The sequence below is a fragment of the Rhododendron vialii genome, chromosome 11a (assembly GCF_030253575.1).
Source record: "Rhododendron vialii isolate Sample 1 chromosome 11a, ASM3025357v1".
Lineage (NCBI taxonomy): Eukaryota > Viridiplantae > Streptophyta > Magnoliopsida > Ericales > Ericaceae > Rhododendron > Rhododendron vialii.
In genome coordinates, this window is record NC_080567.1 from 5,293,177 (window position 1) to 5,364,732 (window position 71,556).

General features: G+C 43.1%; 4 protein-coding genes across 5 annotated transcripts; 2 read left to right on the plus strand and 2 right to left on the minus strand.

Annotated features, from left to right (window-relative positions):
- The first annotated feature begins 13,719 nt into the window (after positions 1-13,719).
- Positions 13,720-19,200, plus strand: LOC131306805 (uncharacterized). The gene is made up of 5 exons (XM_058333230.1): positions 13,720-13,741; positions 13,845-14,344; positions 15,122-15,184; positions 15,508-15,534; positions 19,018-19,200. Exons 1-5 carry the CDS (start codon positions 13,720-13,722, stop codon positions 19,198-19,200), a joined length of 795 nt encoding a protein of 264 aa, XP_058189213.1.
- Positions 19,201-23,962: 4,762 nt separating this feature from the next.
- Positions 23,963-24,634, plus strand: LOC131306806 (uncharacterized). Its single transcript, XM_058333231.1, has one exon. It carries the CDS (start codon positions 23,963-23,965, stop codon positions 24,632-24,634), a length of 672 nt encoding a protein of 223 aa, XP_058189214.1.
- Positions 24,635-34,538: 9,904 nt separating this feature from the next.
- On the minus strand, positions 34,539-35,447 carry LOC131306807 (uncharacterized). Its single transcript, XM_058333233.1, has one exon. It carries the CDS (start codon positions 35,445-35,447, stop codon positions 34,539-34,541), a length of 909 nt encoding a protein of 302 aa, XP_058189216.1.
- Positions 35,448-40,402: 4,955 nt separating this feature from the next.
- On the minus strand, positions 40,403-44,779 carry LOC131308213 (uncharacterized). Of its 2 annotated transcripts, none has more exons than XM_058335064.1 (6): positions 44,721-44,779; positions 44,527-44,610; positions 41,697-41,988; positions 41,383-41,563; positions 40,667-40,895; positions 40,403-40,591 (listed from the first exon to the last, which is right to left on the minus strand). In XM_058335064.1, exons 3-5 carry the CDS (start codon positions 41,970-41,972, stop codon positions 40,795-40,797), a joined length of 558 nt encoding a protein of 185 aa, XP_058191047.1. In that variant the 5' UTR covers positions 41,973-41,988; positions 44,527-44,610; positions 44,721-44,779; the 3' UTR covers positions 40,403-40,591; positions 40,667-40,794. The 2 variants fall into 2 exon arrangements, with proteins under 2 accessions (XP_058191047.1, XP_058191048.1); XM_058335065.1 differs by having other exon boundaries at positions 40,667-40,908; positions 44,721-44,777.
- Positions 44,780-71,556: the final 26,777 nt, after the last annotated feature.

Genomic DNA, 71,556 nt, shown 5'->3' on the forward strand with positions numbered 1-71,556 from the left:
CAATGGTTTGGATTTTACAAAAACTATTTGCGCTTGGCGGAGCCGTCAATAGTTTTTTTTTTTTAAATTATGACTGTCCAAAACACTTTTGAACGCGCACAATTAAGCACCGTAAACTTTATTTACGGATTAATATGTAAAAAAGTTTTTCTTATTCAACATATGCAAATGAAGAGAGGAAGTAAAAACTTCCTTGATAGACGAGACAAAAATAAAGAGGAATGAGTGTATATGTTGCAAGAAAAGGTTGAGTAGGTATCGGTGTAATCTTCCCCAAATCCAAGAAGGATATTTTGCTTTAAACTATTACTAACATTGAAGGTGACCAAGAAAGAAAGAAGCCACCAAAAAAGGGTGAAAAAGAGAGAGCAAATGCGCGAAGGAAAGTGCTTGGAATGGTATCATCACGCAATTTGTCTTTGGTTAACCTCATCACATCATATCATATTATAATAGGTCCCCCCACGAGGGTCGACTTCTCTTTCGCCCATCCCCTAGTATTCATCCCTTTACGAGTACTTCAAACCGGCCAACCGAGCTATTTGCAAGCTCAACGAACAGTTCGAGGCTCGATTTGTTATAGATTTGGCTCAACTCAAATAGTAAATGAGCGGATCGAGCTCAAATTTTAAGCTCATTTAGTAAACAATTTGAGCTCGAGTTAGTCATAATTCTGCATATTTGTAAAGATTTGGCATGTTTAGTAGATGAACCGAATTCAAAGGCATTGACGCAAATTGGATCTATAGTAGCCATTCCTCTTCCCACAACTCCATTGTAACTTTTTGTAACGTCCCTAATTTTGGGTACGTTAAATAGATAATTTTATTGAAATTTCAAAATAGAGTCTGGCTCATTATTACATCACAACCTCCATAAGAGTACTTTCATTACAAAAGGGAGGGAAACTAGGGTTCATAACTACAGCTCCGCCTGCTCCTCCATCCTAGCCAGCTTCTCGGCTCCGAAGTAGAGGTATTCTACGTATACTTAAAGTAAGCGGTTCGAAGTATTCTACCGTTATTCTTGGTGGTAGGTACGGCTACGGAAAAAGTAAGTACGTCGAACGGAGTAACTTCCTACGGTGAGCTTCCGGTAGCTTCGAAAGAGAAAGTTTCTCTCGAAACTAGTTCTTGACTAAACTACTTAAACTTTTTGGATCGAAAGGGTGGTCGAGTGGTAGTTTAGTGGCGGCCTAAGATGAGTTTCTTGAAGAACACAAGAAGAACTCAAGAACAACTCAAAAAACAAGAAGAACAAAGAACAATTGCTAGGATTCTAGAGAGAGAAATTGAATGGGTGGAGGTGTGTGTTGAATGGCAAAGATGGGGTGCTATTTATAGCCAAACTAACTTCTATTACCCAATGAATAAAATTTTTCCTAGCAAATATTGTCCAATGGTTAAAAGGGCAAATCATGATTGAAAGCCTTCCATGACTTGTCAAATCCAATCTTTAGTCATAAGGCTATAAAATCAAGTAGGATCTTAGGCTTTCTAGGTAAATCTAGGTGATCATAGTCTAGGTTGGCAAGTCTTACAAGTCTAGGGTAGGGTTTGATTAGGCTAAGGCATAGCCTTCCATGTTTAGTCATTCCTAGGTCTAGGTTGTAGTCAATTTCTAGGATGATTAAAGGCTACTTTGGAATCAAATCTAGGATGATTAGGGCCAGGATTCTATGCTAGAAATTGACTAGAAATGGGTTGGCAAATAGGAAATAGGCTTATGGCTACATAAGACTAAAAAGGTAGCTTGTATAAGTGTACAAGTCAAGGACACACATGCACACACATCTCTCTCTCTCTCTCTTGTACTATGTATGTAGGTATGTATATATATACATATATATATAAGTATATATATGTATCTAGGAAAGTAACCCTAGAATAATTAGGCTTATGGCTATAACCCTAGGTTTGCATGCATGGCATGGCTTGCTTCTTTTGGAAGCAAAATGATGGCTATTACTTGTCTTGTCCAAGTCATACACACATTGGCAAGTCAAATGTCTATTATCCAAGGGATAAGAATTTCCCTAGCATTTATTAACCAATGGTTAAAGAGATAATGATGATAGGTATGGCTTTGAATGACTAGTCATGGGGTATAATGATTACCTCTAATGGCCTAATGGTTCAATTAGGGTTAGGAGGGGTTCACAAGGTTCAAAGATGGTCAAAAGGGTCCAATTAGGGTTAGGGAAAAGCAACTAGGTGAATTGGTAGTCCGGTTCCTCCAACTAGTCGGTTAAAAACTAATTTTACTTGCCACGTAGGATTTCTAGTCAAGAAATAAAATTTTAAAGGACTAAAATCTAATTATGACGGATTATAGAAATTAAGAAGGAATTTTAAAAGTAATATCTGAGTAATTAAAATAAAATTTAAATATTTAACGAAATTTTTATTCACCAAAAATCAGGGTCGTTACAAACTATCCCACTTAAAATAATTTCGTCCTCGAAATTAGGTGTACGCTTGGATTCGAATAGGTGAGGATAATCTGCTCTCATGATTTCCTCTCTCCCACGTGGTCTCTTTAGATCCACGGTGCTTCCACAGAACTCGTACTAGTTTGGTCGTCTTATATCGGATTATCTTCTCACTTTGGTCCTGAATCTCTATTGGTTCTTCTTCGTATGTCGTGTCTTTGTTAATGGTGATGTCTTCCCAGTATCTGTATTGTCCTCTCCATTTGTCCATTTGACTGTGAGTGGAAGGCCTTACTAAGCCTTACGCCTGTTCCCGATGCCTTCTGTAATCCTTTTCAGAAGTGTGACATAAAACGTGGGTTTTTGTCAGACACGATAGGTACTCCATGTATTCCATTCCTCGACGCTGCCTCATCACTTGCTTAGCAAGACGGGGTTGAAGTTGTTTCAGTCGTCGAATAATCTGCCTCCTTGTAGGCCTTTGATAGGGTTTCCACCGTAAACACCAACGTCAAATGCAAAATCATCATTCAGACTCGTATCCCACAAACGTTGCTTTAGCACGTCCCTTCTTTCTTCTTCATGAACAGTGCAGGCACTCCTTCTGGTGACGTATTTAGCCTGATAAACATTTTGTCCAACAGCTCTTTGCAATTGGGTCCTTTAGTTCCGCAGGGGCCATTTGGTGCCATAGAGTTTGGTGTTGTTCTTGTTGGAGTTCTATAGAGAAGTCTATCTATCTTTGAGGTGGTACACCAAGGAAGTTCTTCAGGGAAAATATCGGCAACGATGTGTGGTAATCCCACTTCCATTCTTTCGGCTTCTTCCAATTGGAGACTAGCGAGCCATCCAAATAGTTGGTTCTGCCACTTCGATCTTTTCATCGCCGAACTCGCCGTCCGTCTATCTCCCTTAAAAGGAAACGAGTCCCTTCTAGGGTATAAGTTGTCACCATATTCAGATGGCAGTCTATGACCGCTCGGTGAGCTGATAGCCAGTCCATTCCAAGGATTACGTCGAAATCTGCCATGTCGATCACTCTAAGGTCGCAGGTTAGGCACAGGTCGACTACTTTTAGTTCGCACCCTCTACACACTAGACTAATAGTTATACTCTTCCCCAAAGGTGGTGTTACTTTCCTACTTGTACTTAGGGGTTTTGTTTCTAGTGCTAGTGCAGTTACACAGGCAGTAGGTATAAATGAATGTGATACTCCAAAGTCAAACAAGGTTTGTACGCAGGTACTATACAATAGTAGCGTACCTTGGATCACAAAGGGATCTTGCTCCTGTTCTTCGGTCTGCAGCGCAAAGATACGCCCTTTAGTGCCTTGCTGGGCTCCCATGGGCTACTTTCCCTTGTTTTGCCCATTCTGCCGCTGCGATGGTCCTCTAAGATTTTGTCTCACAAAATCGGTCGATCCAGGTTGTTGGGCTTTCTGATTTCCAAAGTTCTCATTCCTTTCTCTTTGAAGTTGGGGGCAGTCGCACTTATAGTGACCCATAGCCTGGCAGTTGAAACACTGAACTATCGCTATGTCTCAACCACCTCTCTTTGGTTCGCCATTTCTGGGGATACCAGTCCTCTAGGGTTGGTTGTTCTGTGATGGGGTGAAGGGTCTGGTAGGGTAGGGTCCACGGTTGTTGTTGGGTGGTTGGGTTCGGATTGGTCTGCCGGTGCTGCCTATCGCCTTCCTCCATCGGGTTTTGAAGTCAGTCTCCTCACTCTCTAGCCGGAGTGCACATTTCACGACTTCGGCATAGGTGGTAAAAGCTTGAGCCACCACAGCCTTTCGAGCAGTCGTTAGTCCCCACTCGAATCTCCTAGCCTTCTTATCCTCATTCGGGATGGAGTTTAGGGCATAATGGGATAGTTCCTCAAATTTGGCCGCGTACTGGGTAACGGTCATTGTTCCTTGTTTTAGGTTCAGGAACTCTTGTTCCTTGGCTAAGCGGAAAGGTGTGGGAAAATATTTGTCGAGAAACAGAGTTTTGAATTCGGCAAATGTCATGGTGGCTATGGCATGGGTTGCCTCCATCAGATCCCACCAGTAGGGGCTTCTCCCTTCAACTGGTATGTGGCCAAGGCCACACGATCTCCGTCCTGGGTGATCCCTAAGGTTCTGAGGATCATTTTGACTTCATTAAGCCATGTCTCAGCTACAACGGGGTTGGCGTCTCCGTGAAAAGTTGGGGGTCGGCGCTTGCAGAACTCATTCATTGCTTGAGTTCGGGTCATGGGTCCGTCTTTGTGGTTTTGGTTTTGGCGATTGGCGTTCAAGGCGGTTATGAACGCTTGCATGATTTGGGCTAGGTCAGGGTTTGCGTTAGAGGATTCTCCATTATCGTGTCCTAAACCGTGGTGCGTATTCACCATCTACGAGGGAAAATTGAAAGGGGGTTTTAGTCTACTAAAACAAATTTTCTTTTTGCAAATGGTGTTTCTTTCAAAAGTCAAAAGTAGTTTATCAAGTAGTATGCAACAGTACCTTTAATAAGGCAAGCTTTTCGTAGATAGGTAGAAAGATACAACACAAGCATAGAATTCTACTACAAGGCAAGATAAGATTTCCTAATACAAGTTGGGAAGATCCTGCATACAACTACCAAAAGGTTCCCCTTTTGCCTTAGTGCCACAAATACAACTACAGCTATCAGGACCTTATCCTAATACTAAAGATATCATATAAGGACAAGTAGTAATTGAAATAAGGCTTTTATTATCGACATAGGAAGAGTACAACTTAGGGAATTTTTAAACAAACAACGGTGAATCCTAATTTTTCCAACATCCTACATCCCGAAGGATTACAATTGCTCCTAGGTCGGCCTAAGGTATGCCTAATTGGCATCCTCGGCTTTTGGGGTCTCATCCTTTTCGAGAGTCCCTTCGCCTAACAGGTTTTCCTCCTTGGTCACCTCATTGGCGTCCTTATCACCTTTGACTTCTTCCTCCTTAACTCCAACCTCAAAGTTCTCCATCGCGGGTAAAGCACCAAAGAACCCATGGAAGGCATACAGGATTGGGAACATTTCAGGAAACCAAGGGTCCTCCTCCACGGGAATAGGGGTATTCTGCTGCACCCTCATGAAATCTCATTTTTCTGCGAATACAGCGGCAATAAAGTCGGGATTCTCCATTAGTTGAGTTGTCATAACTTCTATGGCGATTTTGAGTTGACGAGCTTCCGCCAACAGGTCGACTAAGTGATCCAAGTGGTTCATCTACAAGGAAAGTTTTAAACCTTAATTAGAAACGTCTTAGGACAAGGGTTTACTAACTATTTAGAGAAAACTTTCGAGTTTCTAGTTCCACATTCGATCATTGATTTAAGTCATAATCCAATTGTTCGGGAATTCCCAGCTTGGTAGTACTTCCAATTTCCACACCTTGCTTCAATCCGAAGATTGTTGTGTCAGAATTCCACCCAATTTGGGAAGGTAAACTTAAACTAAATTCTCGTTTGTGCAACGGTCAAACTATCTTATGGTTCTACCCATTCTACCCATAGCCGAGGTTTTGAACCTAAAGCTCTGATACCAAGTTGTAACACCCTGAATTTTGGGAACGTTAAAGAGATAATTTCATTGAAAATCTAAATAGAGTCTAGCTCATTATTACATCATAATCCCCATAATTACACAGAAGGGAGGGAACTAAGGTTCTTAACTACAGCTCCGCCTGCTCTTCCATCCTAGCTAGCTCTTCGGCTCCAAAGGCCTCCAAGGTGTACAACTCACCCTGTTCATCTACAGAGTCTGACACATTATACCAGCGTCACCACCAATATAATATGTCAGGGTCACCAAAGGTAACACCATGAGCTACAAGAGCTCAATAGAATAATCCAAACCCACTAACCCTTAACTCACAAACAATAGATCATAAATTAACGATTTCCAAATAGAACATGCATAATTGACCAAAACAGCTAACAATGACACATCCACATTCACTATTCACTATCGTTGGTGTTTATGATTTTTTTGAGTTTCTCCTACGCGACATTTTGTAGACCGTGTCACTGGTTTCACCTTTCATTACCAAATCAATATTTTTAAAATCGTCATTTTACACACCCAACCTCGGTTCCGCTGCGCCGGTCTCCCGAGTATCCTGACAATGGTTCCGTCGTGCCGGGTTCCCATTGGCACACAAAAACATTGAATTTGGCATTAGCTCCTCTCCATGGACAACCAATCCACAATTTCAAACCCTCGGTTTCGCCGCTCCGGGTTCCCGAGTATCCTCACGATGGTTCCGGCGCTCCGGGTTCCCATGTGGGTTTTCGAAAATCATTAAACCAATTGCGTTGGCTCCTCTCCGCGGATAACCAAACCACAACTCATCCCTCGGTTCCGCCGCTTCGGGTTCCCGAGTATATCACAATAGTTCTGCCGCTCCGGGTTCCCATTGGTTTTTCGAAAATAGTTTACGAAAATAGTTTACACACGCACTCCTCACAATGGGCTACCAAGTCCGGCCACATTGCAGTTTTCAAAACATTTCTCTTTTGCAAATCACATCATTCCATTAACCACACCCTAGGTGTCATGTTTCTACTTTCTCGATTTTCGTGTCTCGTTTTCATGCAATGACTCCGCGGTAGGAGTTTTCACATACGTAATCATAAATCATTCATTGTAATCTTGAAACTAAACTAGCAAGATCATCCAACTCTATATTATTAATCATGCTCAAATCATCACTTAACGCATAACGCCACATGTACGGACGCCTTTGAGTGAAAATCACTTATGCTTTGTCACTCAACAAGTAATACAAACAATTCATGTATACATGCTCATAACCATCCTAAGATCAAAATACGAATACTTCCATGCATTTCGATATACAAACAACATACAATATATGTAGAGTAAGTAAGTAGAGGTATTCTATGTATACTTAGAGTAAGCAGTTCGAAGTATTCTACCGTTCTTCTTGACGGTAGGTACGGCTACAGAAAAAGTAAGTACGTCGGACGGAGTAACTTCCTACGGTGAGCTTCCGGTAGCTTCGAAAGAGAATGTTTCTCTCGAAACTAGTTCTTGACTAAACTACTTAAACTTTTTGGATCGAAAGGGTGGTCGAGTGGTGGTTTAGTGGCAGCCTAAGATGAGTTTCTTGAAGAACACAAGAACAACTCAAGAACAACTCAAAAAACAAGAAGAACAAAGAACAATTGCTAGGATTCTAGAGAGAGAAGTTGAATGGGTGGAGGTGTGTGTTGAATGGCAAAGATGGGGTGCTATTTATAGCCAAACTAACTTCTATTACAGTAATACCCCTAGTCTTTAATTATGTTTTAAGTTAATTATGTCATATGTTTAAGGCTTAATATGTGAGTTATTGGGCTTAATTTGCTAGGTAAATGAAATTAGAACATAAGTTGGCATATGGCACACATACACTCAATAATTTTTCCTATGCCTAGCAAAACAAAAGAGGTCCTCTACGTTATTTTTTTCTTTTGTTCTTATCAATACGTAGAGAGAGAGAGAGAGAGGGAGGGAGGGAGAGAGGGAGGGAGGGAGAGACAGAGAGAGAGAGAGATTAAGAGAAGAAGAAGAGAGAGAAGACAAATTAGGGGAAACCTTGCTTGGCTTGAAATTGAAGATTTAACTTGGTAATTCTTACATCTGCTACTTGATTCCATGATTTGTATGTTAAATTTTATATCATAGGGGTTGAATTCATACTCTAGATGATTGGAACAAGATGAATTTGGCTTTGGGTTAGAACTCTACTTGTTTCTTTGAATTGGGTGTTTAAAACTTGTTTTGATGCATGAAATTGATGTTCTTGGAGTAGCTCTTTTATATCTATGAGGTTGAGCATGATTAGTGAGGTTTTGATGTGAGTTAGAAGTAGTTTGGATGGGTTTAAGAGTTGAAAATCACAGGAAGAACAAGAGGTAATTTTCTGAAAATCTGCAGAGTAGAAATTTCGTATCTGTCATGATTTTGTGGATTTTTTTTGAGGCAGTTCCTAAGCTCAAACAATTATGAGCTTTTTAGTGAGAGTTCCTCTATGAGTTTTCTATCTATGATAAAAATTTCGGGATCAGAATCAAAGTATTGAATTCTGTAAAAATTCGTGACCTTGCAGCGCGCAGTTTCGGACTGTGCTGACTGCACAGACACATGTTAGGAAAACGGTCATATTTTTTAGCTCGAGCGATGAAATCGCGATCCGATTTCTGATTTTGAAACTAGATTCATAAACCTTAAAAAGTGTGTGGAGTTTGTACCTTAGTTATTTCCGTGCAAAGTCAGATTTTAAGTTGAAGTTGATGAAATTGCAGATTCTGAAATTATTTCTTAAGATTGGTTGTTTAACTTCATATGTCTACCTTAGGACCTTATGTTCATAAAAATAGGCTTGTTTAGCATCTTATAATCATGTTTTTATTGCTTAATTGTTTTAGGAAGCTCGGGTGGTTCGTAGAGCCGAGGTGAGTGATTCAATACCTAAACACATGGTTTTGAACTTGTTTTCCTTATCAAGTTTATTTGAACATGTTTTATAAATTATGTACTGCATGGATAACAATGAAAGGTGGACCTATTTGTGAAATATCTGCGAATCTATTTAATGGCATTCCCAACGTCCGGTCTTGCTAGGGGACGGCTTAATGGCTAGCAAGGGTGTTTGAGGTTGGTGTGTGTTTTGGGATAATGCGTAGACGTCTGGCTTATCTATTACCGGGGACGCCCGGTAACTTTTGAATTTTGAGTTTTGAATAGCGGAATGTGCATTATATTTGGATTATGGATTTAAATTCTTTGTTTTGAAATATTATCAAATTATTTTTCATTGTCCATGGAAGGCATGTGAGTAAAGTATTAATCATTCACAAGAACTTTGGCTTATGGATTTTCTTTTCCACCTTTTAGGAAGCGATGCGTAGTTTGGTGGCATGTTTACTTTTGGGACGTGTTGTATTTTTTTTTGTTGGAAACTTGTAGAAAGAAAGTTTTGCTTGTAGACACTTAGCTTTGTATATGGTTTGCTAGCTTTTGGGTTTGTAAGTAAGTACAGCTCTAAGAGGTTTACCTTTTGGTTTGTAAAACTTATGTAAGACTTTCGTTTGATATCAATAAAAGTTGACTTTTGCTTCCGCTGATATGTTTAGTCCCTTTTGGTTATCACTTGTTTAGGTGGTATTTGATTTGTGATTTGGACTTAGTGAGAAATCACTGGCATTTGTCATGATTAAGACCTCAAGGGGAGGGTCAGGGTCGTGACAAAGTTTTTGGTATCTGAGCATGAGCAATACGTTAGGGCAATGAGATGCACGGTTAGCAATGACTCACACATAAACCCTCGGAGCTTCAGGACAAGTAAAGTCTATGTGCTAAGTGAGCAATATTGGATGCTATGCTATGAAATTATTAAAGTGATTGTTACATGACTATATGCGCAAAATTTATGTGATCATTATATAAATTGTACAATGTGAAATTTTGTCTCTTTTGACTTAGCAAATGGGGCATCGGGATATTCCAGAGGGGGCACAACCTCAGATCCACCTCCAGATAGGTTAGAGAGAATGGAGCGGATACTTGAGGGATTACTTGGGGTAATGGCCCAGCAAAATCAGCCACGGCCTCTTGTGATGGGAGAACCTGCTAGAGTTGAGCCGATTAGTATCAAAGATTTTCAGAAAATGAAACCTTCGACCTTTGAAGGGGGAATTGATGGGTTAAAGGCTTACAATTGGGTTCAGGGTATGGAGAAGATATTTACAGTTATTCAGGGCCAGTGTCCAGAAACACACAAGGTGGTTCTTGCTACCTCCAACTTTGAAGGAGAAGCTCATAGATGGTGGTTACAACAAAGAGAAAGGGAACAAAACGTGAACTGGGCTCGATTTAAGGAGATGTTTTATGAGAAGTACTTTCCACAAACTTTGAAGGACAACAAATGTACTGAGTTCATTAATTTGAAGCACAGAAACAATATGACAGTGTCCGAATACGATAAAGCTTTTACCGGCTTGAGTCAATTCGCACCGCACATGATTTCAACGGAGAATCTTAAAGCAAGGAGATTTGAGGAAGGTCTGAAGGATAGTCTTCGCAAGCCAATCAAGATGCTTAGGCTGCCAACATATACAGATGTACTGAATGTGGCTTTAATGTCAGAAACCGATAACGAGAAACCGAACACTTCTGGTAATGAACAAAGGAGACAAGTCGGTTATGCGCCACCAAGGAATCAGGGAGGCAACAATCCATATAAAAAGCAGAATACCGAAACATCTGGGTGGAGTCAAGGTAGTAGTTGGAGGAAATCAGAACCGGCCATGTGGGAAGTGTGGTAAGGTACATACTGGGCAATGCTATCGAGATGCAGGAGCGTGTTATAAACGTGGACAGGTGGGACTTTTGATGAGAAATTGTACGAATGCACCAAGGTCGGGATTTGTGGATAGACGTGCGGCTTCAATGGGTTCGGGATCTGCGCCAAGACCAACAGCCACTACTAGTTCAGCGAAAAGTTCAAGAGCGAGGTTAGATTCGGGAAAGAGGCAAAGCTGGATGTTTGCAATGATGCCAGGGGACTCTCAAAACACAAATTCGGTGGTGTCAGGTACTCTCCATATTTGTGGTCATTTAGCTCATGTACTTATCAATTCGGGATCTACGCATTCATTTGTTTCTTCACAGTTTGCTATTAAATTGACTAGACCACTTGAATCACTTGGCTACGAATTGCATGTGTCACAACCTATGGGTAGTGGTGTTATATGTTCTACAGTCTATAAGGCGTGTGATATATTAGTTGGAAGTGCGCATCTGTTAGTAGATTTAATTCCTTTAAATATGAGTCATTTCGACGTCATACTGGGGATGGATTGGTTGACTTCCAACTTTGCCACGATAGATTGTATTGCCAAAAGGGTTATGATTCAGATACCAGATAGGGGAGATATTATTTTTGAGGGAAAAGTAGTGGTTCCACCGCCTTATTTGATATCTACTATGCATGCTCGTAGGTTGATAAATAAAGGGTGTCGAGGTTATCTGTGTTCAATTCTTACTACTGAATCTGGAGTAACTACCTTGCAAGATATCCCTATTGTTAATGAGTTTCCTGATGTGTTTCCGGAGGATTTGCTTGGTCTATTGGTTGACAGGGAGATAGAGTTTGTTATTGACCTTGTTTCGGGGACACAACCGATTTCTAAGACACCATATCGAATGGCACCGTTGGAGTTGAAGGAACTGAAAGTTCAATTGCAGGAATTACTCGACAAGGGGTTTATCAAACCAAGTATCTCGCCTTGGGGAGCGCCGGTCTTATTTGTGAAGAGGAAAGACGGTACGATGAGGCTTTGCATGGATTACCGGGAGCTGAATAAGGTCACTATCAAGAATAGGTATCCACTTCCAAGGATTGATGATTTATTCGATCAACTGCAGGGAGCAAGGGTATTTTCTAAAATTGATCTTCAGTCGGGCTACCATCAGTTAAAGGTAAAAGCGGAGGACGTTGAGAAAATAGCTTTCAGAACGAGGTATGGACATTATGAATTTTTAGTCATGCCTTTGGGGTTACTAATGCACCGGCGACTTTTATGGATTTAATGAATAGAGTGTTCAAGTATTATCTAGATGAATTTGTTGTTGTATTCATCGATGATATTCTAGTGTACTCTAAGACTCCGGAACAACATGCCAAGCACTTGAGGATGGTTCTACAAACACTACGGGAGAATAAGTTATTTGGCAAACTGAAGAAATGTGAGTTCTGGCTATCTAGTGTTGCATTTCTTGGACATGTGATCAGTGGGGATGGTATTACAGTTGATCCACAAAAGATTGAGGCAGTAATGAATTTGCCAAGACCGACTACAGTGACAGAAGTTCGCAGCTTCTTAGGATTGGCTGGATACTATCGGAAGTTTGTAAAGGATTTCTCTAAAATTGCAGGGCCGTTGACTGAATTGACACGGAAAGAAGTTCCATTTGTGTGGACCGAGGAGAGAGAAAGTTGTTTCTTAGAATTGAAGGAACAGCTAGTTACAGCACCGATTTTGACTTTCCCATCGGGGATAGAGGGATTTGTGATTTTCAGTGATGCTTCATATCGGGGTTTGGGTTGTGTTCTGATGCAGCACGGAAAAGTGATCACTTATGCTTCGTGCCAACTGAAATTGCATGAAAAGAATTATCCCACACATGATCTCGAGTTAGCAGCAGTGATTTTTTCTTTGAAATTGTGGCGACACTATCTGTATGGAGCATCATGTGAGATTTATACGGACCATAAAAGCTTGAAATATCTCTTCACGCAAAAGGAATTGAACTTGAGACAGCGTAGATGGCTTGAATTGATGAAGGACTATGATTTGACGATTTAGTATCATCCGGGTAAAGCTAATGTAGTTGCGGATGCCTTGAGTCGAAAATCTTCAGGTGAGTTGTGTTATTTACTTACCTCTCAGCGAGAATTGATTAGAGAAATGGAAAAGTTGGAACTAAAGGTTTCTATTCATGGCACTGATGCTATATTAGCTGCTTTTACTGTTCAACCTATGTTATATGAAACTGTTATACAAAGACAGCTGGATGATGAATTTTTGAAGAACATTATCGAGGCATTTGAAACTAAACCTAGGAGGATTTCACTTTTAGAGATGGTGTGCTGAGATTTCGAAATAGGGTTTGTGTACCTGATGTACCAGAAATTCGAAGACAAATCTTGGAGGAGGCTCACAAATCCAGATTTGCAGTGCATCCTAGAAGCACCAAAATGTACCGAGATCTTAGGGAAGTGTATTGGTGGCCAGGTATGAAAAGGGAGGTAGCTAAATTTGTTTCGCAATGTCTAACGTGTCAACGAGTTAAAGCTGAGCATAAGAATCCAGAGGGTTGCTTCAATCCTTGCCTATACCGGAATGGAAATGGGAGCATGTCATGATGGACTTTGTTGTGGGATTGCCGCGTACACAGAAAGGTAATAATGTGATATGGGTAATTATGGATCGCTTAACAAAATCTGCTCACTTTTTGCCTGTAAATGTTTCATTTAGTTTGGAGCAGTTGGCTGAATTGTATATTAAGGAAATTATACGATTAAATGGTACTCCAGTGTCTATTGTGTCAGACAGGGATTCGAGGTTCACTTCTAATTTTTGGCGGAGTTTACAAAAGGCTATGGGCACAGAATTGAAATTCAGAGCAACATTCCATCCACAAACCGACGGTTAGTCTGAGAGGGTTATACAGGTTTTGAAGGATATGCTACAGGCTTGTGTTTTGGATTTTTAGGGGAGCATGGGAAAAACATTTGTCTCTGGTAGAATTTGCTTATAATAATAGTTATCAGGAAAGTATAGGTGTGGCACCATACGAGGCACCATACGGGAGGAAATGTCGATCGTTGATATGTTGGACTGAAGTGGGGGAGAGGAGACTAGAAGGACCAGCTACTGCTGACGAAACTACCGAGCGAATTCGAGTAATTCAAGAAAGATTGAAAGCAGCACAGAGTCGGCAAAAGAGTTATGCAGATTCGAAAAGGAGACCGTTGAAATTTGAAGTTGGGGACTTCGTATTTTTGAAAGCGTCTCCAATGAAGGGGAAAAAGCGGTTTGGAAAGGCGGGAAAGCTACAACCGAGGTATGTTGGACCATTTGAAGTTCTAAATAAGGTTGGTGAGGTGAGTTATCGGTTAGTGTTACCGCCAGAGTTATCCTATGTTCATGATGTTTTCCATGTGTCCATGTTACGTCGACATTTGCCTAACTCCGATGAAAAGTTGCTTGTGACAACACCTACTGAACTTCAGGGAGACTTGAGATATGAGGTAACACTGGAAAAGATCATAGGCCGAAAGGACAAAGTTCTTAGGAACAAAGTGATACAGTTAGTTAAAGTGTGGTGGACTAACCAACGTGAGGTGAGAAGCGACATGGGAAACGGGGGAGGACATGCTAAAGAAGTATCCGTATCTCTTTCCAATACAAGGTAACTTAAGTTTGAGGACAAACTTCTATAAGTGGGGGAGGGTGTAGTACCCGTAGTCTTTAATTATGTTTTAAGTTAATTATGTGATGTGTTTAAGGCTTAATATGTGAGTTATTGGGCTTAATTTGCTAGCTAAATGAAATTGGAACATAAGTTGGCATATGACACACACACACTCAATAATTTTTCCTACGCCTAGCAAAACAAAACAGGTCCTCTACGTTTTTTTCTTTCTTTTGTTCTTATCAAAACGTAGAGAGAGAGAGAGAGAGACCGATTAAGAGAAGAAGAAGAGAGAAAAGAAAAATTAGGGAAAACCTTGCTTGGCTTGAAATTGAAGATTTAACTTGGTAATTCTTACATCTCCTACTTGATTCCATGATTTTTATGTTAAATTTCATATCATAGGGGTTGAATTCATACTTTAGATGATTGGAACAAGATGAATTTGGCTTTGGATTAGAACTCTACTTGTTTCTTTGAATTGGGTGTTTAAAACTTATTTTGATGCATGAAATTGATATTCTTGGAGTAGCTCTTCTATATCTATGAGGTTGAGCATGATTAGTGAGGTTTTGATGTGAGTTAGAAGTAGTTTGGATGGGTTTAAGAGTTGAAAATCGCAGGAAGAACAAGAGGTAATTTTCTGAAAATCTGCAGAGTAGAAATTTCGTATCTGTCCTGATTTTATGGATTTTTTTTGAGGCAGTTCCTAAGCTTGAAAAATTATGAGATTTTTACTGAGAGTTCCTCTTTGAGTTTTCTATCTATGGTAAAAATTTCGGGATCAGAATCAAAGTATCGAATTCTGTAAAAATTCGCGACCTTGCAGCGCGCAGTTTCGGACTGTGCTGACTGCACAGACACATGTTAGGAAAATGGTCATATTTTTTAGCTCGAGCGATGAAATCGCGATCCGATTTCTGATTTTGAAACTAGATTCATAAACCTTAAAAAGTATGTGGAGTTTGTACCTTAGTTATTTCTGTGCAAAGTCAAATTTTAACTTCATATGTCTACCTTAGGACCTTATGTTCATAAAAATAGGCTTGTTTAGCATCTTCTAATCATGTTTTTACTGCCTAATTGTTTTAGGAAGCTTGGGTGGTTCGTAAAGCTGAGGTGAGTGAATTAATACCCTAAACACATGGTTTTGAACTTGTTTTCCTTATCGAGCTTATTTGAACATATTTTATAAATTATGTACTCCATGGATAACAATGAAAGGTGGACCTATTTGTGAAATATCTGCGAATCTATTTAATGGCATTCCCAACGTTCGGTCTTGCTAGGGGACGGCTTAATGGCTAGCAAGGGTGTTTGAGGTTGGTGTGTGTTTTGGGATAATGCGTAGACGTCTGGCTTATCCACTACCGGGGACGCCCGGTAGCTTTTGAATTTTGAATTTTGAAGAGCGGAATGTGCATTATATTTGGCTTATGGATTTGAATTCTTTGTTTTGAAATATTACCAAATTATTTTGCATTTTCAATGGAAGGCATGTGAGTTAAGTATTAATCATTCACACGAGCTTTGGCTTATGGATTTTCTTTTCCACCTTTCAGGAAGCGATGCGTAGTGTGGTGGCGTGTTTACTTTTGGGACGTGTTGTATTTTTTTTGTTGGAAACTTGTAGAAAGGAAGTTTTGCTTGTAGACACTTAGCTTTGTATATGGTTTGCTAGCTTTTGGGTTTGTAAGTAAGCACAGCTCTGAGAGGTTTACCTTTTGGTTCGTAAAACTTATGTAAGACTTTGGTTTGATATCAATAAAAGTTGACTTTTGCTTTTGCTGTTATGTTTAGTCTCGTTTGGTTATCACTTGTTTAGGTGATATTTAATTTGTGATTCGCCTTACTGAGAAATCACTGGCATTTGTCGAGATTAAGACCTCAAGGGGCGGGTCAGGGTCGTGACAATTACCCAATGAATAAAATTTTCCCTAGCAAATATTGTCTAATGGTTAAAAGGGAAAATCATGATTGAAAGCCTTCCTTGACTTGTCAAATCCAATCTTTAGGCATAAGGCTATAAAATCAAGTAGGATCTCAGGCTATCTAGGTAAATCTAGGTGATCATAGTCTAGGTTGGCAAGTCTTACAAGTCTAGGGTATGGTTTGATTAGGCTAAGGCATAGCCTTCCATGTTTAGTCATTCGTAGGTCTAGGTTGTAGTCAATTTCTAGGATGATTAAAGGCTACTTTGGAATCAAATCTAGGATGATTAGGGCTAGGATTCTATGCTAGAAATTGACTAGAAATGGGTTGGCAAATAGGAAATAGGCTTATGGCTACATAGTACTAAAAAGGTAGCTTGTATAAGTGTACAAGTCAAGGACACACATGCACACACATCTCTCTCTCTCTCTCTCTCTCTCTCTCCTTTACTATGTATGTAGGTATGTATATATATACATATATATATATATAAATATAAGTATATATATATGTATCTAGGAAAGTAACCCTAGAATAATTAGGCTTATGGCTATAACCCTAGGTTTGCATGCATGGCATGACTTGCTTCTTTTGGAAGCAAAATGATGGCTATGACTTGTCTTGTCCAAGTCATACACACATTGGCAAGTCAAATGTCTATTATCCAAGGGATAAGAATTTCCCTAGCATTTATTAACCAATGGTTAAAGAGATAATGATGATAGGTATGGCTTTGAATGACTAGTCATGGGGTATAATGATTACCTCTAAAGGCCTAATGGTTCAATTAGGGTTAGGAGGGGTTCGCAAGATTCAAAGATGGTCAAAAGGGTCCAATTAGGGTTAGGGAAAAGTAACTAGGTGAATTGGTAGTCCGGTTCCTCCAACTAGTCGGTTGAAAACTAATTCTACTTGACACGTAGGATTTCTAGTCAAGAAATAAAATTTTAAAGGACTAAAATCTAATTATGACGGATTATAGAAATTAAGAAGGAATTTTAAAAGTAATATCTGAGTAATTAAAATAAAATTTAAATATTTATTGAAATTTTATTCGTCAAAAATCAGGGTCTTTACACGTTCTAAGAACCTCATTCGTATTTTTTGGTATTGGCGTCATTCACTTTTATTCTTACCCGTCAATTATTTTGGCCCTACAATGAAGAAAACTTTTCTCATGACGCAAAATCTTATACTTTTGGCCGGATCACTTTTGCAAGAAAGTAAATGTTGCAGGAAAACTTAAAAACAAGTTTCCCATTACTTTCCTACCAACTGAACACTACAAAAGCTATGGAAAAATTGATTTTCCCATCCTTTCCTGTCTTTCCTGGCAACTCAACGAGGCCTAGTCCCAGAACTCAGAAAACGGTCCGAATTCTTGGACTCATGGAATAAGGTGAAACATTAATTAATCAATGTGTAAACCCAACGTTTGATTTTGATTCACGCAAGCAACGTTTGATTCGAATAACCGAGTTTGATTAATTCAGAAGATGTGGACTGCATTAGCTACTGTATTTATTTCGCGTTTCTTAAATACTTCTAGAGGTCTCTCGAAAAGTCGAGTAATGTTTCATGGTTTCATTGTATTAGTTCATCACTCATGCAAAATTATCCAAAGTTGATTCAGGGATTAGGCGCCTGGGATTAGACTAAGGGCGCCTAATCCCGCATTTTTCCATGTTTGGTTCCCGCTTGAGGAGCTGGGATTGTTAATACCAGGACAATTTCTATCCCTATATGCCCATCACTGTTTCATCCCATTGGGGGGTAGGGATTGTTCTATCCAGGATAGAAGAGACGCGGAAGGAAGTTGGAGGTAATTGCAAAAATGCCATCGTTTTAGAACAAAACCCTCAGCTATCGTACTGTTCTTCCTCGATCTTCATCGTTACGCCTCTCTCTCACTCTCTTCTCTCTACACCTGAGTTATTGGCTGTGAGGAGAAGACCGACCTTGCGATCTCCATAATCGAAGCAGGTATTTATTCTTCTTTTGTTCTTGTTCTTCTTGGAGTCTTTGACTGGGTTTTCGACCAAATATATTTCGAAATAGGTTTTCGACCAAATAGATTTTGAAATCTAGGTTTTCAACCAAATTTCGATTTGAAACCCTATGTTTTCGACCAAATGGATTTCGAAATCTAGGTTTTTGACCAGATTTCGATTTGAAGCCCTAGGTTTATGTTCGATCTGTTTCTATTTCTATTTTGGCTTGAATGAATGGACTGACGGGAGGGATTTTGGTTATTAATTTTTCTCTTTATTTTCCATCTTGTAAAGAAAAGTATTGTACGATTTACAAAAGTATGGTGTGAACTATGTTCTGTGACAATTTTGACAAGTAAAATACAATTTTATCACTGATAATTGAAAACCAAGTACTAGGCATGGTTAATTGCTTGTAGAATGATCACTGATAATTGAAATGCTTAGAAATTGGTTGGAATGCTTGAGAGAGGGGGAGAGAGAATTAGTCCTGAAATTAATCCCGAAATTTAGTGACAGAACCAAGCATGGGATATCCTAATATTTATCCTGCCCAAATCAAACAGGTGATTGTATAGGATTCAGAACTAAATTAGTACTAGGACAAATAATTCAGGATTACTAATCTTAGGACTATTAATCCTGTTTGTTTTAATCCCTGAATCAAACGAGGCCTTAGGTCTTAATCAGGTTAATTTCAGCTTTAGCGCAAAAGGGGCATGGTGAGACTATTAATAAGCCAAAAGGGAAGTTGCATGACATATATGACGTTAGGGGCACTACGCCAAAAATTGCCTTTGCCGGCGGTTTTTTTACCGGCGGTAATAAAACCGTCGGAAAAGAGTCCTATTACCGGCGGTAATGACAAACCGCCGCAAAAGGTAATTATAAACGCCGTTTATTAACGGCATTAGTAAAACCGCCGGTAAAAGTAACTATTACCGGCGGTAATGTAAAACCGTCGATAAAAGTAACTATTAACGGCAGTAAGCAAAAACTGCCGGTAATAATACATTATAATATAAATATTATTATTTTTCTAATAAAACACATAATTTTATGTAGCTTAGTGGGTAAGTGCTCGGGTATTAATCAACGGGTCGCGGGTTCGAATCTCGGCAATGTCATTTTTTATCCGAAACTATTAGCGGCGGTACAAAAACCGCCGTTAATAGTCCGAAACCTTTACCGGTGGTAATTTACCGCCGTTTTTGTATTCCCGACAATTGTTTTGCCGACGAAACTTTTACCGGCGGTAATTTATTTTTGCCGGCGGTAATGTACTTTTACCGGCGGTTTTCAGACTATTACCGGCAGTTTTTTAATGCCGCTAATGGAAAAAAATGGCATAGTGGGGGGAGTCTACAATAAACACTCATTAAAAATGTATACCATATGCATCTATTGTATGGTTCAATCATAATATTTTTGCGTGTTTCGTAATTTTTATTATAAAACTATTACCTTTTCAGTAGTAGGATTCATAACATTTTCACTATGATTCATAATATTTTGGTGCATCTAGGGATAATTGATTGTCCTAATGGATAAGGTTCGGTGGCAGTTGGTGGTGTCGAGGCGTGGTTGTGGAAGATCGGGTGGTGGTGACATTCGGTGGTCTTGAAGCGGCGTAAGGAAGTGCTCAACTTTTGGTGCCTCAAACCGTTTGTGAGGACCAAAATGGCAAATCCTCGACAGTCATTACTGGGATCCAGTAGTTCGCGGCGGTGCAGGGCCAATTACTTGTTGACTGGTGTTGGCTGTTTTCGAGGTGGTGTTTTCTGGTGTTGGTGGCTGGTGGTGGTGAAGGGCTGCGGTGATGGATCTAGTGGTGGTGGGTCGCGGTTGGTGGCGGAAAGGATGATGGAGGTGGTGTTATGGGTGGCGTGATGTTGTTGGTAGTGTTATGTTGATGGCGGCGGCGATTTGAGGCAGTTAAGCCTAGGGTTAGGTTTGGGCTCTTGGAGTGGGCTAGACTAATGTGGTTATTAGGTTGTATTGGTATCATTTTTCAAGTTTTCTTAATAAAATTTTTATTGCCTATCAAAAAAATATTTTCACTAGGATCATAACATTTTAGTGTGTCTCGTAACTTCTATACTTATTAAAATTGTTGAAGCCAAAATCTGGACAATCAATCCGAGCTTCGTCTTCGAGATGGTTCCTGCAAAAAGTTCAATGACCGAAGGGATTTCCAGTCGTGGACCCTCCGATAGTTAAGTTAGTATATGGTTGACAAAAGACTATTTGCTCTGTAATTCAAGGAAGTAATAGAGAGTGTACCTTACTTGCATATCATCTGCTGTTTATATACTACTTTGCACGACTGCCAGCTATGGTGGTGATCGTGGAGGAGGTTGGCAGCAGTTATCTCCAATAATGGGCCGTAGAATTCAGGAGCTAGGTGCATGCGAGGTCGTGGTGTAGACACCCCAATCTGGGCCTCAGAGGTTCTTTGAATGTCCCGATGATGTAATAAAGGAAACAATACCTTCGAGAGCTTGGATAAAGGACTCCCTCAACCAAAAAAGCCCAAACCAAAAACCCAAAAGCCTTGGACCAGACTTGGAATACCGCGTGGAACACTTTTGCAGCGCACAGCGTAGTAAAATTTATTATGCCATACGAAGTCATGAGGTTAACCGCACGGCATTTCAGGTAAAGTTCCGACTGGCTCAGAAAGCTGTCGGCCATGCTCACTTGAGCCACAGTTACAAAATGGCTTAGCTGAAAAAGGCACTTCTAGCCCACCTAGAAAAACACCTCCCTCATTTGAATTCAAAATTCTTGGCTCTTGCCTATAAATACACCCCTCCACTCAAGGGAAAAGGGGCCTTGCTTCATAACTTTCCTCTCTCTTCTTGCCTTTACACCCACTCTCTACTTCCAAGCCTTGAGAATGTTATTCCCAAAAGACATTCTTTAAGCACTTTACTCCATTTTTCTCCTCAGCATCAAAGTTAGTCTCTTACTAACTTTGAGACCTCATCCACTGAAACACTCAACCACCACTCACACCCACACCTATCTTTTCTCACCCGATCTCGTCCCCCCACATCATTCATCATCCGCTATCATTTCTCATCGTCCGCCCCCATTCAAGCTCAAGATCAAAGGTAAAAATCAAGTTTCCTTAGGCTAGGCTCTGTCCTGGCCCTGAGGGGGCTTTCTTGCTGTCAGGCTTAACTCCTTTTGGTTAAGTTTTGACTTAAAAATCATTTCCTGAAAATAAAACAGCCACTATGCTGAAGATACTACGCCGTGCGACAGTTTGATGTGTCGCACGGCATAGAATGTTCGAGTGCACGGTCTTTTGTTAGTTGCTGCTTTCTTGTTCAAACTGTCTGGATCATGACCATCCTTCGTTAAGCTTGCTTTTGTTGCTGATATGTCTGTCATCAGTATCTTCAGAACAAGACCATATCTACAAGCCATGCTTTATTTCTTAAGCAATGCCTTTTTGCTTTCTCAAATGGTCAAATACATCAAAACTTGTTTCTCGTTCATGGCTTGAAGAAAGGAGTGTCATTCTGAAGTAAGACGGTAGCTGGGTATTTTTAGATATCTTTAAAAGTTACGCACGGGATATCTAGAACACCGAGCGCTGCTACGGGTACTGATGAATAGTCTCATAACAGAATAGGTGGGCCGCATAGCGTATCACAAGACCGTGCGCTGTATTGTGATAAGCCGTGTGATAATGGTTCTGATCCGAATAGTCCACTGGGGAGATTTATTATTCAAACTTTGGAACTTACATTTTTCCCAAAGAATCGAATAAATTTGAAAGCCAAGCTTGAAAGGCATTTTCAAAGGGGATTTTCGATATCTTTTGCAAAATAGAACTCTTTTCTCCTGTACACTCTGCACCGCACAAGCCTCGCTAGTGTGTTCTGGCAATCTTACCCGACTCGCCGGCGACAAGCTCTCCCGGGATGCCTAGCAACCCTCGACTATGATGAGCCATTGTACTGCCCGACCATTGTCTTGCAATACATGTATGGAGGTATTCCCAAACAGGTGCAAATAAGGGTCGAACACGTGATACGTGGGGACCATGGTATAAATGCAATAGGGACACTCGTTGTGCAAGATGGTGTTCAGGGATGTGAACCAGTAACATGAGACGTTATTGGACCAAGAGACTAATAAAGGAACAGTGACATGTGAAGTCATTGGTCCAAGTATCTTGCTCGGCAGTAAGAAGGCCGAACAGGAGGAAAGCTCCTAAGACGACATTGGTCCAAATAGTTGATAAATGACCAATTACATGTGAAGTGACTGGTCCAAACAGTCTGATCGACGATGAGATAACCGAACAAGGGAAGAACTCCAATCAAGTGTTGGAGCAGAAGGAATACTCTAGGAGGTTCCAGGACAGTGGTGTTCCGTAAAGGAATGGAATCCTGAGAATATAAGATCCAGGAAAGATACCCAACGGGAATGGGATGTTCGGCCAGTTATGGAAAAGAGTCCTAAAAGGACTGAGGTAATGAACTGATAAGGGAACGAGAATCCAAGATATCTTAGGTTTCCTATACAAGGTAGGAGTCCTAGGGCAACAAGGATGCTTGGAGAACAAGCATTGTATGTCTATAATACAAAGGTAAACCTAGAAGCAAGAGGTACGATATACGTGGTATTCATATTATATATTCTCCTACTGATAATTAGGGTTCTTTTCTAGTACGTAATACTAACTTAGGCATCGGAGGGCCTTTGCTAAGAGAGGCAAAGGTGCGCTCATCTCCTATCTATTTTGCATATTAGGGTTCCGGCGAAGGCATTAGGGTTCCCACAGAAAAGCACGGTAGTCGTTGCAATACAGTGTTGTTCTAGGTACTATTCATTTTTCTCAACCTACAATTGGCGCCGTCTGGAGGAAACGATAGAGTTCTCTTTAAAATACGACCATGGTGGAAGAAAATCCAACAACACCGCTCGATCCAAAGAATCTACTAGATGGAGGAGGAGATAAATCTCCACCAAAGGCTCTGAGAAAGCCCGAAGGCAGACATAGGAGGACCACGAGTAAGGGCTACCTCCTTACTGATCATAACAACTCCAAGAGTAGGGAATGAAGGATGGCCTCAAGGTCCACAAGAAGGAGTAAATCCCACCGAAGGGAAGAGTCGGTTGCACATTCAAAGAGTGTGCACTACAGCGAAGATCTCCTTGACAAGAAGAGGCAAGAAATTGAAGAATATGCTCATCTGATCAAGAAATGAGAGCATGAGATCCGGGAATTGGAACAGATCCGGGAACACCCAGAGGACTCTGGCCTTTCACAAAGAAACTCCAAGGAAAATAGGTATGCTATGGTGAAACACAAAAAGGCTCATTCACGAGGAAGAAAGAGCAGGAGCCCAAGTCCCACCCCAAGACGATAGAGAGCTTCTCCACAAAAAGAAAGGAGCCGAACACCAGTGCGGTGGAGGGCTTCTTCACAAAAAAGGAGCAGGAGCACAAGTCCCACTTCCGAGGAGGGGGAGACTAGGAAGCACCACAGAGAAAGGTACCAGAGACCTGAATCTGATTGGAATAGGGATGGGGCCCATAAGACCAAGGAACGAGAAGATGGGACCATGTCTGCATGAGAAGCAGCAAGGCAAGCCCTGAGTAACATGGCAGCTTCCCCCTTTGCAAAGAGGTTACAGGATGCACGGCTACCAAGCAAAGTGAAGCACGGTGCGTTCATCCTTTACGAGACGAATGCGGACCCCGTTGCTCACATACAACATTACCAACAGGCTATGTTCATGCATGTTGGGGATGATGCCATCATGTGTAAGATGTTCCCTTCGAGCTTGGGGAAGGTAGCCCTATCCTGGTTCCATAAGTTAGAACCACGCTCCATACGAGGGTGGATGCAGCTCGCTGAAGAGTTTACTGCTTGGTTCTTAACAAGTAGGAAAGTCCCCAAAACATTTGAAAGCCTCTCCACGATGGAACAGGGGGAAAGCGAGCCAATCAGAGATTACGCTAAGAAATATTGGGAAACTTTCAATGAGATTGAAAGCTGCAGAGAAGAACATGCGATTGCTACTTTTAAAACTGGCCTGCCTATTCGGGGAGAACTACGCTGGTCATTAAATATGCATCCGGTAGCAACGTTGGCTAGGCTAATGGAGCGAATTGAGCAACATGCCAGAATGGAAGATGACATACTCCGAGAAGATGGCAAGTTGGCTAACGAACAAGCCAAGGGGCCTACAAAGAAGGCAGATAAACCAGAGCCCAAGACCTATAGGGAAAGGAAAGAGTACGGGCAAGCTGAGAAAGACCCATACAAATAAAAACCAACACTTAATCCTAAGTCCTTCTTTTCAATAAGTACAGTTTGGAAAGAACCAATTTATAGGATTCTTTGTCGAATAAAGAATCAACCCTACTTTAAGTGGCCCCCAACCCTGGGAGGAAATAAAGATGCAAAGCGGGCTACGAATCAGCACTACAGCTACCACAAGGACTGGGGCCATATGACTGAAGACTGCGAGATGTTTAAAAAGCACGTTGATGATTTGGTCTCTCGGGGCTACCTTAAAGAATTTATTTAGGAAGATCCCAAGGATAAAGAAAAAGCATTGGAGTTGGATTACGAACAAAATCCAAGGGGCATAATCCATATGATACATGGATTGGCTGAGCCTTATACGAGAAATGAGGTGAGACTGCTCCAGAGGCAGATTAAGCATGACCAACATGTAATGCGGTTGGGGAAGAAAAGAGGACGTGACGAAGAAGCATACAACGAGGGCATAATTTTCACGGATGAGGATCTGGGAGGAGTCCAGGTACCACACAATGATGCTTTGGTCATAACCCTATGAATTTGGGAATATGACATGGAAAGAATCCTGGTGGACTCAGGAAGCTGCACCGAGGTGCTATACTATGATGCATTCAAAAAGTTGGGATTGACACAGGCAGATCTAGTATAGTTAGTGACCCCCTTGGTCGGATTCGGTATAGGAGCAATTTGGCCATTGGGCAAAGTAACTCTACCTGTTCGGGCAGGGACAGTAGTACTGCGAACTGACTTCCTAGTAGTAGATGTGCCATCTTCCTATAATGTGATTATAGGAAGAACTTGGTTACACAAAATGAGGGCAGTTTCTTCCACCTACCATCAGATGGTAAAGTTTCCTAGGTCCAAGGGGTTGAAAAAATCCAAGGCAATTAGAAGATATCACAACAGTGCTTGATTTCCACCATCAAAAGAGTCCCAAAGGCCTATCATGTTCATACGGTAGAAGTACCGGATCAACCGACTATCGAGGACGTCGGAAGAAACCCAGCAGAAAGAATAGTTGAAGGCTTAAAGAAAATACATATCAACGAAACTAATCCTGATATGTATTTTCTAATTAGGGAATCACCGCTAGCTGAGGAAGAAGCCGAGTTGGTAAGTTTCTTAAAAGAACATGTTGATGTGTTTACATGGATACCAGAGGAGATGCCCTGTGTAGACGCAGATGTGATCTGCCACCACTTGAACGTAGATCCACAACATAAGCCAGTCATTCAGAAGAAAAGAATGGCAGCCATACAGCATGTTAGCGCTATTATTGAAGAGGTAGATCATTTGTTGGAAGCCAAAGAAATACGGGAGGTTTATTATCTAGAGTGGTTATCCAACACTATATTGGTGAAAAAGAAGAATGGAAAATGGCGTGTCTATGTGGATTTCACAGACTTGAATAAAGCATGCCCAAAAGACAGCTTCCCTCTTTCCAGAATTGACTAGTTAGTAGATGCCACTGCTGGATATGAGCGAATGAGTTTCCTCGACGCATATCGAGGATATCACTAGATTGCCATGTTTGGGCCTGATCAGGAAAAGACTTCCTTCATTACACCACGAGGACTATATTGTTATAGTGTCATGCCCTTCGGGTTAAGAAACGCAGGGGCAACATACCAGAGACTCGCAACTATCATGTTCAAAAAGCTCTTAGGCAAAACCATGGAGGTTTATATTGATGATATGGTGGTGAAAAGTAAGACCAGACAGGGACATATAGCGGACTTGAAGGAGGCCTTCGAAATCTTGAGGAAATATAAACTGAAGCTCAAACCGTGGGGGTTTGGGTCTTTAGCTAGGAGGGTTTGAGGAAGTAGATTTCGGCCAGAAGGTGGTTTGGGGTTTCGGCTAGGAGTGCACCAAGAAGGAAGAAGGCAAACCGGCGGCGGGGGGTGCTGTTCGACGAGTTGGGCGAAGTTAGGCTCGTGGGTTTCGGTGGCGAGGGTGTGTCCCAAAAGACATCGTGACTATGCCGAACGCTTCTTAGAGGTAATTTTTTTATCATACTTTAGAAAGTTGTACACAATTCTTGCCAAGGGTGCAAAAGGGATGCATACGGCTCCCTTCCCTCGCGAAATTGAATCTTGATTGTCTTGTTTGGTGATTGTCTGATAGGTGCCGGGGTTCAGATATATTATTGTTGAAAAGTATGACGGCGCGACCCAAGCTTCTTGTCACTAGCCGTGCCGGTGCTGTGGTAGAGTCACGATAGGAACGTGTTTCTTCCGCGGCTCTCAGATCCAATAAATCTCTTAAAACAGAGAAAGACAAACCACCTCCTCCTTTACCTGGTCCGAAATTCTGGTTTCGGGCGCCCTATCTAGGCGGCGGTGATAAGTTGTGGCATTTAGTAAAGGCAGATGCAGAGATTAGGAAAGTGGTTGACGAGCCGTTGTTAGGGTACAAGGAGGTTTTAGTGGAGGAAGGCTGTTTTATTTCTCCCGAGTCAGTGCTGAGGTTCCAGGTTGAGCGTGGTGAGTTTGCGCACTGCTTGTCTGCTTACAGGAATTATGTTGTTCCCCCTACCGCGTTTTCAGCTTGGGCGGATGATATTTTGGGGAATGCCGATTTTGTGGAGCTGTTACGAAAAGCCGATGTCCATCATGCCGTGGTGAATAGTTTGCGGTTGGTGGTTCTGCGGGAGCGGAGGTGGATGGATGTTATAGTGTCCCGATGGAGTACGGAGTCTCATACTCTTCCGGTAGCTTGGGGTGAGATAGGACCCACTTTGGAGGATGTAGGCTGCCTGCTCAGGCTGCCTATGTTAGGGAAAGTGGACCCGTCCTCCGGGAGACTCTCCCCTACGGAGCAAGGTGTGGTCAATGTGCTGTGGGAATCCGTTCGCCGGGAGAAGGGTCTCGATGGGGGGAAGAAGGGTCATAGTGGAGTGAAGAATACCTTTACCGAATGGGCACGATATTGGTATAAGGATTTGGGTGCATCGAAGGCTGGGGAGGAAGCTCATGTAGTAACCGATGGACCGGGGTTAAAGGAACCAGCACATTTGGCAGCGTTCCTAGCTTATTGGTTAACTTGGTGTATCTTTCCTGGTCCTCAAAAGATTGGATATGCTTCACAATGAGGCGCGACGTTCTTGTGGGAGGTATGACTTGCCAATTTATGTGGCCACCAACTTTCTTCATATGTTCTTGTTTGAGCGGTTTCCTAGGGTTGCACCGGAGCCGAATGATTTCGGGGCAGATGATGGTGGAGAAAAGGGGGAATCGGGCCGGAATGTGTGTCGGTCAGCGTGATGGTCAGGAAGTGGCGTCCGGGATGTGCGGGGTAGTATTGCCGACGTTCTTGATGTTGAGGGAGAGTTTGTTGCTCGACCTTATGTGAACACGCCGAAGGGGGTTTTTCCTTTTAATGTGTACTCGGAGGAGGATGTGGTGGCCTTTGCGAATAAAGATGATGCATCCACAGCGGAGCTTTTTAGGATGAGTTGTATAATGAGGGGGGGGAGTTACCATATTTTGTGAATGGGAAGTATGGCTCTGTGACTTATGATCCGATGAGGGTTGGACGCCAATTCGGGCTTGATCAAGGGGTGCCAAAACCGATTCTGCCATCGGGGAATGTGGGAGATGCATGGAAAAGGTTCTTGAAATCGGGCTTCCCGGCGGAGCTTAGGTCAATGAATATGATCACGTTGCCTGGGGCTAAGAGGATGGGAGGATGTACAAAACTTTATAGGGAGTATTGGAAGGATAACCTGGTACACTTCATGGAATATGTGAAAGGAGCCCCTGTGTCTTTAGAAGTGGAGGATGTAATGAGCCAAGATGGTGAGTTACGTCTGCCGAAGGTGAAGGATCCGGCCCTTGCATCGTTTGGTGCCCGTTCACCATATGTTAAGGACGAGGTATTGGGGAGGGTGAGAGAGCATCTCAAAAATACATATGGCATGTTGGAGAAAGATGTGGGCAGTAGTGTATCTCTGAGTGACCGAGATGGAGAGGGCCAGGTAGAGGGAGCACGATTGAGTAGCAAGCATACTTCAAAGAGGCCTGCGAAAGGTGTTGTAGAGGTGGCCAGGTTCGGCAAGCGAAGAAAGGTTGGAATTTGTTGCCTTCGCATGTCTTTTTTTTTTTTTAAAAAAAAATTATTGCTAAATTTCTAGTGTACTAATGCTGTTGTTGCACCCTTTTTTCTTTTTTTTTTGTAGACTTCCAAGGGAGATCAAGAGAGCTCAAAGGCGGTTCGACCCGGTGGTGTGGAGGAGGCGGTAAGAACATCATAAGGGGAGGTCCTGGAGATGGAGTTTGGAGGAGGTTCGGAGGTGCCTTCCAATTCCGTAGAGGTGATAAGTACCTTAGATCAACATGCAGCTACGCATGGAGGTATGGACGATATCTGGGGGGATGAAGGGGTGTCTTCCGGGAGAGTGCCTCGACCCGATGTTGTGGAGGAGATGATAGAAGCACCGCGAATGGAGGTCTTAGAAACGGGGGCCGGAAGAGGTTTGGACGTGCCGCTGGATTCTTTGGAGGCGATAGGTACTTTCGATCAAAATGTGGCGGTGCACAGGGCTATGAATGACATTTGGGGGGATGAGGGGGGGTCTTCCAAGGGAGTGGCGCATCCGTGGAAGGGTAAGTCACTCCACCATATGCGTTCGTTGGGTGTGGTACCGAGTGAGGAGAAGAAGAGGAAGAAATGCAGGAGGCAGAAGAGGAGGAAGAAGGGAGTGAGGATGATAACCATGATGGTGACCAAGAGGATGAGGAGGAAGGTGAGGAGGAGGCCAATGATGACCATGAGGGCCAAGCGGGGTTTAACCATACGGAGAGAGGCGATGGCGGTGAATCACTTGTGCAGAATTCATCGAGCTTGCAGGGTGAGACGAATGAGGGAAGGCTACGCAGTAGTCATCGTTGGTGGAAAGAAGGTAACTTGATGATAGTGCGTTATCCCGATGGGAGTGTCATCGTGACTTTGGAGACGAAGGAGAAGGTGACGTTGCAGCCTAGTGTGTTGTTTGCCGAGGCTCGAGAGGAGCATCGACCTTTGCTGTCCGACATCTTTTTTCAGTGGCCCAGTACCTTTGTTCGGCTTGGCAACATGAGTACCTTTTCGAGGAGGTTAGCACTAGTTTCCTTGGTATCATTTGTGGAATTGCTTGAAGATGTGAGCTTGCTCAAGGCTACGCCTGAGGAGCTTGCATCTGTGTACGGTGGTCTGGCTGCGTTGGGAGGTTATCAATTGGAGGTTGACTAGCTCCGTAAGAGGATAGACCAGATGGCTTTCCTTCTTGAGCTCCCCGCTTGGCGGGATCGATTGGAGAAGGTAAGTAAAGAATTGGAGGAAGTTGAAGCGACGGCGGCGCGATTGAGGAAAAGGAAGAAAAAGCTTGAAGGTGAAGTGGCCGAGCGCGAGAGTGCCCTCTCGGGAGGCTTCGATATGTCTAGTCATGCCAGTCAAGGGCTACGGCGGTGAAAAAGGATTGGGTGCCGGGTGGTTCACTCTTGTTTTGTTGATGCTCATTTCCTTTGTAATGTCTTGAACTATCATGTTTTATAAACATTAGTAATGGTAGTAATGATCTTCATATGTAATGAACCTTTGGTAACGAAAAAATTGGAGGAAGAATCCTTTGGTGGTTTGCCTTTCTTTTTGTGCTTTCACTTCTCGTTTGTAATAGGCTTTTGGCAACGAATGCATGGAATACCCTTGTCTTGCAATCTCTTGTTTGTATTTACTGTTTTGCCTTTGGTTATCGTTTTACCGAACTGCATAAAAGATTCTCTCTTTTTTTTTGACGGAGTTACGTGATTGTTTAGGCGTGTGGAAGGGCATCGCTTTTAGGCGAGGGGGGTATCTTCCAGATGTCCCTAGAAGGGAGGTGTGTTTTTATTTATTTATTATCTTTGTCCCCCTTTTTGAGTAATTTGGCAGAAAGAGAGCATCGAGGCGTGCAGGAGGGGGGGAATTGTATGATCGCGGGTAATATCTTTATTGGTGATTAAAAATAAGGCAACGCTCGATATCATTGTGATTTCAATGGCGATTGGTGGATGGAGATGATCCTGTGGTGCTTTGGCTGTCGACCAGTGCTAAACGTGCAGGTTGGCCAAGCCCAGGATGGAGGATGGGATGGTCAACAAACCCCCGACGAGGCCAGGCTTGTGACTCCCACGGCGTGGTGGCTAAGAATATTGGTAGACAATATCTCAACAGGGCAATCGGGTGAGGCGATGCTTGGCGGCGTTCAATGATGATTCATGTATGGAGTCCGGCGGCGCTTTGGCAGTCAACCCATGCTAGGCTGGTTGGCCAAACACCGAAAAGGGATGATCAGTGAGCCCCCGATTAGGCTAGGCTTGCGATTCCCTTAGAGTGGTTGCTGAGAATATTGGTAGACAATATCTCAATAGGTGATCAAGAGGGAGGCGATACTTGGCGTTGTGGCCATACAATAAGGAGAAGGAAGTAGTTTTTTTTTTAGTACGATAATCAAACATGGAATGAAACTATGCTCGGCGGCGATTTCAGTGGAGAGAGCCTAGACAAAAAGGCTAAGTCCCCATCATTTTTATGTGGAGAAGGGATAATTTGCTGGTGAGTTGTTAGAAGGATTCAAACTTTCGGCGATGTTATTACATAGACGGCACGTCTATCAGCGCGGTAATCTCGTTGTGGTAGGCGCCCAAGGGAGTGCAGTGGAGTTCATTATTCCATAGTATCCACGTCCATCCCAACGAGTAAGGGATGAGGGGATCCATGATGGCGGAATTTGCAAATCCAATAGTTAGGCTCATCTGCTTGGCAAGATCTCCACCAATCCATGTGTTGGAGACCACCACCAAATTCGATTGGTGCAGTGTAACGGTGTCAAGAAAGTACTTGTAAAAACTCATGCAGATGGCCCCTTTGCAATTCCACCATAGGATTGTTACTGGGCGACGGGTGGAGGGCCTTGGTGTGTCGTTGCTAGATATTGGGTCTTCCTCTTCCGCAGTGGGTAAGAAGGCTGGTCCTAGGCCTTGGGATTGATCAAGGGCGTCGAAAGTTGTGACGGAGAGGCGGTACGACGGTTGGCCGTACATTATCAACTGTTCGGCTGAGATTCTCAATTGACCAAAGCCGCGGGCCAAAATAACCTCGGCGTGGTGCACGCTGGATGGGAGAATTAGTTCTATATCTTTTCAAAGTTGGTGAGTATGCGTCGGGAGGTCGTTTGGTGACCAGTGAAATTGGAGGTGGCGTAATGGGAGTGAATCCCATGCTTGAATGAGTTCCTTAGTGAAGGAGGCTTGCCCAGACAATGCCATGTGGTGGTTTTCCTCCACCAGATTTTGCGGCACGCCTCCTTTTATAAACCAATTTGGTGGGGATTCGACCCCCTCCCTTAGTAGGAGGAATTGCGTGTCCCCCGTGCCTGGGAGGCGCTTCATCCGCGGGATGTAGTTCCACACCAGAGAATTGGGTCTTGCTCGGGACGGTGTCGGAGTGTGGAGGTACCTTGTGATTGGTGATTGAGGAGCCATGGTTGAGGTGACTGGAGCAAGCATGAGAAATGCGAGGAAGAGGAGAGTATCTGTCGACTCAAATGTTTGACATTGGTGTTTTTTTTTTTTTGTTCATGGCGTGAAAGGTTCCGGTCCTTTTTAAAAGGGTTTGGTGAATCTTTGAGACTTGACGTGTCATGGCTTGAGGTGAGATATTGATTTGGACAAGTCATCCCAAATCATAGGAGAGTCAGGACTAAGATCTGGATTTACTTGTATTTGGAGGTTTAGGGTATCTGGGTAACATTTTCACGAAAGAAGGGCGAGTGAATTCGGGAAGTAGGGGGAATCTGAGCCAGGCTTATGAGCCTAGGACTAATTCGGGGAATGAAGGAATCCGGGTTAGGCCTATAGGCGCAGGGCTCTCTTGTGTTTGGCGGTCCGAAGGATGAATCTTAACATTTATGGGAGAGTTGTCACTTCGTAGACATGACTTATCATTGTCTTTTAGTCAAGCTTGCCGAATTTTGAGTTCTTGGGATTCTCTTCCTTATTTTTTTAGCAACAAACATGGAGAAAGCCTTAAAGCGTGGAGGAATGAACTCATATTGATAAGACTCCCAACAGGGAGGTACAATACGGGGGCATGGAGGAATACTTAAGACATGGAAGATTGAACTCATAATTTAATAAAGCTCCTAACAAGGAGGTACAGTACGTAGTGTTCACCTTCTCGTGGAGTTCCATCGCATGATTAACTCGTAGGGCAAGCATAAAATGGAACTCTTAAGAATTAGAACTTCTTTGATTACACCGAATAAAAGCTTGCATAATAAAGGGGAGACATATGCTAGGGGTGATATGCTTTCAACCACTTTGCGTTGATGGGTGGGATGAGGACATTAGAGTCCGGCTCCGAGAGTCGGTAGTATCCATTCTCGTTCGCTTCTTTCACTACGAACGGTCCTTCCCACTTCGCAGCGAATTTGGAGGCTGACTTCCCTTTCATGACATGAGGTGCCACCTTCAAAACCAAGTCTCCCTCCGCGAATTGTCGCGGCCTAACCAAGGCGTCGTAGGCTTGAGCTATCCTCCACTGATAGATGCGGAGGTTAGCCTGCGCCCGATCCCTTTGTTCGTCCAGTGCTTCCAACTCGCTTGGTCTTGCGTCATGGAGGACCTCGCTTCGTAGCGCCACCCGTGCCGACGGTATTGCAATTTCTAGGGGGAGGACCGCCTCGGCCCCATAAACCAAGGAGAAAGGGGTCATTTGGGTGGGTCTTCTTTCGGAGGTTCGATAAGCCCAGAGAGCCATGAGCAAGGCATATGCAAAATTCTTTTGGTGATCCTCTAACGTTCGGCCCAATATTTTGAGGAGAGTCTTGTTGGTCGCCTCCGCTTGCCCGTTTCCTTTAGGATAATAGGCCGTGGACTTGTGGTGAGTGACGTCATAGGAGAATAAGAGTTGCCCGACTTGGCGGTTGACAAAGGGTGTGCCATTGTCAGAGAGGATGACTTTGGGAATTCCAAATCGGCATATGATGTGCTCTCGAATGAAATTGGAGACGGCTGGTCCGGTCGCCCTTTTGAGAGGGATGGCTTCCACCCATTTTGTATAGAGCTCTGTGGCGGTGAGTATCCAAATGTTCCCTCTGGAGGGAGGGTTGATTGGACCAATCAAGTCCATGCCCTAAGTATGGAATGGCCATGGGGTTCTGATGGCTCGAAGGTCAACAGCGAGGGCATGAATCATATTACTGTGAACCTGGCACGCCTTACACCTTTCGACATGGTTTTTAGCATCCTCTTCCATGGTGGGCCAATAATAGCCTACATGGAGTAAGTGTTGGAATAGCTTGGCTCCTCCCTGGTGCTCAGTCTTGTGCGCAACTTCTAATGCTTTTGAAGTTTCAGGACCTGCTAAGAACTTTAGAGGTTTTCCTTCGAAACTTCTTCGAAAGAGTTCTTCGTTGTGAACAAAGAACTTTGGAGCTCGTTTCTTGACTATTGCCATGTCAACTCGATCAGGAGGTAAGCTACCATCGGTCAGAAAATCAATGCAGGGTTTCCTCCAATCACTGTATACTCTGATGAAATTGCATTCCGCCTTGGAGGGGATTTCTCTACATTTGGGACATTTACTCTGCAACGCCGCCGCGTCTGTCACCATGGTGGGCCAATAATACCCTTGGCGTTGGAGTCGTCTATAGAGGCTTACGTCTCTGTTTCCGCATGATCACTCATGAACTTCTTGGATTTTGACCTTGGCTTCTTCCTCCCCAATGCATCGCGCTAGCAACCCTCCGGAACCCCTATAGTATAGAACTCCTTGATAAATGGTGAAATGTTTCAAATTGCTGAGGGTTATGGCGGCGGAGGTACTCTTTAGTTCGTTGGAGATGGGGGTTCTCCAATCTTCAATTTCTTCTTCGGGAAAGATCTCGGCTACGGAGCAAGGCACGCTTCTCTTGAGGATTTCGATTTTGGTTGGCACCCTAAAACTTCCACCTTGGAGGCGAGGGTCGCGAGAGCGTCGGGATGACGATTCTCTGAGCGGGGGGCATGTTCCAAGCGGAGGGCGTCGAATTTGCTTGTTAATCTCTGCACAATGGTCCTGTAAGAGGCAAGCGGAGGTTCTCTAATTGCATATTCGCCATTCATTTGCCGGATGACTAGTTTGGAGTCCCCTTTAATGCATAGGAGGGTTATGCCGCAATTCAGGGCAGCCATGAGGCCAAGGATGAACGCTTCATACGCGGCTTCATTGTTGGAGCAATGAAAATCGAGTTTGTAGGAGAGGTTGATCTTTCCTCCACTAGGGGCCGTTAGAACTATTCCAGCGCCTCCACCTTTAGTTGTGGATGATCCGTCAAAACTGAGGCTCCAATCTCCAACCTCCACTTGTGCTGCTTGGAACTCATCTCCTGGCAAATCTTCGGACGGGGGTTCGTATTGGCCACTTGGAAAGTGAGCCAAGAGGTCGGCCAGAGCTTGGCTTTTTACCGCTCGAGGGGCTTTACAAATGATCTCATACTCCGCCAAAGAAAGCAACCATCGGGCCGGCCTACCAGCTAGAGCTGGGCGATTGAGGAGGTACCGGATTGGATCACATTTCGTGATGAGATGGAGAGGGTATGCAAGGAGATAGTGGCGGAGCTTCTGTGCGGCGAACACAAGAGCGAGGCAATGGCGTTCTATTGGCGAGTATCGCGATTCCACCCCCTGTATAACCTGGTTTATGTAATAAATCGGCCTTTCGATTCCATCTTCCTCTTGAGCTAGGAGGGCCCCAATGGAGTGGGGAGTGGAGGTGATGTATAAGAGGAAGGACTTTCCTTGTTGAAGAGGAGTCATTGTGAGTGGTGAGACTAATGCCGCTTTGATAGCCTCAAATGCCTTGTTGTGTTCCTCCGTCTAGATAAATTGGGCATCTTTCTTAAGCAAACTTCTGAATGGTTGGGTGATTTCAGCCATGGCGGGGATGAACCTCCGTAGATAAGATGTGCGCCCCAAGAATGTTTGAAGTTCATCCACGTTGGTAGGCCGGGGCATTTCCCGGATTGCAATGACTTTGGCAGGGTCGGAATCAACCCCCTGGCGATGGACAATGCAGCCAAGGAACTTGCCGGCTGTGACTCCGAATGCGCAATTTAGCGGTTCATCCGTAGCTAATACCTTTTGCATCTCTCAAATACTCTTCGGAGGTCTTCTAGATGGGTCTCTTGTTCTTTGGATTTGACTACCAGATCGTCCATATAGAACTCGAGTATGTCATGGAACATATCGTGGAAGATGGCAATCATCGCCCGCTGGTATGTGGCTCCGGCATTCTTCAAGCCGAATGGCATAACGGTGTAGAAAAAGTTGCCATTGGGAGTTCGAAAGGAGATTTTAGGAGCGTCGTCAGGGGCCATCCTGATTTGGTAGTATCCACTGAATCCGTCCATGAATGAGAACATGTGGTGCCCGAAGGCCGAGTCCACCAACGTATCAATGCCAGGAAGAGGGAATTCGTCCTTCAGGCAATATTTGTTCAAGTCTCTAAAATCCACGCAAACGCGAATTTGCCCATTCTTCTTTAGCACTGGGACGATGCTGGAGAGCCAGGAGGGGTGTTGGATGGGCCTGATGAATCCGGCTTTGAGGAGTTTGACCACTTCATCCTTGATCTTTAACTCCACGTCAGGCTTGTAAAACCTAACGCCTTGCTTCACCGAACGAGCCGAAGGCACCACATTGAGTTTATGTGTGGTGACTCCGGGATCCAATCCTGGCATTTCGTCGTAGTTCCATGCAAAAATGTCAATGTACTCACGGATGAGCGCAATGAAAGCCTTCTTTTCTCCTCAAGAAGATCTTTGGCTAGAAAAATTGGTTTTGGAGGCATGCCCGTTGGAGCCAAGTTCATTTCCTCTAATTCTTGCTTTTGAGGCCGGGGCCCATCTTGTAAGCATTCTGGAGCCACCTTGACTTCTTGGAGGGCTGGGGGTTGCTCTTCCCGGCCTTCATCTGGTGTTGTCGACTTTTGGATTGTGGGAGGTTCTATCTTCTTCTTGTTCTTCTTCGTTAGCTTGCTCGATTGTTTTTGCGTAAGACTAGATAAGGAGCAGCATTAAGTGAGGTATTCCACGAGGTACCCTTCATCCTCGTGGGCTTCGTGACATTCCGCTAGGGAGCCAGCTACCCCAGGCGAGGAGGCTAGCTCCCCGCACCTTCTCAAGTGGTAGACCTCTTTACCGTCCGGCCTCGTGTACTTCACCAATTTGGGGCCGACGTTATCCTCCGCGGGTGCTCGGGCCTTGGCCAAGATAACATCTCTAGCCCGCTTTTTCTAGTTGGGGTTGTTTGTGGATGGAGATCCTTCCTTCGGGATCTCATCCCATTTGGGGATCGGGATGCCCCTAGGAGGAACCGGGGGCTTTTCCTCATTTGGGTCGTCGTAGAATATGGCATCCGCCATGTGAGCTTCTTCCGGTTTGAAAGGCTTTTGAGAACTGACAATGGTGACCAGACCATTCTTGTAAATTCCCTTCATGCATTGGTGGTATGTGGAAGGGACCGCTGCATACCGGTGCATCCAAGTCCTACCGAGGAGGGCTTGGTAAGTCGTCTCGGAGTCGATCATGTGGAACTTAGTGGCAGATCGTATCGGCCCCACGATGATGTCCACTTGGACAAATCCCAGGGATTGTTGGCTATGGTTTTCGAATCCGAAAATTGTGATGGTTTGGTTGACTAAATGGCCGGATGGGATGCCCGCCGCCTTGAAAACAGAGTAAGGTAGGATGTTGAGCGAAGCTCTGCCATCTAGAAAACCTCTTTGAAACTCCATCCCATTTATGGTGACCGGGACATACAAGGGCCTGTTGTGGGGGAAAGGGAGTTGTCGGTCGGCCTCTGTGAAAGTGATGGGAAGATGATTGTCATAGAGAATCTTCCTCACAGAGCCGGATAGACCCATGCATTGCTCTCCGTGCTCTTCTGCCACGCGAAGTATGGCCTTGGTCGCCTCGAATCTTGTTGCCTGAGAGAAGCCAAACTGATCAAATAACCATTAAATTTCGTAGAGTTTTGGAGGGAGGAGGCCCGCCTTTCCTTAAAATTTGGGCACTCCGGCCCTTTTGTGTAAGCTATTTCACACGCGGTGGGTTCCTCATTCTCTTCGTGGTGGGAGATAGTCTCCATCATGATAGCTTTCCCATTATCTTTGTGATTTGGGAGGGGGTTCCGGAGGACATCTTTGGTCGCCGTGAGCTCCACGGCTTCTTCAACCATAAATTTTTTGAACAAAGTTCAGAGGCCCCAACAGTCTTTGGTAGGATGGCGGACCATCCTATGGTAAATGCAATAGTCCGGATGTTCCATATCTCTCCGAGTAGGTTCCTTCCTAGCTTCTAGAAGCACTACCTTGCCGTCTTGTACCCAAGCATCCAAGAAAGCTTAGGCCTCCGCTGCTGTTACCGGCAGAGGTGGAGGCTCATTGTACTTCGGGCTTTGTGCCGGATACCCCCGACCTCGATTAGGTTGTGGGCCAGAGGCCGCGTAAGCCGTTTGTCTGGAACCCGGATGCCTTCCACGAGGAGAATGTTGGTAGCGAGGTGGAGGAAGTGGGGGTTCCACTGTTTCATTCAAGTTCCGGGCCGCCTCATACAATGCGGAGAAATCTGAGAAATGGTGAATGACCATATGGGGCTTGAAGGTCGGCTGCATTCCGTCCACACAAATCTTGGCCAGGCAATCTTCCGATATCGATTCCTAAACATCCACCGATAGTTCGCGGAAGCAGCGGACATAAGCATTCAAGTCCTCGGAGGGCCTTTGAGTCACCTTCATCAGTTGGAGGGTTGTGAGGCGATCCTCCACATAAAAGAACTTGGAGTAGAACTTTTTTACCATGTCCTCCTAAGAGAGGACCGAGCTAGGAGCGAGATTGGCATACCAGGAGTACACCTTGTCCGTCAAGGATTTGGAGAACTCTCATAGCCTTAAGTTACGATCACCGCTGTGGACGCCGAGGTTGTCCACAAAACGGATGATGTGCTCTTTGGCGTTTCCCTTCCTTCCGTCGAAGCGGATGAACTTAGGGACCGTGTATCCCTCTAGATATGGCATGCTTGCGATCGCTATGGGATACAGAGGGCAGAGGTCCGCATTGGGGGCAAAGGCGAGGGGTTTCTTTTCGGATTGGATGAGTGCTCGTACTTGCTCGAGCGTGACGGGGGTTGCGTTTGTCGTGTTCTGGACTACGGCGGCTGAACCCACGCTTGTGGAGGGGGGCTTTTGGGAGCTAATCTCTGGCGGAGGAGTAAGCGTCTCTTTGGATTGGAGGTTTTGTGCTCCCTCACCAATTTGGTTGTCGCGAGTTTCGGTTTGAGAGCCAATAGGATGAGTTCCCTCCGTCTCTGCCTGAGGCGGAGGAGGGGTGGTGCTTTTCTTCTGCAAGGCGAGTACGGTCTCCATCAAGAGGTTTTGGTTTTGTTGCATCATGGCAAGGGCTTCGATCACCAAACGTAGCTGTTCGATGATAGCGGTTTGCATAATGGGTTGTATTTCTTATATGACAGGGTCGGAGGTTGCCTTCAAGCCCTCAACACCGCTCAGTTCAGGAGCTCCTGTTGGTTTCTTTGGAGGCATTGTAGCAAGCACCAATCTTCCCCAGCAGAGTATAATGTGGGAGGTAGAAGTGGAAAGAGTACCCGAGGTCGCCCTCCGGGTATATGGCGGTTGCTACAATGGTGCTCGAGACCACCGGAGGTGGAGGAGGAGAGAGCTCGGGGCGAACTTAGAGAGAGAGAGAGAGGGATGGCAGTGGAGAGTAGGTGTGTGTTAGTTGTTGTCTTGAATGCTTGTTGAGTGATTGTCTTTTATGAGCCTTGGAGATGAGGGAGAGCCAGGTGTAAGGCTCCTCCCCATTGGTGGACAAAGTGGAGGTTGACCTCCTTTCCTCTTTTAGTTCCAAGTCAGGCATCGGAACCCATAACCGAGGAACCGACAGAGGCTATTTCGATGATACATGGAGACCCGTATCATCTGCCGAGGCAGGCAAGGTATGATACGGGTTTCGAGGCGCCAGGCAGGAGGTATGACACTTCTTCCGAGATGTCAGATGGCGGTCAATGCCCCCTCTCTCTCTAGGACCGGTCAAGTTAGAGCCCGCCAGAGGCAAGCTCGTCCTCCTTGACAAACCCCTCGCTCTAGCCTCCAAACTACATTCCTCCTTAGGTCCCAAGCGAAGTACTTAGGCCCTGCTCCCAGCCTAGGATGGTGTATAGAGTCGCCTTTAAGTATTCGTGGAGTCTTCAAAATGTTAGGTAGGAGGTGAGGTGTCCGGAGGTGACCTCACTCCTCCGCGGGCGAAGAGTTCTTGGAGGAGACCTTGCTCCTTCGGGGGCGGAGTTCGTGGAGGAAGCTTCCTTTGGCGGAGGCAAGGTTCATGGAGGAGGCCTTGCTCCTCCCGGAGGTGAACATTGTGGAGGAGGCATGCTCCTCCTCGAGGTGAACCTTGTGGAGGAGGCATGCTCTTCCTGGAGGTGAACCTTGTGGATGAGGCATGCCCCTCCTGGGGTTGAACCTTGTGGAGGAGGGATGCTCCTCCCGGAGGTGAACTTTGTGGAGGAGACATTCTCCTTCTGGAGGTGAAGCTTGTGGAGGAGGGATGCTCCTCCTGGAGGTGGATCTTGTGGAGGAGGCATGCTCCTCCGGGGGATGAACCTTGTGGAGGAGGCCTTGCTCCTCCAAGAGATGGTCACCGGCGGGGTTTTTGGAGAGGGTGCATTCGGTTGCAAGATATATTGTATACCCACATCTATTAAGCTTGTCCACTGTTCGGGCTTCACACCACCTGGGGGGTTGCTTCTTGCATACTCAGCCCCCTTTGCCTTTACAAGCTTATCGTATTTTTTCTTCAACTTATAGGTGTAGTTGCTTATTCTTCGTCCACATTGTGTTGCCACTGCCTTATCAACATCAATAGGATCTCTTTGCAAATCAAACTTATCCTGCAATAGTTGATATTTTAGATAATGACTTCGTTGTCATTTAAGAAACAATAAATAAGTAGATCTTGCAACTACCATCAGTCGCTGAAGTATAGGCCCTTTAACACTGTCATCCAAGGCCTTCCACCTACGGATGCCAAGGTCCATCACATGTGTCCGAACCTCAAAGCCAATCTTTGAGACCAATTTAGAAGCATGCTCCCCTACCGCTGCACGGAACTGTGGTGGAATGGGAACTTTAAGCCTTCCATCTTTATCAATGACCCTTTGTGCCAGTTTGCCTCACATAGGCCCACGAGTGCGTCTAACAGTGTGTACTGTTGTAAAGTACTAGTAAGAAGTTTTTCCAATTGGCAAGTGAAAATATATAGCTATAGTATGTTTCAAAAATTCATGGAGCATGGAGAATCAAATGACCCTTGACTAAACTCACACAAGCAGAGGTCAATATGCAAGTAGATTTTGCACCCGTTCGAAATGTTCTGTATCCTATGCGAAGTGTACAGATTTAGGAATAACATATAGTGACGTTGGAGCCTTCATCAATCTTAACTGTACTCCCAAATTGCTGGAGTTTGGTGTACAGAAAAGATAGTGGAAGTATATAAGCACATCTTATAATGGAGAAAAATTGCAGCAGCAGTAACATGTGCTTTGACAAAAAATGAACATGCAGAAAAAGAAGAAAGCTGATACAAAGGTAACAAAAAAAGGCAGCAGCTACTGGTTTATTCAGACTTAAAAAACAATATAATGAATATAAAAAATAATTCTTAAACTACATCACTCACCGACATTGTTGTTAGCTAATGCCTCACTTTGTGGCTGGACAATGGGAGGTGGTAGGTCCTTGGTATCCATGTTAGGTTGTGGCGTCGATCGGGTGATCCTCTCGGAGATCATAGTTGCACAGGATTCTGGCTTTGAATGGGACTGTGGCGCTCTTTGACAACCTCTTGGCATCTCCAAGGCCTATAACAACACAATACAAAGTGTCCAAGCATAAATATACAATGTACATATAACAAGACTACTAGAAAGAAAGAAAGAAAATGTATAGATACATTATTTTTGCCTATCATTAACGTGTACTTATATATTGTACCTGCTCAAAAGAGTCAACCGACTCACTGTCATGGCCAAGGTCATCCTCATCACGTGAAAGTCTATAGCCATCATCCTCCAACTCAACCCTAGTACGCTTTCCATTTTCAGCAGTAACACGTTTGCGTTGCTGAACCGATCCCACAAAAGGAGTTGCAATACTCTTCACCCCATGAGATTCACAGATCTTATTGTTCCTCTTTATCTTCTCATAATCCGGTATGAAATGAGTTGATAGAAAACTAGGTTGGAGCAACACTTTTCCTCCTTTGGACATTTTGCGTAACTATGAACTAGAAAATAAACACAAACATTACTAATTTTGAAGGCAAGATTCTTTCCATTAAAAAACCAAACTATCATATATATCATAATTCAAACTCCATTACATAAACTTGTTCAAACAAAAATCCATCAACATTGTTTGTACTTTAGCAAATCTCCCATAACACATATCAAAACAATCCACAAAAATCATTGCCTAAACTTGTCCAACAAAAATCACATAGGTTGTCATCCTTACAAAATAGGATACACCGATACCTAAAAAAATAGGATACGGATACGTCGGGGATACGGCTGTATATTTCATTTTAACCCCACCGTATCCTAAATGTATCCTGCCGTATCCCCAGAGTATCCTTTGCATATCCGAAACATATGGCCTTGTATGCTTGCTGGATCATGTCTGCTTGTGTTTTGAATTTTATGAGAATCCCAGCTGATAGATCCAGCAAGAAACAAACATAATCTCTCCAGCAGCAGAGGGGTAAACATTATCAGATAACATGATGACCAAATAAGAATAAAGGTAACAGCTCTTGGCCCTCCAAATCATTGGAGTTGAAAGAGCAAATCAGACCAAACTAATCCCAGAAAGCTTAACAATCATTCAGAACAGGGGAAAACAACATTGAAAGAGTAATTCAAAAATCATTCATTTCTGGTCTGGTGGCAGCAAAACAGAATTTTCAACAGAGGCAATTGAAACAAAACATCAATACCCAACCCCCTATGACTTCGTGAAAGCTAGTCTCTCAGCAGAAGGCTTCGATGTCGTGTATGATATCAACGGTATGAATACCATAACTTTCTACTCATGTAATTCTCACAATTCATACTCCCCCCTCTACTGCAATAAAAAGAACTGTTGTTTCATTTTATCTGAAGATGTACTATTTTATGGGTTTTAATGAAGATTTTTGGCAAATCTTCAGGAATAGAGGCCGAGGAGGTGGAACCAATATTGGATGCCTTACCAAAGCTCGAACAGTAAGCTACAAACGATCTAATTTCTGACACATCGTTCATTTCATGAAATATGCAGTTGTGTGCAATGACTTAATGATCAGGACAGGTGGTGCTTTGGTTTCTGCAATCAAGCATTTTAGTTTTGGTCTTCTCTTTGACTATGGCCCCAATTACAAATCTAAACACTACTTAAACATTCCAAGAGGAGGAGATAAGAGTACGCGGGAATGACATCAAATAAACAAAGTTGCAATATTTTGAAATTGTCTGTAGTTATAGCACTTTCTCAATATTGGTTTCCAATTTCCACTTGTGAAGCACCAAAACAAAGTCTCATACAGAAACAGAGAAAGGAAAAAGCAAAGCCTCATAGAAATGGAATGGTCATAAGCAAGCCTCAATCTTCAATTAATCAGTAAATTGCTACAATGTACAAGGATCGATAGTAACAATCTAGGGTGAACTAGGGTAAATTGCTAAGAGTGCAGAGACCAATAGTGTCATTGAAAGGTTGCCGAGGGGTCTAGGGGATTTGGTGTTACCGCAATATTCAGAATCTAACTTCAGGGGCCAGCTAATAGATCAATAAAACACTCTCTTGCCTTACAAAGCATTATTTTCGAGGTTTGATTCTGATAAAAAAAAAAACTAATCTAAGTATAATAAGATGATATTATTAAGATTAAAGTTAGAATACTTCTAATTCACTACGTATTGAGGTTATGTTTTTTTTATGCTTGCAGACTACTACTCCAAGTGTAAGAAAAGAGACCAGATAACTAGTTCCTCTAATATACTTCAAAAGTGTAGTTCTAAGGCATTCAATATTTCATCACGTTGCTGTTACATTTAGAACATGCAAAATCAAAAGCTCCAAATAAGAACATTCCTAACTTCTAATTCCATTACCATAATCAAAACATACAAAATACACATCCATTTGAGCAGAAAGTCTCCAAAACTACTATGGATACTAAAATAAGAAGGAAAAAAACAGCTGCGTGCCAAAAATCTTAGGGCTGATGTTCCAATCCCGAGCCAACAGTCTAATATCATATGAGCCCTTAATCCTTCTCCATGAGCAGATAGTTTCTCTAACCCTTCTACATAACCCTCTAATTCCCACTAGAAACTCGTTTTGGGTTGCTCCTTCCAAAACAACCCAAAACGAAAGACATTAAAATTAAGGGACACTAAAATGAGCATAATGATAGCTTTGCATGTGCCGAAAGAGTAAATACGACCAATTTTGTTGTTAATAAAATACATCCAGTATTTTAGTATGTTGTATCTTATCAACAAAATAGCGTTTGTATCTGAAGTTGAGAAAACACAACTAAACTCACCACAGAAATAGGGTGAAGGATTTGTTGATTAAAATTGACAAAAGAAACCAAGACATGAATTTTTATAGCCCACACGACATCTTTTGAACTTGCTCCAAGCCGGAGAGTAAAAATTACCCAATAGTTTCTCTGAAAAATTGATTCAGGGTTCAAATTTCAGAGAGATACGAAGGGAGAGAACCAATTGAATCAAACAATCAAAAATCTAGAACAAAGAGAGAGAGAGAGAGAGACCTGTCGTCTTCGTCTTCTCCAGGTGCGGTGTGGCGTGGAGGAGAAACTGATGGATGTTTACTGAGAGAACGAGAGGGGGAAAATCTGGAAAAGAGAACGATGTTTACAATGTTGAGAGAGAGAGAGAGAGAGAGAGAGAGAGAGAGAGAGAGAGAGAGAGAGATTACAGCGACAGGAAGGAGGGAGTAACCCACCTGTTCGTCTTCGATCGTCTTCTCTGAATCGGAGTTTGGTGTGGCTTAATTAGCTGGTGAGAAGGAGTGAAGAGATGGATGTTTACTGGGGTTGGGTTGTGGGACCATAGATTTTAGTGACAAAATTATTCCTCACTTCCAATTTTAAGTCCCGCCCAATACTTATTACACCTTGCCAAAATGAAATTCAGTAAAATCAAATTGATTTTAGTACCATCAGTGACGAGAAAACTTTCCTCACCCTAAGTGTTCTCTTTTGTGAGGAATTTTTCTGTCGTCTATTGGTTTGAGGATTTCACACACTCGGAAAAAGATATGGAGGGAATTTATTAGCGACGAAAAAAATAATTTCCTCACCTATAATTTCATTTGTCCTCAGTTTTTAGAGACGAAAAAGAAAATTCCTCACCAATTTACTACTATTGGCGACAAAATAAAATTTCCTCTCCCTTAAATTTGTTTTTCCTTCTAATTGGAGTCGAAACATGTTTTTCCTCTCTAAATAGACATATAAGAGACGAAATTTAGTTTCGTCACCAGGAATTTCGTCATTAATTATCATTTTTGTTGTAGTATCTGTTCGGCTTGGATTCAGTACATCAAATAACGTAGCAGAGTACGAGGCACTCTTAGCTGGGTTAAGGAGTGCAAAGACCCTGAAAGTAACAAGAATTAGGGTATATTGTGATTCACAACTTGTGGTGAATCAACTATCCGGGGAATATGAAGCCCGGAGTGAGAAGATGGCAGCCTATGTGGAAGCAGCCAAGGATCTACTTGATACTTTTGAAAAGGTGTACATCGAGCAGATAAGCTTTGGACAGAATGTCCATGCAGATTCACTAGCCTGGTTGGCCACAGTTGTACCAACAGAGCTCAAGAGAAGGGTGGCAGTAGATTATCTTGTTGAGCCGAGCTTTGGAAGGAGCGTGGAATTTGTCTTGGACGTGAACCAAGGACCAAGTTGGATGGATCCAATTGTGTAATTTTTACAATATGATACACTCCCCTATGATAAAAAGAAGCTCACAAAATAAAAACCAAGTCTGCACGGTTTTGGCTGTCACCAGAAGGTAAGTTGTACAGAAAATCCTTCACCGGTCCATATTTACTTTGTGTGCACCCCGAGATGGTGCAAAAATTCCTCCATGAAATCCATGAGGGGACGTGTGGAAGCCATGCTGGGGGCAGGTCCACTGCCCACCGAGAAATTACCCAAGGTTATTGGTGGCCACACATGCAAGAAGATGCAAAGGTGTATGTAAAAATTTGTGAGAAGTGTCAAAAATTCTCACCAATGATTCGAACACCAGCAGAAGATTTGGTGCCATTGACGAGTCCTTGGCCGTTTGCTCAATGGAGAATGGACATCGTGGGTCCTCTCCACAAGGCAACAGCCAAAAGGAAATTTCTATTAGTAGCGACGGATTATTTCACCAAATGGATTGAGGCAGAACCATTGGCCAAAATCACTGAACCTATGATTGAAAGGTTCGTTTGGAAGAGCATTATTACTCGGTTTGGGGTCCCTTATTCGTTGATTACAGATAATGGGTCCCAATTTCAAAAGAAGTTTAAGGCTTTCTGTGCCCAATATGGCATAAGAAATTATTACTCAGCCCCAGCCTACCCTTAGAGTAATGGGCAAACAGAGGCATCCAATAAAACCATTCTTGATGGGATCAAGAAGAGGTTGGATAAGGCAAAGGGAAAATGGCCCGATGAGCTGCCCTGGTCCTGTGGGCGCACCGAACAACACCTAGGAGGTCTACGGGAGAGACCCCCTATTCTTTGGCATACGGAACAGAGGCAGTAATACCTTTGGAGATTGGTCTACCGACCAACAGGACAGCATTGGTTGAGAGTGGGGGAAATGATAGGGCCCTAGAAATTGAGCTCAACCTTGCCGAAGAGAGGAGAGAGAGGGCTCTGGTGCATTTGGCTTCCTATTAGCAACAGCTGATGAAAAGCTACAACAAGCATGTCAACCCATGAGAATTTGGTATTCGAGACCTTGTACTACGAAAAGTGCTCGGTAATACCAAGGTGGCGAACGAAGGCAAGTTGGGGGCCAATTGGGAAGGTCCATATCGAGTAAGTGAGATTATAAGCATAGGGGCTTATAGATTGATAGATATGGACGGAAACCCAGTGCCAAGGCCTTGGAATGTCCACAATCTGAGAAAATTTTTTGTTTAAAAGAATTTAGTTTTATTTCATTTTGTTTTTAGGACGTACTACGTGATTGTGTGGGAGTTATGAATAAATCTCCTTTGTGTTTTATTACTTGTTAGTTGCAAAGGGTATGAATAATGCCCCCTTGAGTTCAAAGGATTATGAATAAAATTATATTTTTGCAATATATCAATTTTTCAGAAATTTTGTTTCCCGTTCTACCTACCTCTAGTTTGTTTATAGAATACAAAATTCGGACTTATATTCCTTTTTTTCGTATTGGGGAGCAGGGCATAGGCATGAATGCTTATGCACGTACGAATACACGTATTATGTGGCTATAGTACGAGAACACTTACGCTTTTGTCTAAAGTATGGGAAACTTAGACTATACAAGTATGCAAAAATCTTTACCTATGCATATATGCACAGATTGCTACGTACGACACAAACTTATAAGCAAGTACGAAACACTTGAATGGCAAAATGACGAACATATGTTTAGATGAATCTATCTAAGTATGAAATACTTAGGGTTCAGTTTAAGTATGAGAAACTTATATGAAGTACATGTTTTCAAGTAAGAAATACTTGGGCATAGACACAACGAAAAATGGAGGTACGAGATACCAGATAAACATTTCAAAAACCAGAGTTTTCGGCCATGTGGGGCCGAGCAAAACAAATATTATGCCACGAGGGGCCGAATACCTATGTTGATGCCACGCAAGGCTAAACACTATAGTCACGCAGGACCAGCAAAAGTGTTCTAAGTGTTAGGAGGAGTACTTACTTATCAGTCCAGATTCTGGACCTCTGGAGGAGTCTCACTTGGAAATTCTTCACTGACCACAGTGTTGGAACCATCACCAACAACATTCTCCTCTAGGTTGATAGGTTCATTAGTTGTTTCTTGAACAGGTGATTGAATAGGATGAGCATCATGAGAGCCAGTTGGTGTGTCCTTTTCGGCATTAGCAAAGTCATCAATCTGTTGCTCCATATCATCCTCATGCTGCCCCATGGAATCCTGAGTATTAGGAAGCTGGCTGCTCGGAAGATCATTATTCACCCAAAGGGAAGAACCTTTTGGGACACCAACCTTTGTTAGGCACGCTTCCTAGCATACCGCCCAGATTTGATCCTGAATCGCTGGCATTTGATCAACATAGCTGGCTGTTGCAGCATCAAAACCTTTTTTGTAGCCTTCTTCATAAGCAGCTTTCTTGGTGCTATCAATTTCTGACAAAGCCTGATTAAGGCTATCTTCGGCTATCTCGAGTTTGCCCTTTCCCTCATTAAACTCAGACTTGGCTTTGTCTCTCTCTCTTTCCAATCTTGAGACTGTTCGGAGAAGCCTAGTGTTGTCATTCAAAAGTCTAATCCTTTCGGACTCAGCTTCTTGAAACTTCTGGCCCAGTGTGATCATCTTTTGGATGAACTGTGAGATATCAAGTTTAGATTAAAATCAGAAATCAAATCACTATGAGATAAGTCAACTTGGGTTACGAGTAAACCAAATTACCTTAATTCCACTAACAAGTCCAGTGGACACCAGCCTGTCAGGGGGAGATGTGGACTCCTTCTGCATATCCACCAACAGTAATAGGCCTCGAGCAAGGGCCAGCGCAGTCTTCGAAGAGCTCACACTATCACCAATATTGATGGGCCGGTCACCTCTAATGAGATGAGAGGTCCAGGCTTCTGGAAGTACTTGGGAACTCAAAGAGAGAGGCGGTTGGTTGGACACGTCGGCCTGCGCGGCAGCACTAGTTGGGTCTTCTGATCTAGGACGTTTGTCTCGATGGGCATCACTGGCATTGAGAGCAGTGTCTGCTCCCCGAGGAGACGAAAAGGAGCGGGTAGAACCCCCCCTGTTACGACGATGTGTAGGAGGACTATGTCCGGTCGATGCCACCCGATCAAAGCCACGCCCCCGGGCAGAAATAGTTAGAAGAGAGCTAAGGTTTACAGGTTGATGAGACATTATACCTAAGTTTGGTGGAGAAGGAGAATATCCAGACGACGAGGATTGACTAGTGTCACGATCTTGAGTTGGTTGTTCGGCTCATCGTTGGCTAGACCATCTAATGATCAAACGTGGTAATGGGACACCTTCTGTAACGCCCCGAATTTTGGGTACGTTAAAAAGACATTTTATTCATAAAATCAAATGGAGTCTGGCTCGTTATTACAATAAAACTCCCACAAGAGTTCAATATTTACACAAATGGAGGGGGTTCTAGGGTTCCTAACTATAGCTCCTCCTGATCCTCCATTCTTGCCAGCTCCTCAGCTCCAAAAGCCTCCACGGTGATCTGCTTACCCTGATCATCTACAAAATCTAACACATTATACCGGCGTCGCCACTCATATAATATGTCAGGGTCACCAAAGGGTAACACCGTGAGCTACAACAGCTCAACAGGACAATCCCATACCCGCCAACCCATAACTTACGACAATAGGTTATAATAAAACATCAATTTCCACATGATACGTATATACACCGATACAAAAGACAATGTCAAAAACACATCTGCAATCGTTATTCGAACTATCGTAGGTGTCCATGATTCTCTTTGTTTCTCCTACGCGACTCATCGTAGACTGTGTCAACATTTTTCACATTTCATAAACGTATCACCTTTTCAAAAACTCGTTTTTAACGCACCCAACCTCGGTTCCGCCGTTCCGGGTTCCCGAGTATCCTCACAATGGTTCCGCCGTCCCGGGTTCCCATTGGCACACATTGCATTGGCTCCGTACCGCGGATAACAAAGCACACACCCAACCTCGGTTCCGCCGTTCCGGTCTCCCGAGTATCCTCACAATGGTTCTGCCGTCTCGGGTTCCCATTGGCACACAATTGCATTGGCTCCGTACCGCGGATAACCAAGCCATACCTCACCATGGTTCCGCTGCTCCGAATTCCCATGGGAACGCACACAACCTCACAATGGTTCCATTTTTCCCGGATCCCCATTGGAACACACACAAAAAACACACACCACACAATGGGCAAGTCCGGCCACATTGCGGTTTCCAAAACATTTCAAAAATCGTTTGTTTAACTCACCCAACCTCGGTTCCGCCGTTCCGGGTTCCCGAGTATCCTCACAATGGTTCCGCCGTCCCGGGTTCCCATTGGCACACATTGCATTGGCTCCGTAACGCGAATAACCAAGCCACACACCCAACCTCGGTTCCGCCGTTCCGGTCTCCCAAGTATCCTCACAATGGTTCCGCCGTCTCGGGTTCCCATTGGCACACAATACACACACATAATGCCACACAAAACTGGTCATTATGTAGTTTCAAAATATTTTCTTCCTCGAAAAATATTTCCTTTCATTAACCACACCCTAGGTGTCATGTTTCTACTTCCTCGGTTCTCGTGTCACGTTATCATGCATAGACTCCGCGGTAGGACAAAAGTAAGCATGAAACATACTAACAAGATCATCCAATTCTATACTACTTATCATGCTAAGTCACCATTTATAGCATAACGCCACATGTACGGATGCCCTTGGAGTGTATCACTTATGCTTATTCAAAGCACAACGCTACATGTACGGACGTCTTTGGAGTGAAATCACTTATGCTTTATCACACCACAAGTAATACAAGCAACTCATATATGCATACTCATAACCATCTTAAATATCAAAAATACAAATACTTCGAGATAAGTAAGTAAGGATGCACAACATATAATTAGGAGTAGCAGATAGAGAGAATCTACCATTCTTTCCTAGCGGTTCAAAATAACAACGTTATACTTGAGTAAGTAAGTAAATAGGAAGTAAGTAAGGATTTCCTTACCGTTCTTCTAGGCGGTAGTAACGGCTATGGAAGGTACGTCGGCTATCGGACGGAGTAACCTCCTACGGTAGTTCCCGGTAGCTTCGAAAGAGAAAGGTCTCTCTCGAAACCTAATCTTGACTAACACTACTCTACTTTATGGATCGAAGGGTGGTCGAGTGGCGGTTTAGTGGCGTTTTTGGATGAGTTTCTTGAAGAACACAAGAAGAACTCAAGAAAAAGAAGAACAAAAGAAAGAACAAAGAAAGAACAAGATTTTTCTAGAGAGAGAAGTTGCTAGGTGAAGGTGTGAGTTGAATGCTTGGAATGGCTTGCTATTTATAGGCAAAACCTTGGGCTCTCCCTCTCCTCTCATGGCCGGCCCTCTCTCTCTCCAATACTCCATGGATTTGCTCCATTAAGTCATCAAATCACCTCACATGTCATGCCATGCCTTGTCCAATCATATCTTAGGTGTAAGGCTATAGAATCAAGTAAGATCTTAGGCTTTTTAGGTGAATCTAGGTAATTATAACCTAGGTCTAGCCTGTAGTCAAAATCTTAGGCTAAGAAAGGCTAGGATAATGGCCCATCATAGGTTGTCTTTAGGCAAAAAAAGACTTAGGCCTATTAAGGTAGCTTGCATGGCTAGGTTAGTCCTTGGATTGGACTATGGGAGATTTGTTGGAAGGAAAGGAGACAAGGGGTACAAGATTTGGTCTAAAACAATAATGGAAGGTCAATGGAGATTAGATTTGCCAAGGATTGGAAGGATGAAAAAGATCTTGGTGAGTACAACCCAATCTTTCTTCTTTCTTTCCTCCTCCTCTCTCTCTCTCTCTCTCTCTCTCTCTCTCTCACAAGTACACTTATATAATATAAATGCAAGAAATAATAGGAAAGGTACAAAGTACAAGATTCTTTCCAAATCCAAAAACCAATAAACAATCCTAATTAGACACATGTCCCATTAAATAAATAAACTAGTATACTAATGTACTCTAGAAAGATCAACTCTCCAATAAATTAATCCAATTGGGTACAAAACCCCAATATAATAAGAGAGTACTTAGGAGAATCTTAGGCCTTAAAGGCTACTAAGTACTTTTTATAATAAAATAACATGTACTTTATCACATGGGGTTTAAGAAAAAGACTAGTTTAATAAACTCATGCACTTGTTGGAAAGATTAAACCTTTTACCCAATGGATAATAAATCCCCTAACTTTTATTGTCCAATGGACAAAAGTTAAAAGGAAACTTTTATATTAAAATATTCAAGGTCCTTTAAAGCATGTGACAAAAGCCTTATATTTAAATATAGGTGTGGTACCAAGTACCCAAATTAAATAAAAAGGCTAGAATTCTCCCCATTAGATTATAATAGAGTACAAGTACTAAGAAATCTAGGGTTTAGATATACCCCAATATTTTAATGCATAAAATCACATGGGAAATCTATACTTGATTATTTAAATAGAACCTTGTACCTTGTTGGAAGATTAAGGCTATTACCCAATGGATAATAATTTTCCTAGCGGGTAAAGACCAAAGGATAAAAGAAGTACAAGTACTTTTATATTTAAAATAAGATTTTGAAAAGACTACATGTACTTTTAGTCAAATATTATAATGAAAGGCTTGTTGTCCAATGGACAAAAATTACCCTAACCATTATGGACCAATGGGTAAAGGCAAAGGTTCAAAAGGTCCAAAAGGTTCATCTAGCAACTAGGTGAGTTTGGTTGCTCGGTTCCTCCAAGAAGTCGGTTGGAAATCTAATTCGATTGGCCCCGAAGGACTAGAATCTAATTACGATGGAAATTTTAACAAGAAATCATATAGCCACTCAAGAGAAAATAAGTAATTCAAATAAAATTCAAATATTTAACGAAAGTTTTACTGACCAAAATTCTGGGGCGTTACAATCTATCCCCCTTAAAACAATTTCGTCCTCGAAATTGGCGCGCGACTACAGATTAGACTAGGTCGCTAAACCGATCTTGGAATCATCGACTATCCCCCTTAAAAATTGGAGTAGGTTACCATCAATCGAATTAAGCCTCATCACTTGCTTAACGAGATGGGTTTGAAGTTGATTCTGTCGTCGAACAGCTTGCCTCGTCGTACGCCTTTGGTAAGGTCTCCATCGTAAATACCAACGCCAAATGCAAAACTTCTACCAAATCATCATGCGGACTTGTATCCTACAAGCGTTCCTTGTACATCCTTGTTGAACCCTCATGCTTCTCGATATTAAACCTATTTCCAAAAATATGAAACAATGGGTCCATAATCGTAAGGCATGAATATTCCATCCTCATTCGGGGAATAAACGGATTTCAGAAGGCAATCCTTGCGGTACTCTATGAACTCGGATATTACGAACGAAGGCAGTGAAAGAACTTATGCAGTTACGGAAAGATAAACCTTCCTAACTTCTCACAGTCGAAGCGTGCCTTCTTTCTTCTTCTCGAACGATGCCGGTGCTTCCCATGGTGACGTATTGGCCTAGTAAATCCTTTGTACATCAGCTCCTTCGATTGGGTCTTAAGCTCATTTAGCTTGCAGGGTCATTTGGTACAACGTCATAGAGATTGGTGCGATTCCCGGTTAAAGTTCTATAGAGAAGTCTATTTCTCCTTAAGGCGATAAGCCAGGAAGTTTTTCAGGGAAAACATCGGCATACTCGCACACGATGTGTGGAAATCCCACTTCCATTCTATTGGCTTCCTTCAATTGGAGACTAGCGAGCCATCCAAATAGTTGGTTCTTCCATCTTGATCTCCTCGTCGCCGAACTCGCTGTCCTTCTATCCCCCTTAAAAGGAATCGAGTCCCTTCTAGGGTATAAGTTGTCACCATTCTTCTAATGGCAGTCTACAATCGCTTGACGTGCAGATCGCTAGTCCATCCCCAGGATTACGTCGAAATTCTCCATGTCGATCACTCTAAGATTGCGAGTTAGGCACGAGTTAGCTACCTTGAGTTTGCACTCTCCACACACTAGACTAACAGTTATACTCCCCCCAGACGGTGATGTTACTTTCGTACACGTACTTAGGGGTTCTGTTTCTAGTGCTAGTGCAGTTACGCAGGCAGTAGATGTAAATGAATGCGATGCTCAAGCTTGTATGCAGGTACTATACAATAGTAGTGTACCTTGGATCACAGAGGGATCCTGCTCCTGTGCCTTAGTTTGTAGCACAAAGATACGCCCTCCAGTGCTTTGCTAGTATCCCATGGGCTGCTTTCCCTTGTTTTGCCCATTCTGCTGCTGTGATGAGCCTCCAGGGTTTTGCTTCATAAAACCTGTCTGTCCAAAGCTCCCATTACCCTCCTTCTGAGGTTGCGAGCATTGGCGACTGTAGTGGCCCATAGCCTAACAGTTGTAGCACCGAACTGTCGTTAAGTCTCGACCACTTCTCTTCTGCTCGCCACTTTCGGAGATTGCAGTCTTCCAGGGTTGGTTGCTTTGAGACGGGGTAAAGGGTTTGGTGGAGTAGGGTCCACGGTTATCGCCGAGGGTTTGGATTCGGATTGGTCCACCGGCATTGCCCGTTGCCTTCCTCCATCGAGTTTTGAAGTCAGCCTCCTCGCTTTCCAGGCGGAGAGCACACTGGACCACACCATTATAGGTGGTAAAGGCGTGTGCCACTACAGCCCTTCGAGTGGTAGTCAGCCCCCACTCGAATCTTCTTGCCTTCCCGTCTTCGGTTGCTACAGCGGTTGGGGCGTAACGGGATAGCTCTTCAAATTTGGCCGCGTACTGGGTCACGGTCATCGTCCCTTGGTTCAGGCTCATAAATTCCTGCTCCTTGGCTAAGCGAAGGGGTGTAGGGAAGTATTTGTTGAGGAATAGGGTTTCAAACTCGGCAAACGTCATGGTGGCTATGGCATGGGTGGCCTCCATTAACTCCCACCAGTAGCGGGCTTCTCCCTTCAGCTGGTAAGTGGCTAAGGCCACACGGTCTCCATTCCGGGTGATCTCCAAGGTGTCCAGGATCACCTTGGTTTCTTTCAGCCAGGCTTCAGCCATGGTAGGGTTAGGATCTTCGTTGAAAGTTGGGGGTCGACGTTTGCAGAACTCGTTCATCGCTCGGGCTCGGGTCATAGGCTCGTTGTCGTGGTTCTGGTTTTGGCGGTTAGCGTTCAAGGCAGTTACAAGTGCTTGCATGATGTGTGCTAGGTCGGGGTTGGGATTAGGGTTAGAGGAGTCACCGGTCTCATATCCTATTCCGCTGCGTCGGTTCACCATCTACGAGTGGAAATTGAAAGGGGGAGGTTTAGTCTACCGAATCGATTTTCCCTTTTGTAAAAGGCGCTTCCTACTAAGGGTCAAATAGTATGCAATGGTACTCTTTTTAACAATAAAGCATGTTTTTCATAGATAAGAACATCATACAACATAAGCATAGAATTCTACTACAAGGCAAGTAGAGACACGAGATTTTTCCTAACACAAGTTGAAAATGATCCTAATCCTTAACATCCTACATCCCGAAGGATTACAATTGCTTCTAGGTCGGCCTCAGATATGCCTAATTGGCGTCCTCTGCTTTTGGGGTCTCGTCCTCTTCGAGATTCTCTTCACCTAACAGGTTTTCCTCCTCGGTCACCTCATTGGCGTCCTTATTACCGTCAATTTCTTCCTTCTTAACTCCAACCTCAAAGTTCTCCATCGGGGGTAAGATACCGAAATACTCATGGAAAGCAGACAGGATCAGAAACATTTTCGAAAACCAGGGGTCCTCCTCCACGGGAATAGGGGTATACTACTGCACCCTCATGAAATCTCATTTTTCTGCGAGTATAGCAGCAATGAAGTCGGGATTCTCCGCCAGTTGAGTTGTCATAGCTTCTATGGCATCCTTGAGTTGGCGAGCTCCAACCAATAGGTTAACTAGATGGTTCATCTACAAGGAAAGGTTTCAACCTCAATTAGGAATATCCTACGACAGGGTAATCACTTAAGAAGATTTGAATCTATGTTCCACCTTCGATTCTTGATTTAAGTCATCATCCAACTGTTCGGGAATTCCCAGCTCGGCCGTACTGCCAATTTTCGTGCCTTGCTTCAATCCGAAGATTGTTTTGACAGAATTCCACCCAATTTGGGACGGTAAACTTAAACTCAATTCATGTTTGTGCAACGGTCGCACTATCTCGTGGTTCTACCCATTCTACCCATGGCCGAGGTTTTGAACCTAAAGCTTTGATACCAAGTTGTAACGCCCTGAATTTTGGGTACGTTAAAAAGACATTTTATTCATAAAATCAAATGGAGTCTGGCTCGTTATTACAATAAAACTCCCACAAGAGTTCAATATTTACACAAATGGAGGGGGTTCTAGGGTTCCTAACTACAGCTCCTCCTGATCCTCCATTCTTGCCAGCTCCTCAGCTCCAAAAGCCTCCACGGTGATCTGCTTACCCTGATCATCTACAAAATCTGACACATTATACCGGCGTCGCCACCCATATAATATGTCAGGGTCACCAAAGGGTAACACCGTGGGCTACAACAGCTCAGCAGGACAATCCCATACCCGCTAACCCATAACTTACGACAATAGGTTATAATAAAACATCAATTTCCACATGATACGTATATACACCGATACAAAAGACAATGTCAAAAACACATCCGCAATCGTTATTCGAACTATCGTAGGTGTCCATGATTCTCTTTGTTTCTCCTACGCGACTCATCGTAGACCGTGTCAACATTTTCCACATTTCATAAACGTATCACCTTTTCAAAAACTCATTTTTAACACACCCAACCTCGGTTCCGCTGTTCCGGGGTTCCCGAGTATCCTCACAATGGTTCCGCCGTCCCGGGTTCCCATTGGCACACATTGCATTGGCTCCGTACCGCGGATAACCAAGCACACACCCAACCTCGGTTCCGCCGTTCTGGTCTCTCGAGTATCCTCACAATGGTTCCGCCGTCCCGGGTTCCCATTGGCACACAATTGCATTGGCTCCGTACCGCGGATAACCAAGCCATACCTCACCATGGTTCCGCTGCTCCGGATTCCCATGGGAACGCACAAAACCTCACAATGGTACCGTTTTTCCCGGATCCCCATTGGAACACACACAAAAAACACACACCACACAATGGGCAAGTCCGGCCACATTGCGGTTTCCAAAACATTTCAAAAATCATTCGTTTAACTCACCCAACCTCGGTTCCACAGTTTCGGGTTCCCGAGTATCCTCACAATGGTTCCGCCGTCCCGGGTTCCCATTGGCACACATTGCATTGGCTCCGTAACACGAATAACCAAGCCACACACCCAACCTCGGTTCCGCCGTTCCGGTCTCCCGAGTATCCTCACAATGGTTCCGCCGTCCCGGGTTCCCATTGGCACACAATACACACACATAATGCCACACAAAACAGGTCATTATGTAGTTTCAAAATATTTTCTTCCTCGAAAAACATTTCCTTTCATTAACCACACCCTAGGTGTCATGTTTCTACTTCCTCGGTTCTCGTGTCACGTTATCATGCATAGACTCCACGGTAGGACAAAAGTAAGCTTGAAACATACTAACAAGATCATCCAATTCTATACTACTTATCATGCTAAGTCACCATTTATAGCATAACGCCACATGTACGGACGCCCTTGGAGTGTATCACTTATGCTTATTCAAAGCACAACGCCACATGTACGGACGTCTTTGGAGTGAAATCACTTATGCTTTATCACACCACAAGTAATACAAGCAACTCATATATGCATACTCATAACCATCTTAAATATCAAAAATACAAATACTTCGAGATAAGTAAGTAAGGATGCACAACATATAATTAGGAGTAGTAGATAGGGAGAATCTACCATTCTTTCTTAGCGGTTCAAAATAACAACGTTATACTTGAGTAAGTAAGTAAATAGGAAGTAAGTAAGGATTTCCTTACCGTTCTTCTAGGCGGTAGTAACGGCTACGGAAGGTACGTCGGCTATCGGACGGAGTAACCTCCTACGGTAGTTCCCGATAGCTTTGAAAGAGAAAGGTCTTTCTCGAAACCTAATCTTGACTAACACTACTCTACTTTATGGATCGAAGGGTGGTCGAGTGGCGGTTTAGTGGCGGCTTTGGATGAGTTTCTTGAAGAACACAAGAAGAACTCAAGAACAAGAAGAACAAAAGAAAGAACAAAGAAAGAACAAGATTTTTCTAGAGAGAGAAGTTGCTAGGTGAAGGTGTGAGTTGAATGCTTGGAATGGCTTGCTATTTATAGGCAAAACCTTGGGCTCTCCCTCTCCTCTCATGGCCGGCCCTCTCTCTCTCCAATCCTCCATGGATTTGCTCCATTAAGTCATCAAATCACCTCACATGTCATGCCATGCCTTGTCCAATCATATCTTAGGTGTAAGGCTATAGAATCAAGTAAGATCTTAGGCTTTTTAGGTGAATCTAGGTAATTATAACCTAGGTCTAGCTTGTAGTCAAAATCTTAGGCTAAGAAAGGCTAGGATAATGGCCCATCATAGGTTGTCTTTAGGCAAAAAAAGACTTAGGCCTATTAAGGTAGCTTGCATGGCTAGGTTAGTCCTTGGATTGGACTATGGGAGATTTGTTGGAAGGAAAGGAGACAAGGGGTACAAGATTTGGTCTAAAACAATAATGGAAGGTCAATGGAGATTAGATTTGCCAAGGATTGGAAGGATGAAGAAGATCTTGGTGAGTACAACCCAATCTTTCTTCTTTCTTTCCTCCTCCTCTCTCTCTCTCTCTCTCTCTCTCTCTCTCTCTATCTCTCTCTCTCGGCATCTCTCTCTCTCTCTCCCTCTCTCTCACAAGTACACTTATATAATATAAATGCAAGAAATAATAGGAAAGGTACAAAGTACAAGATTCTTTCCAAATCCAAAAACCAATAAACAATCCTAATTAGACACATGTCCCATTAAATAAATAAACTAGTGTACTAATGTACTCTAGAAAGATCAACTCCCCAATAAATTAATCCAATTGGGTACAAAACCCCAATATAATAAGAGAGTACTTAGGAGAATCTTAGGCCTTAAAGGCTACTAAGTACTTTTTATAATAAAATAACATGTACTTTATCACATGGGGTTTAAGAAAAAGACTAGTTTAATAAACTCATGCACTTGTTGGAAAGATTAAACCTTTTACCCAATGGATAATAAATCCCCTAACTTTTATTGTCCAATGGACAAAAGTTAAAAGGAAACTTTTATATTAAAATATTCAAGGTCCTTTAAAGCATGTGACAAAAGCCTTATATTTAAATATAGGTGTGGTACCAAGTACCCAAATTAAATAAAAAGGCTAGAATTCTCCCCATTAGATTATAATAGAGTACAAGTACTAAGAAATCTAGGGTTTAGATATACCCCAATATTTTAATGCATAAAATCACATGGGAAATCTATACTTGATTATTTAAATAGAACCTTGTACCTTGTTGGAAGATTAAGGCTATTACCCAATGGATAATAATTTTCCTAGCGGGTAAAGACCAAAGGATAAAAGAAGTACAAGTACTTTTATATTTAAAATAAGATTTTGAAAAGACTACATGTACTTTTAGTCAAATATTATAATGAAAGGCTTGTTGTCCAATGGACAAAAATTACCCTAACCATTATGGACCAATGGGTAAAGGCAAAGGTTCAAAAGGTCCAAAAGGTTCATCTAGCAACTAGGTGAGTTTGGTTGCTCGGTTCCTCCAAGTAGTCGGTTGGAAATCTAATTCGATTGGCCCCGAAGGACTAGAATCTAATTAGGATGGAAATTTTAACAAGAAATCATATAGCCACTCAAGAGAAAATAAGTAATTCAAATAAAATTCAAATATTTAACGAAATTTTTATTGACCAAAATTCAAGGGCGTTACACCTTCTGAGATAGGCACCTCACCTGGTAGGTAGGGATTTCTTTGCCTTTTTTATGTGTGAATATGTTGATTAGGTGTGAACATCGTGCCTATATTGGTTGTTGTTGTTGAAATCCCAAAATATGCAGAATCTTTGCTTGAAACCTCGGGGTATCGATACAACTTAAGTATTGTATCAATATTATAAACTTATCTTTTTGGGCAATTTATATTGTATCGATACGGTTTTGGTGCGTATCGATACCTGGACCTTAAGTCCAGTTTTGCTCCTACTGCTTTTTCGTCGATTGTTTTGACCCCTGATCACATCTAAACCCTTTTGGACACCTCGTAATCTATCTCAAGTTCGTCTAATTGACTTCCTTTGACCATTTGATGCTATTCTTGTTCCGTTGGTCTCCCCGTTAGCAAGAACCGAATAAGGAATTACTTAGTTTAAACATCGTTAAAGTGCATTCTATAGATTATTGGTATTTTTTATCGTTCATGGTACATTTGTGATGACGTTGGCATAATGTGTGATGTTTTATCCATGAATGTGATCATGGGGGAGTCTTAGCTTGCATATTGTATGAGAAAATAATTGATTGGGTCGAAAGTTGGTTTAGGGAGTCCCGTAACGCAAGGAGTGGTAATACGGAGACTTAGAGGGGTTTTGTAATGCAAGGGGTGATAATACGGTAACCCCAGTCATTAAGGATCACCGTGATGCAAGGGGTGGCAAGACGGTAATCCTCATGGTGTTATACAGTAACGCAAGGGGTGAAAAATACTGATAGTGGGAATTCGGGTTAGCAAGTCGAGTTGGGATTGTTTGAGTTGTTTGTGTCATATGACTTATGCATTCAATCTAGAAAGTGGCTCATTTACAAGTTGATTGATTACCATCTATCGAGCTGTATTTCCTTATCTCCTCTCATTTTGCACTTATCATCATATCAATACATAAGATTGGTAAAATTTTTCCTACTGGGCTAGTGTAACTCAACCTAATCTTTCTCTTTAGGACAAAATGCTGGGCAATAGATTGCATGCATTCGTGTGCTTGGACATGAAGACTTTTTGGGAGCTAACCTTGTTTTAGTTACTTAATCATCTTTTGTAATTGATTTAATTTTGGTAAAGATGAGTTTGTAACTATTGTTCTTGAATTCCTTTTGACTAAAAAGTTTGTAATACTCTAAACAGTTTCGTACTTGTAATTAAGTTGATTTGGGTCGTGGCGCCAAAGTTGTATAATTTTAACTTTTGGGGACTTGCTTGTAAATTTAAACAGTTGGGAACTCTTTTGGGTATTATTTATGTTATGCGAGGATCTTTTATCAAATTGGATTATTTATTTATGTTGATAATCGAGGGCGTGACAAATTGGTATCAGAGCATCTTGGTTTGAATACCTTGAGACCATGGGGAGACTTTCAGTCTCATGGGTTTAAAATGTCACGCTTTTGCATAACATATGTGTGCCAATGTGCATTGACATGACATGACTTATGTAGCATTACATTTCAATATAGTAGAGTGGCATGGAGTTGCTTTGACCCGTGTTGGGATAGTTTGGGGCTTTGACTTCGTGAAATGATGCTATTGTTGACGAACCTTCTCTTTCTTATAACTTGTAGTAAGATGCCTCCGAGAACGCGTGCTAGAGCAGGTGAGGTCGAAAGTCAGGGTGGACATGGTTGTGGTCGTGGTCGTGGTCGTGGTTATGATCGAGAGGCGCCTATTGAGGATGAGGTTAGCCATCACGAGGAAAATTCGGATGGGAATCCGGGGGAAGGGACCGGACACGGTCGGGGAGAGGAAGTCCTGGTCGTTCAAAATCCTTTTGCTAGGGATTTTGTTGCAGCTCTTGCAGCTGCAAACCTTCTAAACCCAACTCCTAGGGAGAGTGCGGACAATCGTGCCTTGTCGGCAATGAGGGAGTTCAACCGTAGAAACCCACCAACATTCGACGGGTCGAGTAGTGACCCTCTCGTGGCCGATCATTGGCTAGCCCAAATTCAAAACTCTTTAGGGCTCTTAAAATCATGGAAGATGAATTGCGAGTCAATATCGTGGCCGTTCAACTTACTGGGGAGGCTAATGAATGGTGGGAGTCCATGTTGGAATCAAGGAAGGATGCTAGGAGAGCGGTAAGGACCGCGGCTCAAGCAAATGAGCCAGACGTTGAGAACATAACATGGGCCGAATATGAGGTGCTCTTCAAGCAGCAATACTTTTTGGAAACGAGTCGCGACCAATTGAGAGATGAGTTTGAGAAGCTAGAGCAAGGGGATATGACTATGTCGGAATATGCTTTAAAGTTCCAATCTTTGTCTCGCTTTGCACCGGAGTTGGTGGCAACCGAGGAGAGGAAATGTAAGCGATTCAAGAAGGGTTTGCATGAAACTGTGAAGAGGATGGTAATGGCACAACGCAAGGGGAGATTTGCCGATGTTGTTGAATGTGCAAGGAGCATCGAGATACTAAAGGAGGCACCCAAAAATCATAAGGTTTGGGAATCGAGACAACCAGTAGAGTATGAGTTCTTCGTCAGGAAGTTTCGATCGTTAAGGGAGGAAGAGACAACGGGATCAAATGTTGACTTTGCAGGGTCCGTCAAACTTTAGGCCTCCACCATCATCTTCGTTCGGGACTCAGGGAGTCTCCAATAGGCCTCTGATCGTATGCCACGAATGTGGTCAAATGGGGCACATTCGTGCCCAGTGTCCGCGGCTTTTGGGAACATGCTTCACTTGTGAGAAAACCGATCATTTTGCTAGGAATTTTCCCCATGGGGATGGGGCACGTAGCGAGTCTGGTTTAGTGCAGCAGCCGAGGGGTGGTCAGAGTTCTAGTCGGCAATCGTTTCGGGGTCCTCAGAGGTAGTAGCAGCCTCACTTCCATCAGACCATGCCAGCTCAGGGATCTCAGGTTGAGAGAGGAGTGAGTTCTTCGACACCTACTTAGTGTTCTGGTCAGCGGAGTGGACATGTTCAGGGTCAGAGTCAGACTACTCGGGAAGGGCATTTGCAATCATTTCTGCTATTCCACCTCCACCACCTCCTGTTACTTCTTAGGCCCCAGAGACTTCGGTTGTGAGGGGTACATTTCTCTTATTGAGGATGAGGTTGTGATCGAGAGGCGCCTATTGAGGATGAGGTTAGCCATCACGGGGAAAATTCGGATGGGAATCCGAGGGAAGGGACCGGACACGGTCGGGGAGAGGAAGTCCTGGTCGTTCAAAATCCTTTTGCTAGGGATTTCGTTGCAGCTATTGCAGCTGCAAACCTTCTAAACCCAACTCCTAGGGAGAGTGCGGGCAATCGTGCCTTGTCGGCAATGAGGGAGTTCAACCGTAGAAACCCACCAACATTCAATGGGTTGAGTAGTGACCCTCTCGTGGCCGATCATTGGCTAGCCTAAATTCAAAAACTCTTTAGGGCTCTTAAAATCATGGAAGATGACTTGCGAGTCAATATCATGGCTGTTCAACTTACTGGGGAGGCTAATGAATGGTGGGAGTCCATGTTGGAATCAAGGAAGGATGCTAGGAGAGCGGTAAGGACCGCGGCTCAAGCAAATGAGCTGGATGTTGAGAACATAACATGGGCCGAATTTGAGGTGCTCTTCAAGGAGCAATACTTTTTGGAAACGAGTCGCGACCAATTGAGAGATGAGTTTGATAAGCTAGAGCAAGGGGATATGACTATGTCGGAATATGCTTTAAAGTTCCAATCTTTGTCTCGCTTTGCACTGGAGTTGGTGGCAACCGAGGAGAGGAAATGTAGGCGGTTCAAGAAGGGTTTGCATGAAACTGTGAAGAGGATGGTAATGGCACAACCCAAGGGGAGATTTGCCGATGTTGAATGTGCAAGGAGCATCGAGATACCGAAGGAGGCACCCAAAAATCATAAGGTTTGGGAATCGAGACAACCAGTAGGGTATGAGTTCTTCGTCGGGAAGTTTCGGTCGTCAAGGGAGGAAGAGACAACGAGATCAAATGTTGACTTCGCAGGGTCCGTCAAACTTTAGGCCTCCACCATCATCTTCGTTCGGGACTCAGGGAGTCTCCAATAGACCTCTGATCGTATGCCACAAATGTGGTCAAATGGGGCACATTCGTGCCCAGTGTCTGCGGCTTTTGGGAACATGCTTCACTTGTGAGAAAACCGATCATTTTGCTAGGAATTTTCCCCATGGGGATGGGGCACGTAGCGAGTCTGGTTTAGTGCAGCAGCAGAGGGGTGGTCAGAGTTCTAGTCGGCAATCGTTTCGGGGTCCTCAAAGGCAGTAGCAGCCTCACTTCCATCAGACCATGCTAGCTTAGGGATCTCAGGTTGAGAGAGGAGTGAGTTCTTCGACACCTACTCAGGGTTCTGGTCAGCGGAGTGGACATGTTCAGGGTCAGAGTCAGACTACTCAAGGAAGGGCATTTACAATCACTTATGCTGTTCCACCTCCACCACCTCCTATTACTTCTCAGGCCCCAGAGACTTCAGTTGTGAGGGGTACATTTCTCTTATTTAACTCCTTTGCTAGAGTACTCTTTGATTCTGGAGCATCACATTCTTTTATTGCTGCATCTTTTTCTTGTGATTTGGAATTGGAAACTAAGAGTATAAATCCTCCATTGTTCGTTAAGACACCCATAGGGGGTAGGTCGCCTTTATATCGTATTTGCCGAGATTGTGAACTCATCATTGGGGATCGCCGGTTTACTTTTGACTTTATCGTGTTGAATATGTCGAGGTTCGACCTTATTTTGGGAATGGATTGGCTGTTGATGTTTCATGCTACCATAGATTGCTTCAAGTGTCGGGTCCGTATTTGTCCACCTGGGGGTGCTTGTTTTGAATTTTTCGGGGAGTGTCAAAAACCGTTAGAGCCGTATTTGTGTGGGCTTCGGGAGCAAGAGTCGATATATGCCTTATTAGCAAGTTTGGCCTTAGACGAGGACATATCCGCGCGTTGGGAGTTACCTCCTGTTGTTTGCGACTTTTTGGACGTGTTTCCGAAGGAGTTACCTGGTTTACCACCCAAGAGAGAAATCGAATTTACTATTGACTTACTTCCTGGTACCGCTCCTATCTCCATACCTCCTTATCGCTTTGCGCCCGCCGAGTTGAGGGAATTGAAGATTCAATTGTAAGAACTGGAGATGTACAGCCCTGAATTTTGGTCAATAAAAATTTCGTTAAGTATTTGAATTTTATTTGCATTACTTATTTTCTCTTGAGTGACTATATGATTCTTGTTAATTTTCGTCGTATTTATATTTTTGCTCTCGACTAGAAACCCTACGTGACCAATTTAGTTAATTTCCAACCGACTATTTGGAGGAACCGAGCAACCAACTCACCTAGTTGCTAGATGAACCTTTTGGACCTTTTTGAACCTTTTGCCTTTACCCATTGGTCCATAATGGTTAGGGTAATTTTTGTCCATTGGACAATAAATTTTTTTTAAAAAGTACATGTAGTCTTTTAAAAGACTTAAATTATGATTTAAAGTACTCGTACCTTATTATCTATTGGACGATAACCGTTAGGGGAATTATTATCCATTGGGTAATAACCGTTAGGGAAGTTAGTGACCCTTGGATAATAGAGTCTTTTGACCAAATAAAGTACCGATGTGACTAGGGAACCTTCCAATAAAGTTGATTTGACTTGTACTTTATTATTATTTTAATGGAAAGAATCCTAGTCTTTTTATTTAATTGGGATACTTGGTACCACACCTATATTTAATATAGGGCTTTTGTCACATGCTTAAAAGTACTCCTTAATTATTTTACTATAAAAGTTTCCTTTTAACCTTTGTCCATTGGACAATAAAAGTTAGGGGAACTATTATCCATTGGATAATAGAAACCCAATTATTTATATTAAAAGGGTTTTGAGCAAAAGTACTTGAATAGACTTTTATAATTGCTTTAAAGTACTTTTTGATTATTTTATTATAAAAAGTTCCCTAGTTATTATTGTCCATTGGATAATAAAAGTTAGGGTATTTACTATCCATTGGGTAATAGAGTTATTCTTTCACCAAGTACATGAGCTTATTAAACTAGTCATTTTTCCTTATTGCCCATGTGATGAAGTACCCATATTTTGCTATTAAAGTACTTATTAGCCTTAGTAGCCTTTAAAGCCTAAATTTTCCAAAGTACCCTTAATATTATTTTGTATTGGGGTTTTGTACCCAATTGGATTAATTTATTGGGGAGTTGATCTTCCTAGAGTACAATACCCATTAGTTTATTGGAGACATGTGTTTAATTAAGATTCTTATTTGGTTATTAGATTTAGGAAAATCTTGTACTTGTACCTTTCTTATTCTTTCTTACTTATGTATATATATATATATGTATGTGTGTAGTGTACTAGGAGAGAGAGAGAGAGAGAGAGAGAGAGAGAGAGAGAGAGGTGCCGAGAGAGAGGAGGGAGAGAGGAGAGAGAGAGAGAAGGAAAGTGAAAGGAAGGTTGGTTGATCTTCCATTGTCCTTTCAAATCCATGGGTAAATCTTCTTCCTAACCAAACATAACTCCCCATTTGTACTTCTATTATTGTTTAGCACAAAATCTTGTACCATTGTCTCCTTCTTTCCAAACAAATCTCCCATAATCCCATCCAAGGACAAATCTTAGCCATGCAAGCCTACCTTTTAGCCTAACCTAGCCATGCAAACCTAGGGTTTAGACTTTGACCTTCATTGAGTGCTTGACATGTGTCAAAATTTGAAGTACGGTGAGAGAGGGGGGGGGGGGGGCGGCCATGAGAGGGAGGGAGAGCCCAAGGTTTTGCCTATAAGTAGAGCCATTCCCATGCCATTTGAACTCACACCTTCACCTAGCAACTTCTCTCTCTAGAAAATTGGGTTCTTTCTTTGTTCTTTCTTTTGTTCTTCCTTTGTTCTTGAGTGTTCTTGAGTTCTTCAAGAAACTCAACCTAGACCGCCACTAAACCGCCACTCGACCACCCTTCGATCCATAAAGTACAGTAGTGTTAGTCAAGAGTAGAAGTTTCGAGAGAAACCTTTCTCTTTCGAAGTTACCGGAGACCACCGTAGGAAGTTACTCTGCCCGACCACCGACGTACTTTCTGTAGCCGACTAACCTTCCGTAAGCCGTTACTACCGCCTAGAAGAACTGTAAGGAAATCCTTACTTACTCCCTATGTATTTACTTACTCAAGTATAAAGTAGGTTATATTTATTTACGTACTTATCGTTTGATTAGAAGTATTTGTATTTTGATCTTTAAGATGATTATGAGTATGTATATATAAGTTGCTTGTATTACTTGTGGTGTGATTAAGCATAAGTGATTTCACTCCAAAGACGTCCGTACATGTGGCGTTGTGCTTTGAATAAAGCATAAGTGATACACTCCAAAGGCGTCCGTACATGTGGCGTTATGCTATAAGTAGTGATTGAGCGTGATAAAGTAATATAGAATTGGATGATCTCGTTAGGATGATTCATGCTTACGTTTGTCCTACCGCGGAGTCTTTGCATGTAACGAGACACGAGAATCGAGAAAGTAGAAATATGACACCTAGGGTGTGAGTAATGAAAGGAAATGTTTTTCGAGGAAGGAAATATTTTGAAACAACATAATGACCGATTTCGGGTGGCATTATGTGAGTTGTGTGTGTGCGTGTGTAAAAGACGTGTTTTGAAAAGGTTTTGAATTTTCGAAAACCGCAATGTGGCCGGACGTGGTAGCCCATTGTGTGGTGTGTGTTGAAAAACCCAATGAGAACCCGGAGCGGCGGAATCATTGTGGGGATACTCGGGAACCCGGAGCGGCGGAACCGAGGTTTTTAGATTTCGAAAACCCCAATTGGGAACTCGGAGCGGCGGAACCATTGTGGGATACTCGGGAACCCGGAGTGGCGGAACCGAGGGTTTTGAAATGTGTGCGTTCCCATGGGAACCCGGAGCGGCGGAACCATGGTGAGGTATAGCTTGGTTATCCGCGGTACGGAGCCAATGCAAATATTTTTGTGTGCCAATGGGAAACCGGCGCGGCGGAACCATTGTGAGGATACTTGGGAACCCGGCGCGGTGGAACCAAGGTTAGGTGTGTAGCTTGGTTATCCGCGGTACGGAGCCAATGCAAATGATTTTTGAAAGGTTGTTTGTAAATGAAATTGTTGACACAGTCTACGATGAGTTGCGGAGGAGGAACCCGAAAATCTTGGACACCACCGATAGATGATTATTGAGTGTGGATGTGTCATTGATTAACTGTGTATATACTTACCATGAGGAAATTTATGTTGTATTATAGCTTTGTTTATAAGTTATGGGTTAGTGGGTATGGGATTACTCTGCTGAGCTTTGTAGCTCACGGTGTTGCCTTTTTGGTGACCCTGACATATTATATCGGTGGTGACGCTGGTATAATGTGTCAGATTTTGTAGAAAATCAGGGTAAGCAGATCACCGTGGAGGCTTTTGGAGCTGAGGAGCTGGCTAGGATGGAGAAGAAGGAGGAGCTGTAGTTAGGAACCTTAGAACCCCCTTCATTTGTGTAAATATTGAACTCTTGTGAGAGTATTTGTTGTAATAAGAGCCAGACTTAGTTTATTTTCAATAAAATTTGTCTTTTTAACGTACCCAAAATTCGGGGCGTTACAGGAGAGTTTGGGGTTTGTCCGCCCGAGTACGTCACCGTGGGGAGCACCGGTTTTGTTTGCCCAAAAGAAAGATGGATCGCTTCGTCTATGTATTGATTATCGTAAGTTGAATCGCGTCACCATTAAGAATAAGTACCCAATGCCTAGAATCGACGACTTGTTTGACCAACTTTAAGGGGCAACTTGTTTCTCTAAGATTGATTTAAGATCCAGGTATCACCAATTGAGAGTTCGAAGGGAAGATGTTCCAAAAACCGCATTTTGTACTCGTTATGGCTACTACAAGTTTGTTGTTATGCCTTTTGGATTGACAAATGCACCGACAACTTTCATGGATTTAATGAACCATATCTTTCGTGCCTATCTTGATCATTTCATAGTTGTCTTTGTGGATGATATTCTTATCTACTCGCTTTCGGAGGAGGAACACCAAACTCACCTCTTTATCGTTCTTGAACTCTTGAGAGAGCACTGTTTGTATGCCAAGCTTAGCAATTGTGAATTTTGGTTGTCCGAGGTCAAATTTTTGGGTCACGTCGTATCGAAGGATGGGGTGTCCATTCATCCAGAAAAGATAGAGTCTATGATGAGTTGGCAGCGACCGAAGAATGTGTTTGAGATTCGTAGTTTCTTGGGCTTGGCCGGGTACTACCATCGTTTCGTAATTGATTTCTCTCGCCTAGCAGCTCTGTTGACTAAATTGACTCATAAGGGAACTCGTTTATTTTGGAGTGACGCATGTGAGATAGCCTTTCTGGAATTGAAGAGAAGATTGACTACCGCGCCGATTTTGGTTGTGCCTGAGCGGGGAGTTGGTTACTCCGTGTATTGTGACGCTTCAAAAGCGGGATTGGGCTATGTATTGATGCAATTGGGGCGAGTGGTAGCATATGGATCGCGGCAATTAAAAATCCACGAGCAAAACTATCCTACCCATGATTTAGAACTTGCGGCCGTCGTCTTTGCATTAAAGGGTTGGTACCATTATCTTTACGATGAGAGATTCGAAGTCTTTTTCGATCACAAAAGTCTAAAATATTTGTTTTCCCAAAAGGAGCTTAATCTACGTCAACACCGTTGGATGGAACATCTAGAAGACTATGATTTCGAGTTACAATATCATCCGAGCAAGGCGAACGTGGTAGCGGACGCGTCAAGTAGAAAATCAACACACCTTGCGAGTTTAGCCATCCATGAGTGGAAAACGATGAACGACTTAGGCTCGTATGCGTTGCATTTTGAGGAGGTTAGAGATGGAGTCACTTTGTGCAATTTAACCGTTCAATCGACTTTATCGACTCGAGTAATTGAGGCCCAACAACAAGATGAAGAAGCGGGGGAATTTCGCACCAAGTTCCTAAGTGGAAATGCTCGAGAAGGGTGGATGATTCATGCCAATCAAGGTTTGCGATATCAAGGAAAATTGTTCGTACCCATTTCGTGTCGGGAGGAAATTTTAAGGGAATTTCACCATTCACCGTTAGCCGTGCATCCGGGAGGAACGAAAATGTATCACGACTTGCGTTGACAGTTTTGGTGGCCGGGAATGAAGAGAGATGTCATTGTCTTTGTGTCCAAATGCCTAACGTGCCAACAAGTCAGAGCCGAGCATCAACAACCCACGGGGGAGTTACAACCATTGCTAGTCGCTGAATGGAAGTGGGAGAACGTGACCATAGATTTCATTACCGGTTTACCGAGATCGCTGAGGGGGCATGATGCCATTTGGGTGATAGTTGATCGATTGACCAAGTCAGCGCATTTCTCACCGATCCAGGTTACGGATTTGATAGATACGCTTAGCCGTTTATACATTAGCGAGATTATCCGTCTTCATGGTATTCCCATTTCTATCGTGTCGGATCGAGATCTAAGGTTTACTGCACGCTTTTGGCAAAGTTTGCAAGCTGCTGTTGGCACGAATCTCTTATTTAGTACTGCGTATCATCCTCAAACGGATGGGCAATCCGTGAGAATGATTCAAATTTTGGAAGACATGCTTCGGGCTTGCGTTATGGATTTTCGGGGAAATTGGGAAGATCACCTACCGTTAGTTGAATTCGCGTACAACAATAGTTACCAATCTAGCATTGAGATGGCACCGTACAAAGCCTTGTATGGGAGACCGTGTCGATCACCCGTTTGTTGGACCGAAGTGGGCGAGGCTACGTTGGTCGGGCCGGATTCGATCAAAAAAACCTCCGAAAGTATGAGAGCGATTCGTCAACGTCTTCTTGAAGCGCAAAGGAGAACCACCGAGCAAGTCAAAGTGATTCATCAACGGTTGTTAACCACGCAAAGTAGGCAAAAGAGTTATGCCGATCGTCGTCGCCGACCATTATCATTTGAAGTGGGGGATCACGTGTTCTTTAAGGTGTCGCCGCGTCGGGGATTATCTCATTTTGGGCAAAGGGGCAAACTTGCACCACGTTATGTCAGGCCATTTGATATTATCGAGAAAATTGGGAAAGTTGCTTATCGATTGGCTTTACCACCAAGATTATCGAACGTTCATGATGTGTTCCACGTGTTGATGTTATGAAAGTATGAGCCGGATCCGTCACACATTCTATAGTGGTCCGAGTTAGAGTTGGAAGCCGACGCATCTTATGGGGAGGAGCCAATACGTATCCTAGATTCACACAAGCAAGTTTTAAGGGGTAAAACCATTCCGTTAGTGCGAGTCTTATGGAGTCATCTTGGGAAAGAAGAGTTGACTTAGGAAAGGGAAGATGAAGTAAGGGAGAAGTATCCGCATTTGTTTCCGAGTTAATCGATGTGAGTCTTGAAATTCTAATCTTATGATTGGTAACTAGTTTTTTGGTGATATATGTTATGGCATGAGCATGTTCGTTTGATGCATTATCTTAATTGGCTTGCTTTGAAAATTTCGAGACGAAATTTCTTTAAGGAGGATAGATTGTAAAGAGCCGAATATTTTTAAATTTTGAAAATGATTATTAAATGACTAATTGGGAAATTATGGTTATTGGGTGATTAATTGAATCAAGGACCAAAGTGAAAGAATGGAGACTTGAGGGAGTGTGGATGTGATAAAAAGATACGTGTGTATATAAGGGGTGTGTGTGGGGTGTAGGGGACCATTTTTCCCATCTCCCCATCTCTCTCATCCAGTTCTCTCTCTCTCATCCGGTTCTCTCTCTCTTTCTCTTGCTCCCTCTCAAAACTCCTCCAAAACTTCAAGAATCAACCTCATTCAAGCCTTCCAATCACGTCTTTGAGCTCAAAATTTCTTGGGTTAAGCTTGGGGAAGAGGATTTCGGTTGATTTCAAGGAGTTCGAAGCTAGGGCTCGTACGAGTCTCTTGGTTTTCGCT

Bases quoted from the DNA above. Each gene is read 5' to 3' on its own strand.
- LOC131306805 (XM_058333230.1), top strand. From the start codon at position 13,720: ATGGGAAAAACATTTGTCTCTG. The intron at 13,742-13,844 runs GTAGAATTTGCT...GTTGGACTGAAG, and splicing joins GGGAAAAACATTTGTCTCTG to TGGGGGAGAGGAGACTAGAA. The intron at 15,185-15,507 runs GTAAAAATTTCG...TAATTGTTTTAG, and splicing joins CTTTGAGTTTTCTATCTATG to GAAGCTTGGGTGGTTCGTAA.
- LOC131306806 (XM_058333231.1), top strand. From the start codon at position 23,963: ATGGCAGCTTCCCCCTTTGCAAAGAGGTTACAGGATGCACGGCTACCA.
- LOC131306807 (XM_058333233.1), bottom strand. From the start codon at position 35,447: ATGACTCCTCTTCAACAAGGAAAGTCCTTCCTCTTATACATCACCTCC.
- LOC131308213 (XM_058335064.1), bottom strand. From the start codon at position 41,972: ATGTCCAAAGGAGGAAAAGTGTTGCTCCAACCTAGTTTTCTATCAACT. The intron at 41,564-41,696 runs GTACAATATATA...GTGTTGTTATAG, and splicing joins CGGTTGACTCTTTTGAGCAG to GCCTTGGAGATGCCAAGAGG. The intron at 40,896-41,382 runs GTGAGTGATGTA...ACACACTGTTAG, and splicing joins ATTAGCTAACAACAATGTCG to ACGCACTCGTGGGCCTATGT.